Here is a 71,921-nt window from a genome sequence, read left to right as displayed (position 1 = left end):
TGCTTTCTTGCTGTTAGTTTTATTTTTGCAGTCTTGGGGACTGAACCTATAGCCCCGTATATGCTTGCCAAGTAATTTACCCCTGAGCTAATCCCAAAATCTGAGTGTTAATAACTTTTCTATAAGATCTGAGTTCAAGTACCAGCACCTATATGCAAGCAAAATAGTCATATAAAAAACTAAAAACATATTTTCTTAATTATTGTATTATTTATTTACTTTGTATGCACAGACGTGTGTGGGAGAGTCTACTAAAATTTATTTACAAAGGTCAGAAGAGGGCAGTGGTGGTACAGGCCTTTAATCCCAGCACTCGGGAGGCAGTCTCTGTGAGTTCAAGGCCAGCCTATTCTACAAAGTGAGTTCCAGGACAAACTCCATAGCTACTGAGAAACCCTGTCTCAAAAAAATAAAAAAGATCAGAGAACAGCTTAAAGGAGCCAGCTTTCTCCCCGCACATTCTGGTTCTAGGGTATGGAATTTAAGTCATGAGACTTGAAAGCAAGAACCTTTACCTACGGAACCATCTTGCTAGCCCTCTTGGTTTATGTTTTGAGTCTTACCATATTGTCCATACTGGCCTCCGACTCCCAATCCTCCCACATTGGTTTCCCAAGCAGCTGGACTGCAAAGGCGTATCCTTGTACCCAACAAACGACAAAGTTTTCACTAAAGCATGTGAGTTTTGTCTTGAGTAAAAAAATTAAGGACACTTTTTGTCATATTTAAGTTGCTCCTTATATCTCAAAATACTGTGTAGACTTGGTGTTGGGGATGGGGCTATTGGCAGAATGCTTGATTCCAGTGCAGAGAGCCCTGAATTCGGTCCCTATCAGTAATCTAAACTGTGTGTGGCGACACAGGCTTTAATCCCAGGCTTTGAGAAGTGGGGGCAAGAAGCTCGGAAATCCAAGGTCATCCTTGGCTATGTAGGGCGTGGGAGGTTTGAGAGTTAGAGACTTTTGTCTCAAAAAGAAAAAATCCATGCTGTGTGCATTTCTCAGATTGAAACTGCTGATTTAAAAGGGTACACGTTGGGATTAACCCTTCATAACACTTCCTACTCTTACACAGCAGTGGTGGCGCAAACCGCTAATCCCAGCACTTGGGAGGCAGAGACAGGCGGATCTCTGAGTTTGAGGCCAGCCTGGTCTACGGAGTGAGTTCCAGGACAGCCAGGGCTACACAGAGAAACCCTGTCTCAAAAAGAAGGAGGAAGAAGAGGAAGAGGAAGAAGAATAAGTAGTAATAGTAGCAATAGTTTCGGGAGACCTCAGTGTCTTCTTTTGATTCCCAAGGTCACCTACCTGAATCCAGTATACAGAAGCTCATGCAGGCATACACACATACACAACAATAAATAACGAGTAAACATCTTCAAGGCACTTATTACTATATAATGACTTTTGGTTTGTTTTTGTTTGTTTGTTTGTTTTTGTTTTTTTAGAGACAAGGTTTCTCTGTAGCTTTGGAGTCTGTCCTGGAACTAGCTCTTGTAGACCAGGCTGGCCTCGAACTCACAGAGATCCGCCTGCCTCTGCCTCTTGAGTGCTGGGATTAAAGGTGTCTCCACCTCTGCCCGGCAATATATAACAACTTTTATCATTCCTATATTCCAGTACAGTTGGCTTAAAAATATAACTCTGAAGAGTCTCGAGGGTACACCAGACTGTCACTGACAGTATTTTATAGCACTGGAGGAGTTGGGGAGCTGGTGACTCGCTGGTGAATTCCACTGGTAACAGTGCTACAGTACAGGGCCTGTTCCAGCATCCAATGAGGGCTAAGATCCTGGCTGGACCTGAGGGTCAGCTTTCAGATCCCCAGCTCTTTCATTCCCAAGGGATTAATACTAGCTCTAACTCTAAAGTCTGAATCTTCCATGCTCTGGAAAAGGGAGTGGCTATGAAGTTTCGGGGGATTTTAAGACAGAATCTTACTGTGCAGTTCAGACTGATCTGAAGCTCTTAGCAATCCTCCTGCCACAGCTTTCCAAATGCTAGGGTTATAGGCTGGTGTTATCCAGTGGTTAAAAAATTAAATGAACTTTTTAAAAAATCTAATTATCAAAGCGCCCCCTATATAGTAGGCATTCTCCAGACAAGTGTAGATATTATTAATGATAATTATAATTATTATAGTGAGTGTTGTGTTAAGTGATGTGTTGACTATCACTTGCCTAAAATGCTAGGCATCAGAAGTATCTCAGAGCTTGGATTTTTCCAGATTTTGAAATATTTGCACACACACACACACACACACACACACACACACATTATGTTAGGACAGAATTCAGGTCTAAACGCAAAATCTATTTATGTTTCATTTACACCCAATACACAGTAGTCTGAAGTCTGAAAATTGTTTCACATATGCAGGAAGACAATATGAAATATTCCACTTGTGACATTATTTTGGTGCTCAAAACATCTTCAAGTTTTGAAATTTCAACTCTACCAAGATTATGGTTGAATTCTTTCTAAGAGGCTTTATTTTTCAGATCAGTTTCAGGATCACAATAAAACTGGGCAGAAGGAACAGACTTCTCTTAAGATATTTTTATCTAAAAATACTTGCCATTAAACTTCTTCTGCTAGGACTAGAGATACAGCTCAGTGACAGAGGGGGCCCTGGTTTTGAGCTCCCACCCTGAAAAGAAAGACTTCTGCGAAAGACTGGTCATGAGAGATTAGTCCAACCCTGCAATGTTTATTCAGAAACCATTGTGTGCTCAGTTATATACCAGGGACTGAGGTTATAAGATGGATAAGGCCTGGCCCCCTGCCCTGTGTAGCTCATGGTCTGGCTGGAAAGACAATCGTGTAAACAAACAATTATGATAACTTGTAATAAGTGCTAAGCATCAGTCCCAGCAAAGAGCTGTGTGAACCGGGTAGACAGAAGAGGGCAGGGCAGCTGGCCGGGTGGGCGGGGCTCACAGAGATGTGATATCTGAGCTGTCTGGAAGGATGAACAATGGTTTCACCCTGGAAAGAAGAGAAGGTGAAGCTGAGCATGCTGCAGAGCGCTGCCAGCAAATGCCAAGAAAGATATTTTAGTTATAATGTAGGGTGAGAGGGCTGGGGAGTGAAATGGGCGTGGAGCCAAACTGCTTTAACATCTAGGTCAAGTGTTATTAAAAAAGAAAAAACCCAAAACATAAACAACAACAAATGGTGCTTTAAGGTTGGTTCCAGCGATATTGCTAGAAATGTAAATTCTTAAACTCTCCCCGCAGTCCTACTAGTTCAGAATCTGTTTTCATGAAACTCCCAGGTGTCGGCAATGGTTTCTGTTCTGCCCAGTTCCCACAGTCGTTAAGTCCCATAGAAATCACACAGAGGTCTACATTAATTAATAAACTGATTGGTTCAGTAGCTCGGGCTTTTTTTTTCATTGATTTTTATTGAACTCTCCATTTCTCTCTGCTCCCCTCCCTGCCTCTGCCCTCCTCCCTTCAATGTTTCCGCAAGGTCTCCAATGTTCCCAATTTACTCAGGAGATCTTGTCTTTTTCTACTGTCTACTTCCAATGTAGATTAGATCTATGTAAGTCTCTCTTAGTGTCCTCATTGTTGTCTGAGTTCTCTGGGATTGTGGTTTGTAGGCTGGCTTTCTTTGCTTTATGTTTAAAAACCACCTATGAGTGAGTACATGTGATAATTGTCTTTCTGTGTCTGGGTTACCTCACTCAAAGTAATGTTTGCTAGCTCCAACCATTTGCCTGCAAAATTCAAGCTGTTGTTGTTTTTTTCTGCTGTGTAGTACTCCATTGTGTAAATGTACCACATTTTCCTTATCCTTTCTTCGATCGAGGGGCATTTAGGTTGTTTCCAGGTTCTAGCTATGACAAACAAAGCTGCTATGAACATAGCTGAGCACATGTCCTTGTGGCACGGTTGAGAATCCTTTGGATATATATATACGCAAAAGTGGTATTACTGGGTCTTGAGGAAGGTTGTTTCCTAATTTTCTGAGAAATCGCCACACTGACATCCAAAGGGGTCATACCAGCTTGCTTTTCCACCAGCAATGCAGGAGTGTTCCCTTCATCCCACAGTCTCTCCAGCATAAGTTGTCATTAGTGTTTTTGATCTTGGCTATTCTTAGAGGTGTAAGATGGAATCTCAGAGTTGTTTTGATTTGCATTTTTCTGATGACTAAGGATGTTGAACATTTCCTTAAGTGTCTTTCAGCCATTCTAGACTCCTCTATTGAGAGTTCTCTGTTTAAGTCTGTACTCCATTTTTTTTTATTGGATTATGTGATCTTTTGGTGACCAATTTCTTGAGTTCTTTATATATTTTGGAGATCAGACCTCTGTCTGATGTGAGATTACTAAAGATCTTTCCCCATTCTGTAGGTTGCTATTTTGTCTTGTTGACCATGTCCTTTGCTTTACAGAAGCTTTTCAGTTTCAGGAGGTCCCATTAATTGTTTCTCTCAGTGTCTGTGCTGCTGAGGTTATATTTAGGAAGTGGTCTCCTGTACCAATGTGTTCAAGTATACTTCCCACTTTCTCTTCTATAAGGTTCAGTGTGGCTGGCTTTATGTTGAGGTCTTTAATCCATTTGGACTTGAGTTTTGTGCATGATGATAGATATGGGTCTATTTTCATTCTTCTACATGTTGATATCCACTTATGCCAGCACCACTTGTTAAATATGCATTTTTCCCATTTAATATTTTGTTTCTTTGTCAAAAATCAGGTGTTCGAAGATGTGTGGATTGATATCCGGGTCTTCTATTTGGTTCCATTGGTCCTCTTGCCTGTTCTTATGCCAATACCAGGCTGTTTTCAGTACTGTAGCTCTGTAGTAGAGTTTGAAGTCAGGGATTGTGATGTCTCCAGAAGTTCTTTTATTGTACAGGACTGTTTTGGCTATCCTGGGTTTTTTGCTTTTCCAAATGAGGTTGAGTATCATTCTTTCGAGGTCTTTGAAGAATTTTACTGGGATTTTGATGAGCATTGCGTTGAATAAGTTCCTGCATTTCTAAGTCTCACCCAGATAGTCCTGGTTTGAATGGTTTCTCATGAAGCTCTTTATGTAAAATAAACTTTAAATTAATAACAGGCCTGTGGTTTGAAAGAAAATGGCTCCCAAATGGAGTGGCACTCCAAGGAGGTATGGCCTTGTTGGAGGAAATGTGTCACTATGGGGGCAGACTTTGAGGTCTCTTTTGCTCAAGGTTCCCTTAATGTGACAGTCTGTTGACTTCCTGTTGCCTGCAAGATGTAGAATTCTCAGCACCAGCACCATGTCTGCCTGCATGCCACCACATTCCCTTCCCTAGTGATAATGGACTGAACCTCTGAAACTGCAAGCAAGCACCTCTATTAAATGTTTCCACTGATAAGAGTTACTGTGGTCATGGTGTCTCTTCACAGCAATAAAAACCTAAGATGGGCCAGGTGGTGGTGGTGCATCCCTTTAATCTCAGCACTTGGGAGGCAAAGGCAGGTGGATCTCTGTGAGTTTGAGGCTAGCCTGGTCTACATGAGCTAGTTTCAGCACAGACTCCAAAGCTACAGAAAAACCCTATCTTGAAAATAATAATAATAATAATTAATAAATAAAGAGTTAATAAGAAGCATGAGATACTAGGCCAATCAGTTTATAATTAATGTAGACCTCTGTTTATTTCTTTGGGGCTTAATGACTGCAGGACCGGACAGGACAGAAAAACCTCAGTCAACACCCAGGTGTTAGTGCATTTGCTGAGGTCTGACAAACACTTTTGCGAACCCCAAGCAGCAGGGTAAAATACTGAGCCTTCACCATGTGTCATGGAAGAAATTGTAGGGAACAAATCATTAGTGGGGCATTTGACTAACATCCACAGGCCCTGAGTTCAATCCCTGATGCTACAAAAAAAAGTGAAGATTGGTTAGAGGCAGTTTCTTCTCTACTAATATTAGAATTATTTACTAGAGGGCTAAAGAGATGGCACAGTGCACTTGCTGCTCTGGCAAATGACCTGGGTTCAGTTCCCAACAGCTCCATCGGGGCTCACAATCACCTGCAACTCCAGCTCCTGGGGATTACACCCTTTCCTGACCTCCTCGGTCACCAGGGAAGCACATGGCACACATACTCACATGCCAGCAAACACGAATACCCACAAAACAAGAATACTTTTAAAGAGGATAATTGCTAGATGTTTGATATACATTTTAATGACTCGGTGGATTAGTAGCATTTAATATTCCAAGTGTTTTCTTTCTTGGCAGAACCATGTATTTACTCCCTGTGAGAAGATCCCCTTCCTGGTCACTCCTGCCACCTAATGTATTCTGTTGGCTCTTTTCTTTTTACTGTTGCTTGAAGTGGCAAGCAGCCTGATAACCTGGAATGATGCACAGCTATGTATCATTTATATTGGAAAAGTATCAGAAGTAACTCCAAAGCACCTCAGGCTGTGGAGACAGCTCATACCTCCTGAGGGGCCCAGGCACAGTGAAGACCACAGCATAGCTACAGAGTAGCAGCTTCCAGGTGAGCACTCCATCACCACATTCTCACCCAGCCTGAAAGTTTCAAATTCTAACTCTCCCAACCCCCTCCACACCACCTCACCCCACACCACCACTTCTTGCTCCTGTTCTCTCCCTCGGTTTCTTTAGCTTGACTGGGCTCTGAGCCTGGGCGGCGTGTATGCCAGCCAGCCATCTGCATCTCTCCTCTCTTCAGGACCTTCCCCACTGCAGACAAATGCTCCAGAGCAGCCCAGCAGCAACCAGGGTTTGGACACTAAAGCAAAGAATCTGGGTGTGGTGACCTACCCTTGCAATCTCAGCACGGAGGAGGAGGCTGAGGCAAGGGGGCACTGCGGTGAGCTAGAAGGCAGCCTGGGCCACATCATGGTGTTCCAGTTCAGTTGGCGGAGTGATTTCAGAGCATGAAAGGAATCCTGGGTTGCATCCCTTGTACCACAAAACTAGACACAGTGGTGCGTGCCAGTAATCCCTTGGGAGGCAAAGGCGAGAGGAACCAGAAAGTCAAAATCATGCTGACTACATAGAATTTGAGGACAGTCAAAGCAAGTGAGGTCCTCCCTCGCAACAAAAAACGAGCAGGGCATGGTGGCGCATGTCTTTAATCCCAGTGTTCAGGAGGCAGAGGCAGGCGGGTCTCTGTGAGTTTGAGGTCAGCCTGGTCTACAGAGTGAGGTCCAAGCTAGCCAGGGCTACACCGAGAAACCCTATCTTGAAAATAAAAACAAACAAAAGAAGAACAACACCGACAAAAGGGAAGTTGGGTGTGATGGACCTCAGGAAACAGAAGCAGGCAGATCTCTGAATTCCAGGTCTACAGAATGAGAGCCAGGACAGTCAGGGCTTCGTAAGAGACCCTGTCATAAAACAAAAATCAACAGAAAGAAAAACTGAAACCCCTCCGCCCCCTGTGCTTTTTATAGCCAAAAATTGGAACATGTAGCTAGAAACTGTAGCTGATGTGGAGCATCCCATCTCTCTATCACACGGCAGCACGTCGGGGGCACCAGTCATTCTGATCGCTCATTGTGAGACAGAGTCCAGAAGGCTGTGGAAACTACACAAAGCTTCCAGGTTCAATAGCGTGGCTGCTATACTTTTTTTTCCACCTTTTTTTCCTAGTAGGATGATTATTTTCCTAGTAGCACAGCGGAAGCTGCCAGGGTTTGCTATTAGGCCACAAAAATTAAAGGAAAAAAGCAACTGATCCTGTTCTTCTCAAAACTGACTAGTTCCCAGGTTGAAGTGTAAGAGCCTTACTGTCTCCTTATAACCCACTACCAGCAACATTACAGTTTCTTCTGGCTCAAACACCTTCAATATTGTGCAAAGACGGTTCACTTCTGAGGCTGAACGGGGCCTGAAAGCCAGGACCTTTTCCAGTGAATGTGTTCTAAATACAACCTCATCTCTTCTGCCCTTGCCCTCACCTCCCTGCACTGGTGGAGGTGGCTTGGCCATCCTTGGCTTCTGACAAACGTGGAAGAGGAAGGCAGTGAGCTAAGCATAGATTGCCAATTTGATGCCAGCTGCAAAAAGGGAAATACTCAAGCCACAGCAGCCTTTTTTGAGAACCCATTCATGCCGGGCGCCGCTAGAAGGAAATCTGCATTGGCAGGTTTTGTTATTTTTTTTTAACTTGACCCTGACAATACCTGCTGGGCTACCTGTACTTTCTGCCAAAGAAGTGTCAGATGAGGGAGGAAGTTTGCGCACCTGGTGAATTCAACCTTACAATGCCACTTGAGGCAGGAAAGAGAGAGAGAAAGGCTACTACAAGAAAGAACAGAGCCAAGAAATGGAAACTGGGGAGGAGGAGGAAGAGTAAAGAAACAGACACTTGGGAGGAATTCTTTTATGGCATTTTCCAAGATCACGTTTCACCGCAGGGACAGTAATAATTACGTGGTCCAGCGGCTGGGAGTGTGAGAATACGCTTCTCTGTGTTTGCATGGGTCTACCTGGCACTCAGAAGAGAACTGCATCAGCCGCTGTGTCTGCCTAGATTTTGATGACCTATTTGGCTAGGCTGCTCGATTGCAGAATTTCCAAACACTTGTAATTAGACATTAAGTGGTTTCTTAATGGACTGTCTTTTCCAAAAGGGCCTTTCTTTAATTTACAATCAGTACGTTGTCCAAAACATTAATTGCTTTTACCCATTTCAGTTACACTTTGCCCAATTCCTGTAACAACCCCAGCTTCCACCCCACCCCCACCCCGCTTTCCCTGAGATGTTTGAAGCAATTGGTACGGAAGGGGCTAGTTTTGAAGACATTCAAACCAAAGCCAAGCTTGTTGGCAGCAACCTTCACACAACAGGGCCAGGACACATGACACCATATGGAGCTTCAGTGGCCACCGGCTTGAAGACCCAAGTGTATGCTCGGGGCAAAGCACTATTATGCATTCTCTCCACACCCAGTGCACCCAGACTGCCACAAAAGGTGCTTCTGTGCTGCAGAATGTCCTGCTCGAATGTGTTTTGAAAGAGTTTGGGGGGCGGGGTAGGGATTTAGCTCCGTGGTAGAGCACTTGTCTAGCAAGCGTGAGGCCCTGTGTTCAGTCCCCAGAACCAAAGAAGGAAAGAAAGAATTTCCATTCAATGAACCTGGTGTCCTTCCATTCCCACCACCTCTTTCTATCCCTCAGTGCCATCCTTTGCTGGATTGCCCACTGTGCCCACCACCCGTCATCCTCTCCTCGCTTCACTATAGACTTGAGCGGTGTGGAAGCAGAAGCTCTGTGTTCCAGATCCAGGAGCGGGTGGGGGCAGAGAAACCCTCCACTATCTGCTGAGCTATCTCTGTAATCCCTGCCCCCACTTCCCTTTCTTTCCTCCTCCTTCTCCTCTCTTCTTCCTCTTACTGGGTGGGATTGTGAAGCAGGGTCTCTAGTAGCCAGGTTGACCTCACACTCATTGTGCAGCAGAAGGTAATAATGAATTTTAATCTCTCTGTGTCCACTTCCAGAATGCTGGGATTGCAGATATGTGCTACCGAGTCTGGCTTAGGTGACTGGCAAGCACTCTATCAATTGTGCTAGCCTAAATCCAAAATAAAGTTTAAAGAAAATCTTAATTTAGGGTAAGTTATATCCCTGATAATTATTAGGATTTAGGCATCTGTACTGGCCTGATCTTGAGGTGTACGTCCTCAGCTGCAACCACTAAGACCGCCTCCTGTGCCCTGTGAATGGCCCTGCCCACTTCCCATCTCTTTCTCCATCTGTCCGTCTCTCTCTTCTCTTCTCTTCTCTTCTCTTCTCTTCTCTTCTCTTCTCTTCTCTTCTCTTCTCTTCTCTTCTCCCCCCTCCCCTCCTCCCCTTCTGCCCTCCCCTCCTCTCCTCCCTTTCCCCCTCCCCTCCTCTCCTCTCCGTCCCTCCTCCCCTCCCCTTCCCTGTCCTCCCCTCCCTTCCCCTCCTCCCTTCCCTTCCCTCCCCTCCTCTCCTCTCTCCTCTCCTCTCTTCTCCTATTCCTATCCCCAGAGACCAGTCTCCTCTCTCCCCATCCCCCTTTCCCATTCACTTTCCCCCAATACAAACCCTTCCACCTGAGCTCTGCCACATCCCATCCTTCTTTCTCACACTGCTTTAGTTTTTTGTTGTTGTTTTGTTTTTTTTAATTACAACAATAACCCCTCCAACGGCCATTCTATCTTACACTCTAATACCTTCAGGGCCACAAAAGCTTTGTGGGTTTTTTGTTGTTGTTGTTGTTGTTTGTTTGTCCTGCAACTAGCTCTTGTAGACCAGGCTGGCCTTGAACTCACAGAGATCTGCCTGCCTCTGCCCACCTCCCCCAGTGCTGGCAAGCCCCACCACTGCCAGCAAGGGATTTCCTCTTAAGTAACTTCATTTCCTGTGGGACAAAGCAGATTTGCATGCTATGACTGCCAAGCAGAGAGGGCTAGATGGTGACACACACTTTAAACTCCCTCTGAGAATGTAGGAGGATTGGCAAGAACTTGAGGCCACTCTGGGTTGGATATGATATTGTGGGGGGGGTGGTTTATAGTGTGCCTTTTATTCCAACACTGGGGGTGGTGGTGGAGGCAAATAGATCAGAAGTTCAAGGCTAGCCTCAGCTATAGAGAGAGTAAGTATTCTTCCTCCCCTAGCTTTACATGTTTTGGTGTGTGTGTGTGTAGCGGGGGGTGTATGCACGCAGACACTAATTTGACATTGGGTATCTTTCTCTGTCATGTTGGTCTGGTCGCTGTAAGCTCTAGGATTCACCAGTCTCTGCCCTTCCCTTCCATTAAGAGGACTTGTTTAACTCCCAAAAAAGGAAAGAAATCCTTTCCATTAGCTGTAGTGTTAAGGGGCGTTGAATTTGTGGTACCCTTTCAATTCCCACACACTGCGGTTACAGACACTGCCCACTGTACCCAGATATTAGATGGGTGCTAGGCTTGAGTGGCAAGCAATGAGACATCTCCTCAGGCCAGCCTATAAGGTTTAAACTGAGCACCTCCCACGGTCTTTGAGAGTCTCTTATACAGTCCTCTCATGACTAAGATGTCTTATTTGCATGTCCTTTAACTGAAATCAGTCCTTTGCATAACCCAAGCCAAGCCAAGCTAAGCCAAGTCCTGCCTGTCAGGCAGGTTAAACCTCTTTAGGCACTGGTAGGTCACTTCAGGTGCTTGCTCCATGGAAGATCTCACAAAGAACTTTCTCCCTGCTTGCATCCTGAGACACATTGGTGTTATGTAGTCTTAAATTGCTTGCTTACAAGACCTATATGTTGAGAAATGCTTCGCTCTTTGTAGGTGTGGCTCTTTTTGCCTGTTCAGGCTTTCTTGGGATATCAGCCATTCTATTGACTTACTCATGTCCTCTGCTAGTCCTAAGAGAGCTAAATTGACATCCTCAGTAAATTTATTTGAACCAATTCCCCACCAAATTCTCTTCTCTTTCTGTCACCATCAATACTAGTTGATTTGCCAAGTGTTTTTTTTTCTATTCTCAGTTATTTTCTTATTTCTTTTTAAAGCCAAGAGCACAGTTCATAAGCTCTCCATTATTCTATGACCGAACTGATGTACCTCATTTTCCTATTAAACGTGGCCAGTGTTTGGGGGAGGGGGAGTGTGGATGGGTTGGAAGCTCTCTGTGAGCCGTGGTTAGAAGGAAATTAAAACCATGTTGTGACAGTCTTCCTAGAGATGAATTAACCCACATCGTATGGTAATAAGATGCCAGTATCATTCATAAAGATGGTGAACACAGGTGGGCATTTGGAATGCTTGAAGCTGAGAAACCACTTGCAGTGTTGGAGAAATATTTTAAGCCTGCGACGGAGAGGGTAAAATATACTGTGTAAAACAGTAGGGCTGCTTTGTTTCACGACAACTGGACCCCTGCTCGCCAGCTTCGTCTTCGCTCTTCTTTCTTTCCAAATGTATTTGTGGATTAAAATCCCCATGTTCTGAGGGATGGCCGAGGAAAAGAAATAGATTGTTCATGAAAGGCCCAAATACAATCCAAACTGAACACAGCCATCTGATCCATTTATCTCCACCGCTCTATACCATTTGTGTGCAGCATGCTTTATAGCTTTTCCTTGAATTTTTCTTACTACACCCATATTCCTGCCCTGTGGGTAAAACAAGTGCAATCAGTAACTAGCCCAAAGCTGTTGATTGTTTTGAACTCCCAGGGATAACAACAGTAATAATGCCAATTATATTGACAGGAAGCCTTTTGGTTTGTTTGTTTTTTGAGACAGAGTTTCTCTGTGTTACAGTCACAACTGTCCTGAAACTAGCTCTGTAGACCAGGCTGGGCTTGAACTCACAGAGATCCTCCTGCCTCTGCCTCCCACAGTTTTGGGGTTAAAGGAGTGAACCATCGGTCCAAGCCTTACAGGAAACTTTTATAATGCAGTTACCACTTGCTAAACACCAAGCTTAATCCTCAAGCCTAAAAGATCTACCATGGCACAGAGAAGCTTGGATTTAAGCAAGAGCACCCATGTCCAGAGGAGAGTGCTGAATTGCTAGTCTAAAGTACTCCCTGGTTGAATTTAGGACCAATCTCTTAAATAATAATGAAAATTATTATATAATAAATATAATATATATGTTGATTTTACATTTTCTAATACAACTAAAGTTGTGCTTTGTGCATTACTTTTCTCGTTGCTGTGATAAAATAACCAATAAAGGTGACTCAAGGGAAAGGGGTCTATTTTGGCTCAGGGGTTGAGGGTGTGGTCAGACCATCACTGTCGCAGAGTAGGAAGCAGCTACTTACCCAGAGTCTGCAGTGGGGACAGAGAGGGAATAGCCCTCAGGCTTAGCTAGCTGTTACCTCCTTTCCTTAGGTCCAGGGATCCAGCCCATGGAACAGCGCCCCCACCCCGAAACTGAGATGGGTCTTCCCACTTCCATTTAACGGAACTCAATAGGTAACCCCTCACAGGCCTGCCCAGAGACTGATCTAATCTAGATAATCCTTCACAGCATGCCCAGAGGCCAACCTAATCTAGATAATCCTTCACGGTATGATCGTGGTTGTCTCCTAGGTAATTCAAGATCCTTTGAAGACTGGAGTTTACCCTGTAGCCAAGGTTAACTTCAAACTGTGGCAAATCCCTCAAACGCTGGGATTATAGGCAGGAGCCCCCCCCTTCTGTTTGTAGAGCTCATTATTGAATTATGTTAAACAAAAAGGTTTCTACAATTTTGGGAGTCTAGAGATTACGTGCCCCCCACACACACACAAAAATCAGTTTGCAGATGAGATTGTGGAAAATTAACCAAAACTCAGAAAAAATTAAGAATCTTCAGAATGAGTTAACTATGTGTGTACAGGGGAAGCAGAGACTTCCTTTGTCCCCAGATCTCTCCAAATGATCAATGAAACAAATGGAAGAGAGACACGACATGAAAACCCATTGCTAGAAGCAGTACATTTCCTCTCTCTCTCTCTCTCTGATCACAGATTTGTTTTATTGTGTTATCCTGTGTGTATGAACATGGGGATGAATATATGTTTGTATACCATACATGCGGGTGTGCAGGTGTAGGAGGAGAGAGCCATTTATTGGCTATAACTGCCCAGAACTGAAATAATCACACAGAAACTGTATTAATCAAATCCCTGCTTGGCCCATGAGCTCTAGCTTCTTATTGGCTAACTCTTACATCTTACTTTAACTCATCTCCATTACTCGGTGTGTCACCACCTTGCTGTGGCTTAGCGGCTAAAGTTTCCAGCCTCTTTCTCCAGCGGCTCCATGACTTTTCTCTGACTCTGCCTCATTTCTTCTAGCGCACAGCCTAGCTTTCTCCACCTAGTTCTGTTCTTCTCTGCCATAGGCTCAAAGCAGTTCTTTATTCATTAGCCAATCAAAGCAACACACAGACAGAAGGACCTCCCTCACCATGCAGGTACCCGCGGAGGCTAGAAGAGGGTATGGGATTCCTTAGAACTAAGGTTACAGGTGGTTGTGAGCCATTCCTATGTGGGTGCTGGGAATCAAGCCTAAAGCCTCTGAAAGAGTATCAAGTGCCCTTAAACCACTAGAGCGTCTCTTTAGACCCTGGCTAAGTTTTGAAAGAGAGACAAAATCAGTTAGTCTAATTTTTACCAGTTTAAGATTTAAGTGAGCCAGGGTTTGGTGGCACACACCTTTAATCCCAGGACTCCATAGGCAGAAGCATATTTCAATATTTGTTTCATGTGCTACTTTGCCACAAGTCATACACAGGATTACAGTGTTCTGAAACGCACTGCTTTTGCTTTTTCTTAAGTGGTGTCTCTTTAAAAGCCGGATATAATATACCCACCTGCCGTTACCCTGCTTCCTCACTAGTAATTACAGTGCGTGTTTGTTTGCAGCATCATTTCTTGGGAGAAGATACAAGACAATGGATTGCAAATATCAATTATTTTTTTTTTCAAAAGTAGGGCAGCAAGGGAAAGCTGGAGGGATGACACCGTGACACTGTGTGAGAGCATATTGTTTCCTCTGTCACTGGTGGCTGTGGATTGCAATCCTGGCAAGATGATTCCTTAGGTAAAGGTGCTTGTGGCCAGCGCTCATAACCTCAGTTCAGTCCTGCAGACCTGTGTAGTGTGAGGAGAGAAACGGCTTCTGCAGTTGTCCTCTTACCGCCACACAACTACCACACCAACAAGCAAGCAAACGAATGAATGAATTTTTTAAAAATTAAAGCGTGCCAGGCAGTGGTAATGTTTGATCCCAGCACTCAGAAGGCAAGGTAGGTGGATCCCTGTGAGTTCAAGGCCAGCCTGGTCTACAAAGTGAGTTCCAGGACAGCATTGCCAGGACTGTTACACAGAGAAACCCTGTCTCGAAAAACCAAGGGGGAGGGGAAGGCATATTATTAAAATACCTTTTTTTATTTTGAGACCTCCTTAATTATATTATTCTGATATATATGTAATATATATCAGACTATTCTAGAGGAATCTAGTAAAATCAAATAACCATTTAATGAGAGCATTGGGATAGGGGAGGGAAAAAATTCCTTTAGAACAATGAAAGTCTGTTTCTAGGATTTTAAACTAGAGCGGAGAACCACAGGAGATGAGGCTGGGGCAGTTTCCTCTATATAAATGAGAGCTGCTCCCCGCCCCCATCCCCAGCCACTTAGCCTTCTTCCTTGGGGCATCACCACATGGAGCACATCTTATTGACTAGGACAACCTTTGCTTTATTCTCTATTGCTTCCCTCAGCCTTGAACTGGTGCCAAATTAGTCTATGTTGGTCTGTAATGGCCCTACCACTTGCAAACATTAAACCATTTCTAAAGAAATTGATGCTGAATATGAGAGTCAAATAATCCCAAACTAACCCTGAATAGAGTATTTTAAGGTTTTTCTTTATTAAAATAGAAAACTCACAGAACAGAAACACGGGTCCAATCACAAAGCATGGAGCACAGGAAGAAGAGGCTGAGCTGGGCGGGACCGCCGCTTTTGGGTACCCAACCTGGTCTAGCCTCTTAAAGGCCATTGGCTGAAGAAGATTCCCCATCAAGCAATAAAACCAGTTCCAAGACTTGCTTTTTACATTTTATATTTACGTTTATATATACATATATACATATGCTGTCATATATAATACACATTAATATGTAAACATGCATACATATATGCATACACGCATATATTACATATAAATATACATACACCCACATACATACATACATACATATATATATATATACATGCGTGTGTGTGTGTGTGTGTGTATATGTTGGAGTGTGGGGGCAAAAACCAATCATTTCCAGAAGTTTTCTAGTTACAGGCATGTTGTTCACAGTTTATTGAGTAGAGAACATGCAATCACCTTCCCAACCTTTTAAATTTGTATTGGATTCTAAACTCCCACATCTTAGCTCTTGGACATTTTCTTCGATAAAGCTCTCCTACCTTTCAGTCCAACAAAGACCAAAGACTTTGGATATAAAATTTTTTTTTAAGTAACCACAGAAGAAGAGGCTTCAGCTGTGCGGGTCTAACCAGCAATCTACGGAAGGCCACATGAGTCGCTCAGAGATAACACCCTTGCCATTCACCTTGCGGTCACCAGTTTGAATCAAGCAGAGATTAACAGTGTCCAAGGGTTGTTATCATCTGATGGTGGCTTGGGAGCTGATATGAAATAAATTGCTAGTATCTTGCGTCTTCTTGCCTGAGGTCACCTGGTTCAGACTATTTTAGGACCAGATCCAAATCTGGGCTGCAATGGTGACTCTAAATGGAAACCTCTGCACACGGATCAAATGCTAAATAAACCTACAGATTATACTTCTTGCAGTAATGGAAGATAGCCTTTGAGACAAGGGCAGCAGTAAGCTGGGGAGATCGGGTCGGGGAAGCCAGGCAGGGTGTGTAGATGGAGAATATCTGGCCTGTGTGTTAATTCCACCCTGGGTCCCATTTCATCTTGACTCTCTCATTCCGACAGCGCAGACACATCTTCCTCCTGACTTCATCCTTTACCTACCACTTTGTCCAACTTCAACAGTCATCAAACTTTAAAGGAAATAAACTTCCAAAAGAGTTGGGCCTAGCAAAGCATGTCTCTAATCCTAATGTTTAAGAAGATGAGGCAGGAGGATCACAGCAAGTTCCAGGCCAGCAAATCTTAAACCAAGTAAGGATACATTGAGAGATACTGTCTTAAGATGTCTCAAATTAAATCAGACAAACAAATGAAAAATATCTCAACAGAAAGATTGGGTAACTGAGGCATGATTAGAAAATTTGAGGAAGGAAAGAGGGAGAGGGGTGGAAGGACAGGGACAAGACTCTGGAGGTCAGCTAGAGATACATATCAATTCAATTTAAATTTTCTAAACTGTTAATTAGGGTTAAATAATTATTTGGTTGTTTTGTTTAAATAGACCTTATGGTCTAAATGGAAATACTCATGTGTGCAAGTGTGTGTGTGTGTGTGTGTGTGTGTGTGTGTGTGTGTGCGCGCGCGTGATTATGGTAGACTGTACATTGAGCTCTACCACTATGCTATACCCCAGTCCAAATTTTCCTCTTTGCATTTTGCTTGGAACTATTAACCAAATTCACTACTGTTTAGACCTGTCTTAGGTTTTTGTTTTTGATTTTTTTTTTTTTTTTGATTTTTTGAGACAGGGTTTCTCTGTGTAGCTTTGGAGCCTGTCCTGGAACTAGCTCTTATAGACCAGGCTGGCCTCAAACTCACAGAGATCCACCTGCCTTTGCTCCCAAGTGCTGGGATTAAAGGCACATGCCTCCACCGCCTGGCCTGTCTTAGGTTTTTATTGGTGTGAAGAGACACCATGACCACAGTAACTCTTTTTTTTTTTAATGCCTATTTATTTATTTATTTATTTATTTATTTATTATGTATACACTATTCTGTCTGTGTGTCTGCCTGCAGGCCAGAAGAGGATATCAGACAGATCTCATTTCAGATGGTTGTGAGCCACCATGTGGTTGCTGGGAATTGAACTCAGGACCTTTGGAAAAGCAGGCAATGCTCTTAACCACTGAACCATCTCTCCAGTCCCCACAGTAACTCTTATAAGTGGAAACATTTAATTGAGGTGCTTGCTTGCAGTTTCAGAGGTTCAGTCCATTATCACCAGGGAAGGGAATATGGTGGCATGCAGGCAGACATGGTGCTGGTGCTGAGAATTCTACATCTTGCAGGCAACAGGAAGTCAACAGACTGTCACGTTAAGGGAACCTTGAGCAAAAGAGACCTCAAAGTCTGCCCCCATAGTGACATATTTCCTCCAACAAGGCCATACCTCCTTAGAGTGCCACTCCATTTGGGAGCCATTTTCTTTCAAACCACAGGCCTGTTATTAATTTGAAGTTTATTATACATAAAGAGCTTCATGAGAAACCATTCAAACCAGGACGACCTGGGTGAGACTTAGAAATGCAGGAACTTATTCAATGCAATGCCCAGCAAAATTCTTTTTTTTTTTTAAAGAACAACAAAAACAAAATAAAATTTATTTATTTTATTATGAACCAGCAAAATTCTTCACAGACCTCAAAAGAATGGTACTCAACTTCATTTGGAAAGCAAAAAACCCAGGATAGACAGAGCAATCCTGGACAATAAAAGAACTTCTGGAGGCATCACAATCCCTGACTTCAAACTCTACTACAGAGCTACAGTACTGAAAACAGCCTGGTATTGGCATAAGAACAGACAGGAGGTCCAATGGAACCAAATAGAAGACCAGGATATCAATCCACACATCTTCGAACACCTGATATTTGATAAAGAAGCAAAAAATATCAAATGGAAAAAAGAAAGCATATTTAACAAGTGGTGCTGACATAACTGGATGCCAACATGTAGAAGAATGAAAACAGATCCATATCTATTGCCATGCATAAAACTCAAGTTCAGGGCTGGAGAGATGACTCAGTGATTTAGAGCACTTGACTACTCTTTCAGAGGTCCTGAGTTCAATTCCCAGCAACCACACGGTGACTCACAACCATCTATAATGAGATCAGATTCCTTCTTCTGGTGTATACATAAAGTACATGAATAAATAAATTTAAAAAAAAAGAAGTTGAGAACAATCTTTAAAAAAAAATCCAAAAAACTCAAGTCCAAATGGATTAAAGACCTCAACATAAAGCCAGTCACACTGAACTTTATAGAAAAGAAAGTGGGAAGTACACTTGAAAGCATTGGCACAGGGAACTACTTCCTAAATAGAACCCCAGCAACACAGACACTGAAACAACTAATAAACGGGACCTCCTGAAACTAAAAAGCTTCTATAAAGCAAAGGACATGGTAACAAGACAAAACGGCAGCCTACAGAATGGGAAAAGATCTTCACTAACCCCACATCAGACAGAGGTCTGATCTCCAAAATATATAAAGAACTCAAGAAATTGAACACCAAAAGATCACATAATCCAATTTAAAAAATGGAGTACAGACCTAAACAGAGAACTCTCAACAGAGGAATCTAAAATGGCTGAAAGACACTTACGGGAATGTTCAACATCCTTAGTCATCAGAGAAATACAAATCAAAACAACTCTGAGATTCCATCTTACACCTGTAAGAATGGCCAAGATCAAAAACATTGATGTCAACTTATGCTGGAGAGGTTGTGGGATGCAGGGAACACTCCTGCATTGCTGGTGGGAAAGCAAGCTGGTACAGCCCCTTTGGATGTCAGTGTGGTGATTTCTCAGAAAATTGGGAAACAACCTTCCTCATGACCCAGTAATACCACTTTTGCGTATATATATCCAAAGGATTCTCAACCGTGCCACAAGGACATGTGCTCAGCTATGTTCATAGCAGCTTTGTTTGTCATAGCCAGAACCTGGAAACAACCTAAATGCCCCTCGACTGAAGAATGGATAAGGAAAATGTGGTACATTTAAACAATGGAGTACTACACAGCAGAAAAAAATATAATGACATCTTGAATTTTGCAGGCAAATGGATGGAGCTAGAAAACATTATTTTGAGTGAGGTAACTCAGACACAGAAAGACAATTATCACATGTACTTACTCATAGGTAATTTTTAAACATAAAGCAAAGAAAGCCAGCCTACAAACCACAATCCCAGAGAACTCAGACAACAATGCAGACACTAAGAGAGACTTACATAGATCTAATCTACATGGGAAGTAGACAGTAGAAAAAGACAAGATCTCCTGAGTAAATTGGGAACATTGGGGACCTTGGGGGAGGATTGAAGTGGGGAGAGAAGAGGTAGGGAGGGGAGCAGAGAAAAATGTAGCACTCAATAAAATCAATTTAAAAAAAAAGAAACGCAGGGACTTGTGGTGTGGAAGATTCTTCTGTCTGTTTGTTGCTTTTCTTAGCTAATGAATAAAGAAACTGCCTTGACCTGTTGATAGGATAGAACTTAGGTAGGTGGGGAAGATGGAACTGAATTCTGGGAGGAAGAAGGCAGAGTCAGAGAGACACTATGGAGCCGCGCCAGAGTCAGACATACTCGAACTTTGCTGGTAAGTCACAGCCTTGTGATATACAGATTAATAAAAATGGGTTAAATTAAGATGTAAGAGCTAGCCAATAAGACACGAGAGGTAATGGGCCAAGCAGTGAACTAATTAATACAGTTTCTGTGTGGTTATTTCGGGGCCAAGCTAGCCAGACAGCTGGGACGAACAAGCGGGACTCCCTCCAATAAACTTCTGATATTTTGTTTAAAACTAAAGCAAGCTTTTAGCCTGGTGGTGGTGGTGTACACCTTTAACCCTAGCACTCAGTACCCGGGAGGTAGAGGCAGATCTCTGTGAGTTCCAGGTTAGCCTGGTCTACCGAGTGAGTTCCAGGACAGCCAGGGCTACACAGAGAAACCCTGTCTCAAAAAAAATCATAAAATTAAAATAAAAAACAAAGGAAATAAAACAAGCATTTAAGAAGTTAAATGTAGCTGGGTGGTGGTGGTGCATGCATTTAATCCCAGCACTCGGGAGGCAGAGACAGGTGGATCTCTGTGAGTTCGAGGCCAGCCTGGTCTACAGAGTGAGCGCGAGGACAGGCTCCAAAGCTACAGCGAAACCCTGACTTGGAGGGGGGGCGAGTAAATGTGGATTTGCCTTCTGCGGGGTTGCTATCCTGTCTGGTAGTTGCTGAAAAGCCAGGCTCTACCTCTGAGTTCACCGTTCAGTAACAGTATACATACACCACAGAGACAGGTGGCTGTTCATTCTGTATGGTTGTAGGTCCTGCTGTAAAGTTGATGAAGGTGGTAAATCTACTCCCTGAAAACCTATACTGCAGACACGGGCAGAAACAATATTCCACAAATTGCCGAAGGAAGCTGTTCATTGTAGGAATTCTGTAGACAAAGGTGCCAGAACCACAGGATAAAAATCCCTGAGAAGGGTATCAAATCTGGTGTTTTTTGTTTTGTTTTTAAAAATGTTTTCCTTAGTGGTGGTGGCACACACCTTTAATCCCAGCACTCAGGCAGAGGCAGGAGGATCTCTGTGAGTTTGAGGCCAGGCTGGTCTACAGAGTGAGTTCCAGGAAAGCCAAGGCTACACAGAGAAGCCCTGTCTTGAAGAAATGAAAAAAAAATTACATTTATTTTATTCTTTGTGTGTGCACATGCGCACGTGCACACACACACACACTCAACACTCACACTCACACTCATGCATTTATGCCAAAGCATACATATGGAGGTAAGAAAACAGCTTATAGGAACCATGTCTCTCCTTCCAGCACATGCCCTTGGAACTGAGGGCATCAGGCAGCAAGCATCTTTACTCACCGAGCCAACTCCGCCTGCCACTTGGGTGTCTTTTATTTAAAGTCTACACTGCTATTCGCCAACTTCACCTATACACATGAAGGGGGAAAGGAGGTGAATGGATGAGGCTTTGTGCCCACTTTATTATATTTTTGAGATAAGTTCTCTCCTTTATGTAGCTCTGACTGTCCTGGAACTCACTTTCTCAAACTCAGAGATCCACCTTCCTTTGCCTCCCAAGTTCTGGAGTTAAAGGGGGTGCACCACCATGCCTGGTTTATGTGCCCATTTCAAGTGATCAGAAATCAATTAGTGGTTTATTCAACTTAAATGATATGTAACTGAAAATATTAATGCCTGTTTGTGTCAAGTTCCTATTCCTCTTCTATGTCTAAGTGAGAGGAACCAAGCCCGTAGACAATTTTAAGACTAATTAAAATTCATGCTTTTATTAAATATGAGTAACCAATAGATGAGTGCTTTAACCAATAGATGAGCCTTCAAAAGCTTCAAATGACAGCTTAGACAAGAATTCGAAATAAAATCAATTTTATCAACCAAAGAGCTGCTGAAACATTCATTTCAATTATAGACTATCATTGACTTAAAAAATATGTAGCTCTCTCTTTCCAAAATTACCTAATTTTGTTAGACTTCACTTTTAAAACATCTTCTTTCCTTCTTCCCCCCTCCCTCCCTCCCTTTCTCTCTCCCTCCCTCCCTTCCTTCCTATTTTTTATGGCGGTACTGGGAATCAATCCTAGGTTTCATGGATGCAAGGTAAATGTTCTACAACTGAGCTGTGGCCTCAGTTGGAAATTTATTATAACCTCGAACACCACACATATCACATTGTTGCCGAGATACCTCCCTTGCGTATTAAAATTTTCCTATTACTAAGCAATACATTTTATTGAAACCAGAAAGAATGTAAAGGTGACCAAATGTACTTGGATTATCAGTAGAGAAGCAATGGGTCTGGGTGCGCACCAGGTATTGTTCAAACACACTAACTCAAATTTCGTTTTAAGCCAATTCGTTAAACCAGCCGTCTAAATGGGCCCTGGCACTGGATATCAGGCAGCTCCATACACCAGCTGGTAAGGCTTCCGATTAAAACCGGAAGCCACAGCCAACCGCCCTGGGTGTTGGGCTGGACGCACTTCCGCAAGGACTAGGGACATTGCTGACTGTATTCTCCCTCCCTGAAATACTTGGTTCTGGGATGCAGGTCCAATGCAGGCCTGGAGCCTTGAAACCAAACGTAGCTCAGCTCCTGCGTCTGTTCACCCCAGGGAGCCGAGGGAGGAAGCCTGTCCTTAGCCGGCCGGCCTGGGGTTGTGCTAAGGTGCACAAAGTACTGGGGCCCACGTGGCAGGATGAGAAAATCACTACATCCGGGGATGTCACCGTCCCGCCACCACCCTCGAATCATCCCAGTTCCTGTCGCTCTCGGACTCCTCCAAAGGCAGCATCTCTCGACTCTACTACGTGGAGTCAACACTAATGTCAGCCCCGCAGGGGACCTGGAGGCTGGACCACGTGCAGCCAGAGGGGTTTAGGTCGCTAACGTTTCGAGGCCATTTTCTCAGAAAGGTGCCTGTCAGAGGCTCAGGTTCAGAGGGTCATAATTTTATTGTACCATGCAGCTGACCGGAGAGCTGCCCCTCAGACACTTGAATATTTCTCTACCATTCCTGGGTAAGGTCTCTAGACTCTCCAAATGACCAGAGAGTCATTTAGGGGCGCCGTGGGGGATGGGGATGTCCCCAGGAGGGCGCAAGTGTTGACTTTGCAGCCAGAGGCGACCTGTCTGTCCGCGATGCTCCCAGCGGTTTCTTGTTGAGTGAAAGGTGGGAGAAAGGGAAAGCGGTGCTTTTGCCAAATATTCCCCCAAAGCCCCGGAACCCACTCCTTCGTGCTCCTCCATCAGGTCTTCCGCACCGTGGCAGTGCTTAAAACTCCCTCCCGGAGAACTCAGAGAAGGAGCAAGCAGTCTGGTCGAGCTCTAAGCTAACTAGCCCAAGAAAGACCCAGGAGTGCCGATGTCCCGACCCCCAGCCTCTACAAGGGCTTGGAACTTCCAAAAACGGCCTTTCAGAAAGAACTCCATTAAGCCCAGAGAACCGGTGCTCGCCTTGACAGTACATATACTAAAATTGGAACTATACAGAAAAGATTAGTTTGGCCCCTGTGCAAGGTTGCCACGCAAATTCATGAAGTAACTCCGCATTAAAAGAAAACAACCAGTGAATCGAGCGACAGTGGCTCCGAACCCACCTCCTTACATCTGAAGGTGACCTTATGTCCACAGTCAGGTTTTTCCTCTTCTTCCCAGAACAGTACTGGTTGTTCAGAGGTTAAATGATGAACATATGTCCCAGGCTTTGCTGGGAACAATTCCTTTTCTTAAGAGCATCGCAAGGGGGGGGGAGGGGATGATTTAGCTATAAGCTGATAATCGAGTAGTTGTGGTCAGACACACCTTCCCCAACCTCACTATTCGAGACCATGTGACCACATAACGCCCATTAGGCCCCAGTAATCCGCTATCAACACGTTTTGCAGCCATTTGATTGTTAAGGAGATTTTTATTAATGGTTCATGATCCTAAATGTGACTAGCAGTTCTGGAAACAGTTTAATAACTCCGAGTTTTGGTTATCTGGTTGTAATGTAGTCTAAGGCTTCTGGAGGTTAAGGTTGTGAGATTGGGATGGGGCCTAATTCACTGGACCCCAATACCAGTCGCTAAGAACTTACCCTTCAGTTGTGACCTGAAGATATGGGAACAAAGGTTCACGGACAGTGTTTCCCAGGGACTATTTGTTGGTCCCTTCACAAGTTGTCCAATGTGGTGCGGGGAGGGGATAAGGGAAGTAACCGCACAGGATGCCTGCTAGGAATGAACACCTTGTTTTTAAGGAAACCCTCAGGTTGGAAATGGTCCCCAGGAATGTCAAGTAGACTCAGGAATACTCAGTAGCTAAATCCCTTTTCCATCCTTGCAAAGAGGCCAGTTAAGACTCTGACACTACAGGGAGGGTGGCAGGGGATTCTATCTGATTCAGAAACACCCTTCTCCCTCCTGGAGCCAACACAGGTCAGCTCAGACCTTACTAGCTTACCATTGTTTGCTATGGGATTCTTTTTTATTCTGCATGTTTGTTTGTTTTCTTCAAACACTGTTTCCACTAAGAATTGGAGGTAGAGGGTGGAGAAAGTTGGGGAGTAAAAGTTAAGTCCTAGACCCCATGCAGTTAGACTTTCCCTCTAGGAGAAAAACACATTTTGAAGTTGCCCTTCCCAGAAGATGGTGGCACAGCTGCCCGGCACCTACAGTCATCTTTGACTAAAGGGATTGGACCTAGTAGGGCTCCTTTATTTGAATCTGCTCGTTGTTTGTTTGCAGTCAACAGCAGGTTGGTTCTTAAACATAAAACACAGTGCTGGCGGGAGGGGAGGTCTGACTGATTCTTCTTAGCATTTGGGAGGGACCTCCTTTGGTCGCGAGGGCTGGTGCAAGCAGAAGGCTTTTCAAATGCATTACCTGCTTCCTCCTCTCCAGCCACTTCCGCATACACAAGTTACTTGCTTCCGTTTCCTCCAAATGCTGCCATCAGAAAAAACTACCTTTTCCAAATAATGTATACATCCTGTTCGCATTGAGCATAAAACAATTTTAAAAAACACTTCTCCAAGTTACATGACTATTGGCAGGCAGTTGGAAGAAGCTCCAAGCAATTCCACATGTTTCTCAATATAATGGTGTACAACAGCTTTACACGTAATGTTAATTCTGTCTGAGATAAACCCTATCATCATCAGTTGCACAGCCAATCCCCCAAAATGTCGGGGTAGCCCTCCTTAGGGGTTTTGCAGGAGTAGACAGATGGTCTTCAGACTTTTATGCCCCACCAACCTAAGGGTGGAAATGGGGTTTCTGGGAGAATCAGGTTTATCACGGCCAGGGTGAGGGAGGATTAGAAAAGAAAAGCAGGTCCTTAGTGCTCTGTTCGTAGAGATGAGTATGCAGATGTCATGATCGGGGCATAAAGAAGGGCTGCTGTTCTCCTGATGGTTTAGGAGGAAGGCAAGGATGCAGGCACAGGTCAAGGACCAACAGAACACAGCGTCTTCGCATCCTGTTTTCTACTTCTATTTGTATGGGATGCCCGTCTTCTTTGTGTACGTCTTTTGCATGATTAAAACACACCTCTGCATGCAAGAGACCCCACCTAACATCAGTATACCTAGTTTGGGTTACAGCGTTGTCTTAATAACAATAGTGAGTTTCTCACCAGGTGTGAGGTTCTCGGTTTTGAACTTCCGTTTGCCCGACTGGCGGTTTCTGATTAATTGGAGATCGGCATTTGTGTGAGGCCTCTGCACTGCAGGTACTGGAATGGGACGAATTGGCAACCTGGCGACATCCATGACTCCGAAAGGAGTCGCTTCCCCATTCCAGAACTTGCTTCTGACCCTCTAGGCTGCGGCATCGGATCCCAAACCAAACCAGCTAACGTTCGTGGGGAAACGAGGCTGAGTGCCAATGAGTTTCTCAAGCTTCCGAGTCAGTACCCGGCTCTCAAAAGAGGGCTCGAACTCAGTGTATTCACTACCTAAGCACCTGGCTGTCCTTGAAATTCCCCAAGGGCAGGCACAGCTGGGCGCCCTGGTCCGAGGCGCTACAGGAGCCCTCAAGCCGAGCGACCAGCTTTCCCCAAGCTTCCGGGAGCAGCTGTCCTCTCCCAAGTCGCCTGCAGCGCGGCCCCCACCCCCACCCCCGGAACCCTGCAAAGCCAGTCATCCCCGGTCTCCTCCAGACCGACTTTCCGCAGTGCTAGCCCGAGGGACGCTGCTCGCCGGCCTCCGGTACGCTGAATACAAGTCGCTCGGACGCAGGACGCTTGCCTCCTAAATTGCTTTCCAAACCCCAAAATTGCCTTGACCCCTGAACTCCGCTAGGCTTAAAATATCCCAATGACACCCACCCCACTAGGTTCAGTAGCTGCGCGCGTGACAGGGCAGGGTCGCGCTCCCCCTGGCCCTGGCGGCGACTCCTCGTGCTCTCCAGGTCTGGCGACTGGATTGAAGGGACCTGCTAGTCTGGAGCGAAGTCCGGGACCTTGCAGGAGCCCCACGAAAAAGAAAGCCACCTGGCTAGGCCAGAACCTTCAACACCAGCAGGGCCGAAGGCAGCCCAGGAGCCCCCGCCCCAACTCTGATCTCCGGGCACAGCTGGGACGAGTTTCCTGGCAAGCTACTGTTGTTGGGAAGGACAGCCCTGAAGAAAGAGGGTCCGAGGCCTTCCGTGGACTGCCTCGACCAACTAGGGCACCAGGCTGTTTCTGGAAGTTGCGCCCGGCCTCCACAGCTGTTCTTTCCGGATATTTGAGTGGAGGGGTGGGTAGAGACACGCAGACACAGATGTGAGATTAGGAGCCAGGAGGAGTTGAGGAAACGACCATTTTCTAAACCTGGAGGTTTCGAAAGCCGGAACTTAATTAGCTTGATTGAATTTCTTTTTTTATCTACGAAGGGAACACTACCAAGGTGAAATCCAAAGGGCCAGGCATCTTTGTAAGAGGGAGTAAGGTTGGCTACAAACTTTGTAAAGCCAGTCTGTCCCCCACACCTCATCTCTGCCCTCCCAAATGAAGGTCGTATCGCCCGCTGACTTCCGATTAAGCGACTCCCTGACTCATTTGGAAGCGAGTCATTTCAGTACCAAATATCAAGCAGTATGGAACTTCATTAACTTCGTTAAACCCAGTCTTGATTAGGAGTGGCGATCAGAACTCCTAGCCAACGCTAGCTTCCCAGTCGCTCCCCTTTGCCTTTGATCGTGGGAAATCCTTTCTACTTTGGGACTTCATTCAGAGCAATTGAACTGTGTGGTCTCAGCTAAACGAAGCTGTGCAGAAGTGATGGAAAAATTGGTTTTAGAGACCTCCTTTCACTTCGTGTTCAGACCCTGAAGAAACCAAGTCATTGCTGAGCAGTCCTAAGCCTGCCAGATACTCATCCTGTTATTGCTAAGGTTTGCTGAAAACCAATGGCAATGTGAGGAATTGGTTGTTTAGAAGTTACTTTACTTTTGCACGGGAAAAAGCGCAGCATTAGAAACACACACACACACACACACACACACACACACACACACAAAACTAGATCTGGGAAACCTAAAGACCTTGGGGCCCCAATATCACTTCATGGAAGACTAGAGAAGATGCATCACCTCCAGGTCCAGGAGGATCTAGCCAGCCAGCTCTGCAGTCATGATGGCTGCAAAATACTGTTTTATTTAGCAGTAAAACGATTTTACTTGTTAGGCCAAGATTAGATGAGATTCAAGGATACAGGCGGTTATGGGAAATTAAATAACCAGAAAACAAAATGGTTGCAACAGCTAACCTTCATTTATAGAATTACAATCAAGAGTCATTGAATTTGGTCAAATTTAAGAACATAAGAAGTTTAAGATGAAACTGAATAGTTTTTTTTTTTCCTAACCCAAGGAGTACCACAATCATTGGCCATTTATCTTCTTTAGTAACTCCTACAATCAAAAAAGGGACGCTCCCCTTTCCCCAGCACACACACACACACACACACACACACACACACACACAAAAGCACTGACTGACCAGCATGCCTTATGTTCAACTACTGAAATTATAGGTTTTTAAAGTTTTCTGAAACTCTTTTGTTCAGAAATCATTTCTGCCTGAATTGCTTTCAGATTCTGATTACACTCATGTTTACCCCATCTTTTTTTTTTCAAGGAAAAAAATGTCCTTAGAGAACTGAAACAAGAAATTCTTACCATTCCCTTTTCTGAAATTCTCCAGTTTTCCCCTAAACACACAGGCACGCACAAACTAATCTATCTAAAAAACACCTCAACCAAGTGCCTAACCAATGACTCAAGCTCGCCAGGGAGGGAAGGGTGACTGGGAGCTGCCACTTCCGTGTGCAGCAATCCTGAGGGAAGTCAGCTCACAAACCCGTCGTTCCTAACTAGTACTAGTTCAGCCAAAGGAAAAGGAAAAGCGCAAGAAGCAAAGTCACTAATATCTGCTCTGCCTTCCAGTAAACACTTGGGAAGGTGAGGCTGAAGATAGGCTTTTCATTCATAAGCAATGGTATAAAATTACACTAGACCCAGTGTTGTGCTAGAACCATTTTTAATATAATTATACATATCTGCCAAATCCAGGGTGAAAGGGTTTATGCATATATAACTTCCAGTTAATATCTGCAAGCATAAATGACAATGATCTCGGTTTAAAATTCATCAGGGTCAGAGCAATTGATCAATGTCTTTTTACTGCCAGGCTTACCAACATTTAATTACGGACGAATCAGGGTCCTTTTGCTTCCCCTCGATCCTTGACCAGAGACAGCAGGGCAGCTCACCTCCAGCCAAAGGCAATCTTTCTAGAACAGTATTCGGTTGCTCTGAATTTTGCTTACAATTATAACCTATTTAATCACAGAAGAACCCCTGCATAGGTGGAGTTCAAGGTTGCATACAATAACAGGAGATCACAGTTTTGAAGTCTAGCACAGATTAAAAACCACAGATGTACCATTTATATAAGACACACACTGATTGTCTCTTAAACTACATATTGACTCCTTATGAACATTATTTTTTTTTTTAAATAAAGTAGTGCATCTAGGACAATCAGTCGCACAATTCACACAGCCCTGAAAAGGTTTTCAGTGCCAGCTACCAGTTGGTCATGAACCGTGAATGAGTTTGGGACACTGTCCATTTCTGAGATTCAACCAAGAATTGGCTAAAACACCTCTGCTTTGAAGGGTTGGCCTTCTCTCCCTTCCCTCATAACCTAGTTTGGTTTGATTTCTATTTTGAGTGATGTTTGGTTGCATGTGACTAGAATATATTTGATCAATCATTTGCAAATCAGAAAACCAATGATCTAGAGCTATGACAGAATCTTATGATTGGTTTGTCCATTTCAGGTTGCTGGTTGATAGGCCCGTCTAAGGCCCTTCAGTTTTCCTTCTATGCCTCTCGGGAACTTTGATCAGAAGTCTGAGCATCATCCCGTCTAACTCTTTTAACCAATGCCTGGCTAAAACTGGAATGTCCAGCCCAGCATATTTAAAAATCACCCACAAAAAATAGGTTCTACAGGTCTTCACAAAACCTGGAATTTCCATGAGGATGTCTGATCTTTATAATCCAAGCAGTCAGCATTGAAGTTAAGCTTCCAGGAGGCAGTTTGGTCCTTATAATCCAAGCAATCAGTGGTTGAGTTAAAACCCAAGCTTGAAGCTCCATATCCCTGGGTGGAAAGAGAAGCTGGGGACTGATTGAGATGGCTGGTAACTGCATTGGTACCCATGGGACTGAGTGTGGCCCCCGGTCCAGGAAGCTGGTGATGCATAGGGGTCAAATAAGATCCACAGTCCATGCCCCCAAAGTAGGAAGTTGAGCCAGCATATCCTTGACTATAACCTGAAGCCTGAGTATAGGTCATAGGATAGGACCTTTGCATGCAGGAGGAGGAGGTGGACAAGGGGTCTGACAGTGGGGAGATGGAAGCCGGGCTCCAGATAGACACAGGAGCACTGCTGCTGGCAATGGTTGGGACTGAGGTACTAGAGGGGGGAGTGAACTGGCCACTGGTTCCACTCTCAGAACTCACTTCCCGAGCTGGAGAGGTCTTCTTTTTGGCAGGTCTCACTTTGTTTTGACCTCCATTCTGTTGTTGCTGCTGTTGTTGGCGGCACTTAGCTCTTCGGTTCTTAAACCATACCTTGAAAGGGAAAGAAACTTCTTTAATGTGATCATAAAAACTCCATAAGGTCAAGAGTGGTCCTAGATTGCATGGCCAAATGATCAGACAATTTCCTTTGCTGTTAGAGACCACTGATTCACAAGCTTCTTCCACCTTCATCTCCCCATTTGTGGGAAAGTCCACCTTACACATAGTTCATCATCATTTAAGATAATCACTCTTAACTGTGAGCTAAAACTTCTCTACCTTGCTTCCCTATTTCACCTCTTCTACACAGAGAGAAGAGAGACCTAATTTTATCTTGGAATGACCTCAAAATAGACAATTATCTGTGTTTTTTAGAAGGACGCAGTCTGGTGCTACATGCCACCAAGAACAAACTTAGTTCAAACAGTGTACATTGCACCGTCCAGGAAGCAACAGCTAACAGGAAGGCTGGCTCCATGACCTAACATTTTGTCTCTCCTAGATGCATAAAAGAAATCTCCAAGAAGACATGCTCCTGGGGAGAGGAGATCTGAGCCAGTGTCTGCTGAAAGACACTTTGTACTGAATGAAAGGACTTGTGTGGCTTCTGCTTTGAACTCAAAGACAGGCCTCAAAACGGGTGTTCAAGACTCAAGGCTGTGCCTTCACCGTCACGGCCGGCACACTGTTCGCTACACCGACTCACTGATTTGTAAACCTGAAAAACTCTGCCACTCTGAAAATTCCCTTTACCGCCCTTGTGCATCCTCTGCGAGGCAGGAACTTATGACAGAAACTGCTGGCATTTGACTTAGCTAAAGGTCCTAGAGGGGGAGGGGGGCAAACAGGGTCTCTTCAGAGAACTGGTTGTCCTGGAACTTGCTCTGTAGACCAAGCTAGCCTGGAACTCAAAGAAATCCATTTGTCTATCTCCCTAGTGCTGGGATTAAAAGCGTGACACTGGCTCCAGGTCCTTGCTCACTCTCTTGAAGGGGTTCTCCATTTGCACGTTGTTGTAACTGCAGTGCCCCCAAGGCCAAGCTCAGCACCACTAATCACCCTGAGTCAGTTTGTTTTCAGGGAGGGCTTTGGGTCAAGAATTACAAGTGCTAAATTTTTTTCCAACCCACTTTGAAAAATCCTGTTTTCTGCTTTGTAGTTCACAGTGATGTCTGACACTTTCAAAAACATGTCCTACCCAAAGGAGAGTGTCCTGTGTGTGTAGATGAGGTGCCAAACACCAAAGAGTTCCATATGGGACTTACTCTCCAGTCAAGAGGGAGTTGATTTTTCTCCCTTTCAGGGTAAAATGTGGAGGGAGCTAGAGCAAGGAAGGGGCATATCTTTCCAGATATTGAGAATATAAAATTCTATCTGTTAATTGACAGAGCTTAGAAACTGTCCTGCCCTCAGTAAGCCAACCCCACACACATTTATTACGTCACCTTATTTGGTAAAGGCTCAATTTCTGCTTCTGTCACCAGAGCAGGTTTGGCCATGAGAACATCATTTGCTAGTTTTTCCATGTACTGAAAAACTTTTTTTTTTTTGGACTGTCAAGGAGCTGTACTCCACGACCGTTTCCCACACAAAGTTCACGAAGAGGATGTCCACAAGGACCACATGAGTATCCTTGAAATTTGCCCTTGACTGGACCTGGAACTTCAGGGGACTCTGAACCCCAATGGTTCTAGGACTTGGTGTTTGCAGCTGAATTTGCTACTCTTACCTTGCAACCAGGCCAGAAGACCCTGGTTAACAGAAAGCAAAAGGAGAATGGTTCCCTAGCTCCTGAATGTGTGTAGCACTTCAGGACTCCTTTGGTTCAAGACAAGTCAGTATACACCAAACTTCAGAGAGGGCAGGCTCAGGAAAGTCAGCGCGTCTGCATCTGCCCTACCTGTACCCTGGACTCGGGCAAGTTGATTTTCAGCGCCACCTCTTCTCGCATGAAGATGTCTGGGTACCGGGTCTTCGCAAATAGAGCTTCCAAAACGTCAAGCTGTGCCCTGGTGAATGTAGTCCTCTCCCGCCGCTGTTTCCGGGGGGTGGCTGCAGGACAAGAAGCCCAGGGCCCTTTAGGGTGGGGGAGCAGTTTCTCAGTCACAGCACTTTTGCCTGGGTCACGACTCCCACACCTCCACCTCCCACCGCATTCCTACCGAGGACCCCCCCACCCCCAGCCCCGAGCCTCGCCGCACACTGCACCCCCGCAGACTACGGAGCATCGCTTGGAGAGCTAGCAAAATAAACTGAGTAAGGCAATCCCCACTCCCACGCCCGATTCTGGAAACAAACAAGAAACAACCACCAGAGCATACTATCAACAGAAACGGCTGTCTAATAAAGTTAGAGGCTCTGCAAGGACCAGCGGCTGGAAATGACGCAGAAATAGTGGAGCCAGTTCCCACGGTATTTTAGCGCCGCAAGGACCTTTGTTCATGCATCTTTAAAATGCGACAATAGTTCAGTCTTTTGAGTATTTGGTGCGGGGTGATGTGCTCGGGAAAGAAAGTGCCTAGCACCTGGAGGGAGGCCACACCTCTAAGGATTAAAGGGAGGGGGCCTGGAGGTACCGGAAGCCCCTGGCAAGGCCTGGAGAACTGTAGAGGACAGTAGGGGAGAAAATTCGGTTGCTCCCAGGGCGGTACTAGCTAGGAACTGGGCGTGCAGAGTAGGCAAGAGAATGCTCAAGTGACAAGGTCAACAACCTTCCACGACCCTGTCCAATGAGTGTTCCCAAGCCACTCTAATTAAGAAAGGAGAAGTGAGGTTTTCTGTGACTGCTTCGGACCCCAGACTCGTCTCTTTCCAGCCTCTGGTTCCCTCCCGGGTCAGCAAATGCCCGGTAGCTCTCGGCTGCTTCGTGACAAGGAAAACAGAGTGGAGCTTGAGTGAGGACAGTGAGCCCTCTAACTTCGGAGCTCTTGAAAGGCGAGCGTGGGGAAGGGCGTCGAGAATGCCGCGGGACTCACTTACCCGGGTACCCCACGGAGGGATGCAGCAAGTCCATACCCGAAGTGGTCAGACTCAGCCCATTGACTGCGTAAGGCGGTTGCTTTAGATAAGACATCATGCTAAGGTTGTTTGGAGGTGCAAAGTCGGCCCAAATTGGGGGGACCCAGCCGGACGGTCTCGATTCGCCTGGAGTGGACAGGGTCAGGGTCCTTGGTGGGTGGGTTTGAAGCGATGGAACTGAGGGCAAAGCAAACAAACAGAGGTGCTGGTTTACTGCTTGTGGGTGAGCAGCTTCCTCGACGTTCCATCACTAACTAAAAGGAGCCAGGGCGACGCTAGACACTGGCTTTAAAAGGAGTTGCAGATGCGCCCCCCCGCCGTCCTCCCAGCCCCCAGCAACTCCAAAACTAGAGGGGATGGAGCGAGACCAGATAAACCTGTCTTCCCCACCCCCACCCTAAACTTAGAAAAAAAAAAAACCGACCCGAGGAAAGCAATTACAATCTGCCTTCCCCAAGAACAAAACCCCAAGCCTCCAAATGCACACATTACATTCCTATCCCAACATTTGCATAGGACTCATTGGCTGGCACTAGCTAATTGTCTCAAACAAAACTTGATTGGGGCCATTTGCAGAGACAAAGAACTCTTTGGCTAAATAAATAATGCTGATAACAAAGACCATTGGTGAGAAACAAAGAAACAATTCAAGAAATCTACCTCTTCCCAGACCGTTGCCTTTCCCTGGCAGAGATTTTTAATCATCTTAGCTGTTTTTTTATTACCACTTTCAACTGCTGTGAACCTAAAATGTAAATGCATTTAACATTTAAAATACCAACTTACTGAACAACAAACTTGAGAAAACTGCCCAACCATTATGATTCCACATTTGAAGTCATTTCCAGTAATCATTTTCACCTAATTAGTAGTCTGGATAATTAGATTTTGAGGTAAGTAACAGATTTATTAGGGTTTTGTAGGACCTTGATTATATGTGTCTAAAGAACTATAGCTAAACAAACAAGTATTTAACTTTTAAGTGACACCCATCAAATATTTAATTTAAACATACTGGGGGGGGAAAAGTCTTCAGGCTTGGAATGGGGCTTGCCAGAAATGTTGAAGTTAGAATCCCACCAATCAGAAAAACGGTAGGCCTTCACATCTTGCAAGTGGGAAGGGATACATTGGTAGAGCAAGCTGCTTCCATGTTGATTTTGATAAGGAGTTGCAGATCCTGGGGGAGGCAGATTTTAGGGGATTTGGGGTTCTCAGAGGCTGCACCAGATTCCTGCTAAAAGGAGCCACCTTACCCACATTTTAGGTTCAAAATAGATAAACATTCAAATCCTATGAAACTAATAGGATTTCTCTCTACCTTCCAAATTTCCTATAATTACACATGTAAAAGATCTTGGAAGAAAAGGAAAAGTTATTTATGTTCCTTTGCTGAGTCCCCTCCCCCAGAGTTATGTTAATATAGGCAGGTAGCATCCAAGCCTGGCTTTTATTTTCCTAAAATTCGGCACCTATTTTACCAAAATCTCTGCTCAAAAACTTTGACACTCTTAGAAACTTCCTCAAAATGGCGGCTACAAGATTGTGAGTTATCTTTCACCTTCATAATGAAATTCTATTAATGAATTTAAGAACGGTAGATTTTCATATTTACCTCGCTTAACAGACCAAGGCAAAAGTTTCTCAAATGGAAGTCAACAACTGCGACTTCTTCCTGATTTAAATTCAGAACACAAGTCACGTTTTCCCACCCAAAAAATATGATTTCTTAAATGTCCACCTTAAAGAACTGGATTATTACTAGTACAGCTAATTGCTCAAAAACCAACAAACAAACAAAAAAAAACCCACAAACCACTATTTCTCCTCCCAAATTCCAGCCAGTTCTTTGGGGCTGTGAAAGTAACACTATTTAAAAACACAGTCATTGCTAATTTAGACGGTCTCTACTCTAAAGTGGAGTTCTTTGAAAATATATCCTTACCCCCTTGAAAAAGTTATGAACCAAAAGTATAGGAACCAAAAATCTTATCTGATTCTGATGTTAAGATGAGGAAATGTATTTACCGGCCTAGCTCTCACCCAATTAGAAATGCCTAAACACATCTTTTGATAAACGCCTATGTTCCACCATAAATGAGATCCTTCTTGGAGAGTCAAAATGGTTCACGATCTCAGGGTAACCTGTTCTCACTTTTCCTCCTGGGGGGAAAAAAGGGAGAGAAAACCCAAACCGTGGGGACTTCTCCACAGCCAACCTAGATAATAAACACTGACGGAACAAGACGGCTGCGGGCCCTTCCATCCAACTTTCAGTCCGGTAAGGATTCCACCCGGCTTCCTCTCCACGCACAGTGCAGAGGGGTGGGGGTGGGGACGCCATTCTAAGATTTAAGACTTAATGTGACCACGAGGCGAGGTGGCTTCTGAGAGCGCATACCTAGGAGGAAACGGCGGTAGCGTGGCGAGTCCCCGAGTGCCCTCACCTCCAAGCGACTGGGTCCGGCGTCCCTGCCCTGCAGCCCCGCAGATCAGCAGCCCTGACGCCCAGGGTCCCTCTCCACTGCCTGCGCCGGCCTGCGCAGCCTTATATCTAACGGTCAATTCGTGCAATCTGTCGCTTCCCCCTCCACACTCCCCCTCCTTAGTGTTTTTTTTTCTTCCAAGAAGCCCATCTACCAGTTGCTGTTCCTCGCTCAATAATAATTACCTCGTCCGAGAATTAATTATAATAAATGTTTTCTTGATAAACTAACGAGATAATCCGAGGGGCACACGTCCCTTAATTACAGGCGGTCGTGCTCAGCTCTGCTTCTCGTCCTGGCTGATTAATTTTCTGCATGATGTAGAGGAAACAAAACTACGTACACTGGTGATTGGCCTGCGGCAGGGAAGAGGACCGAGAACTGGGGGGGGGGGGGGGGGGGGGAGAAAAGAGGTACGCGGGCATTTGGAAAACAGCCGGCGCTTGCCTCTGCCGGGTTAACTCGAGTGAAAGTTTCTGGCCTCGGGGAATCAACTACTTCACCGTCCGCGAGGGAAGAAGAAAGAGGTGTGCCAAAATGGTTGGTCTTGGTTATTAATTACAGTTCGGAGAAGCCCGGATGCTAGGTCTGTGGAAGGAGAGGCCTGGATGTCTACCTTACTTTAGGGAAGGAGTTTGCTCAACTCCACTCTTGTGCTAATAACTTTCGGTGATCAGAAAAAGACTCGAAGTGAGCCGGCGAAATCCTGACCCATTCCCAAAGCTCTGGGATGGAGGACACAGTTTCAAGGGAGGAGCAGCTCCTCTCCGGGTCCCTTCCCCAAGTGGTGTGCCACCGCAGGTCCACGCGCCTGGGCCTTCTATGTGCGCACACTGCTTTTCTCTCTAAAGGACGTGTCCGGAGCGGGGCTCTAGGGTTTCCAGAAAAAAGTGTCGCGAAATCGGGCCTTAGTTTTCAATAGTCACTTGAACGCATCAACACCGCCACTTCTTCGGAGTTTGCCTCGCGACCCGTCATCGGCCAGGCTGGGTGTTAGTGGGGACCTTCTAATGGTTCTTCTTAGGCAGGCCGAGAGCAGAAGCCGGCCTTGACCCAGGACCCACTATTGTTCCCGAGCCTGAGAAGGCACTAAGCGCTCAGCGGCCCACGACGCTACCCGAAACCCAGAACGACCGAGGAGCCCAGAACTCGGAGGAGGAATTTCGGTCTTGCTGACTGGGAGCAGTCAGGCGCTCACCCCCACTTTTGATCGTCCTAGGTGCGCGCAGAGACTGCGACGCGCGTGCCCTGAACTACCCCCGGCAAAGTCGCATCTAAAACCCTAACTAGTGGCCTCGGCCTGGTGATCTGTCCTGGGCACAACGACCACAGTGTGCAGTGCCAAGGGTGGGGAAGCTGCGCCCTGAGGAATGGGGAGGGAGTGATGAAAGGATTGAAGAACCCCAGAAGCTTTAAGAGGCGCCGAGCCGAGCTGCTCTAGGCTAGAGGAAGAGGGGACCGAAAAGGGAGCTCAGGCAGCGCGGGAGTAACCGGACGCCCGCGCTCCCGCCTCCTCGGTTATCCGCTCGGATTTCGGCTCCGGCAGCTGACTGGGTGCTCAAGAGGCTACCCGCGCGGTCCCAGTCGACTGACCGAGGAGTCAGCCTTCCAGCTCACCGGCCTTCGGAAGCGCTCACATTATTAGCGTTGCTTGAATTTACCAATCTAGGTACGTGCACAAGTATCATTTTGTCGCAGACTCTAAAAAACGTCCTTGGTATCAGACCTAAGGACTCCAGCTAGCCTAGGGGCCAAAATACAAAGCTCGCGAGGAGAATCCATGAATAGCGTGTTCATAAGAACGAAACCCCTCCCCAACACCCCAGATTAGACTCGTAGGATTTCCACGACGTTCCGCCGCAGCGGTGACCCCCAGAAGCACGCGCTCTCGCTCCCTCCCACTCCCCCCGCCTCTTCTACAGATCCTTAAATTTTCCTGATGGCCATAATTTCGCCCAAAATTCTAGAAAAAAAAATACATCAGCTAGAGAGGAACTCAACATCCTCAGAGTTGCACGAGAACGTCTATTGGAGGTGCGGGAAGTCACTGCAGACTGGGGAACACAAAGATATCGCCATAGACAAGACAGACGGACACTTACCTTACAGCCGCATTGGAGGTTAGAAAAGAAAAAAAAATCAAATTATCCTTCAAAATTCCAAATAGCCAGCTATCCTAAAAGAAATCAAGAGTATTCAGTTAAAAACCCTGTAGTCTTCACCCTTCCATAAAAAGTCAAACATAAGCAAAAAAAAAAAAAGCACTCCTTTTTTTTTTTAGAGAAGGGAAAATGAGAATTGTAAATAAGCGTGTGTCCGTCTACTATACGTACAAAGTAGACGTGGCGACCGAGCTGCTCTAGCGATTTTTATTTTTAATAACAGTGGAGGCTGAGTTGGAGCTGAGGAAGGTTCTGCTCTCAGGGAGATTTGCTGAGAAAGCGCCTCTCTGGCAACTTTTTGACGCAAACTCTCCAACCAATGGCAGGGAGAGAATGATTGACACATCTAAGCCAGAGGGAAAATAATAAAAACACACAACAGGGGGAGGAAAACAGGCCGCTGCTGCACGGGGGGAAGAGCAGGCAACAAATCCAGGCCTCCGACACTACCAGAATGTTCTTAAAAACACTGGACTGCCCTTAAAATATACGTTATGGGCCGGAGCATGTGAACTAATTGTATAATTAGAATGACGGACAGGAAGGCCTTCCCCTCCGGTCTTTTCTTCTTCCTTTACACCTCTTTCTTGTCCTCTTTTTTCGTTTTTATTTTAGGGAAAGGACAGCAAAACCACGTAAGACAGGAATATAAAAAGATTTAAATCAAAACTGGAAAAGGGTGGGAGGGGAGGTAACCGGTTTTCGACTCTAACATTAGCATGAATATGTGGGTCGGAGGCAGGTTCACTCAAACCCAGGCTGACGCTTAAAAATACGACTACGTCCCTTTAAACAGGGCTGGACGGCGCCGAGAGAAAAGCCTGGAGGAAGGAAGCCCGGACTGAGGTTTACAGTGAAGACAGAGATAAATCCACAAGGCTGTGAACTAGTTATTTGAAAACCTCACTATTCCTCGCTGTTCTTAAACCCCTTACGAATAATTCCCGGTCTCGGAGCTCTGGGTTTTCGCGCGTGATTTTTCAATTTGAGAAGCCCAGAGCAAGATGGAAAAAAAAAAAATCGCTAACTCCCAAATCTAGCCCCAAGGCTGGTTGTGGGCCAAGGAGGGGCTATTTCAAATCTCTCGGGTGTGAATGTTGGGTGGCAAAAGCCCCCAGTGGAAACAGTTTCTGCATAAGAACAAATTCCTGCTGTTGCTGGACCTGGAGCTATCAGGGATGGAGACGCCCCAGCCTGAGGCTCAAAATCCGGAGCTCGGAGTCGTCAGAACCAGGAAACCAGCTCAGCTTGTCAGGTCCGCACCCAGAACCCGACAGCTTTCACTAGCATCTGAGTTTTCTAGAAGTGCAGAAGGAGATTGGACAGAGTATTAGGGGATGGGGGCAAATGCCACTGCTGAGAGTGTGTGAATGGAGGGCAGGCGGGGGAGTGATGGGAGAGAGCAGGTTTCCCTCACAACTCCCAACGCTGAAGGGAAAAGAAAAAAAAAAAAAAACACCAAAACCCCCACCACCCCCTTACTACCTCAATCACCGCCGACACCACTGCTAGTGGGCCCAAAGAAACAGCTCGTTGCCTTTAATTTGGGGACCTATGTTAATGAAGTCGGTAATTAATTCGTCGCTTTGTTGTCGGTTCTTATACTGTACGTGTAATCAAATGTGGCCGTCCTTGGGATTTACAGCAATTAGCGAATTACGGGAGTGCGCACGAGGCGGCAAGCTCTCGCAGCCCGGCTAGGCTCGACTCCGGCTCGGCCTGGGGCTGGTCACTCCGCTGCCGCAGCAGACTTGCAGGTGTGTCCCGGCGGCTCCACGAACCCTGGAGCGCCCCCGGGCCCGTCCAGCCCTTCCTGGCTCCTCCGCAGCAGGTCCATTCCGAAGAAAACTCCTGGCTGTCGCGTACCCTGGAGCCACGACTTTGTGGGGGCCTAGGCTGGGGGTGGGGTGGGGGGTGAGTACGGACCTTTCCCTGTTACCCCGCCCCCATTGTGCTGAAACACCTGGCGTCTGTCCCTAAGGCCTTTCATGGGGGGGGGGGGGTCCCAGGCGGTCTTCCCGCGTGGCGCGGGCTGTGGAAAGGCAGGTCCTAGCTCTCTATCCCAGCCTCAGTGCTTTGGATGACGGAAGGGCATGTTCACAAGAATCTCTTGGAGAAGAGTTTCTTTCTCACCCGAGAAAAGAGTTCTTCCCAGTTTGATCATAACGATGTTGAAAGCATCAAAGGACGGAAAAAAAATAAAAGAACCTTGTGAATGAGGTGGACCAAGGCCTCGGGGACCGTGGAGGTGGCGTACGATAAAGAAATAGGGAGAGGACTTGTGAGTCTCTCCAAGTGAAAAAAAACCGGAGAGGCATCCATTTGCAGTAGAAGTCCAGATACTAAAAACACCTCAAGTTTCAAGTAAAGGTTTTGGGCTGTCGCCCGAGACGACCCAAAGCAGCCGAACCTCCCTGAAAATTCCCGAGTGTTGTCGCCAGCGGAGGATTTCTGCTGGATGCGGCGTGGGAGGGCTTTCCCCTTCAGCGACTGCCAGCACACAGCCCCCGCTCTTCCCTTGCCCTCTAGTCTAATAACTTTGCAGAAATACAGGGCCAATAAACCACCAGTTGGAAATGGACAGTGTTAAATAAACAAGGGTCTCTTTAAAATTCTCATCCACTTCAGATGTCTAAAGTAAGATTGTGATGATTTTGTCACGGTTTGGTAAATTTACCCCTTTAAGAGGCTTTCATAAATCCCAGAACACACCTTCAGCCAGATTTGAATATAGATTTAGGTTTTAAAACCCCGAAGCTGGAAACACCGCTTTATCAAAGAGAATTTCCCTTTAGCTTAGCAATGTGCTGCAGCTCTCAAAAGACTGGATCTGGAAGAGAAAGAGACAGAGGAGGAGAGCCAGAGCGAGAGATGGAGACAAGGGAGGGAAGGGGAAAAAGACTTTTCTGTTTCTTTCTAGAGGAATTCTGCCCAGACTCTCCAGCAGTTGGTCGCAGGCAAGCTTTCTCCTGTGTCGCCTGGAAAAGTTGCGAAATTGCTCTTCACCTGTAAGAACACGCTTTTTATCTTCCAGTCTCTTCTTGTCAATTTGGAAATTGCAGACAGCCCGGCTCAGGTACCGTTTCCACAAACTCTATTCTAGGTCAGGACAAAAGCCACTGGCTTTGGGGGAGGGGGGGTGGGCTGTTTCACAGAAAACCTTAGAAGCTTGATGGGAGAGAAAGACTCCTTGGAAGGAAACGTCTCTTGATGTTCAGTAAGTTCTTGAGCCTCCAATATACTTACTATTCATTGTATTTCCTTTATCCAGAGTCTAACTTTTCTCCCGTTTAAAAAAGCAAAAAAACAAAAGGTTTGCCTATGAATCTGACTTAATGGTGGCATGCTTTGTATTTTCAGTAATTCTCATTAACAAGTGGGTGGGTTTTAATTGCCATGTGTACAATTACCTTGCTAGACAGATGCGATACAAGGGTTCAGAAGCCAAATGGAAAAGAAGCTATGCGCGGGGAATTAAATCATTTGTCGAGGCTTGTATGCACTTACCAGATTACGGCTGATATTCAGGTTTTGAAATCTGGATTTATGTATATCACCAACTGGGCTTGTTTTTCTTCATTCAAAAAATGCCAGACTAGTTTAAAATATTCCAAACTTTCCTCCAAGTTTATTAACTATGGAGTGGGTGGGGGAGGGGAAGAGAAGCCATCTCTGGAGCCTTCCCGGCTAATTAAAAAAGAAACCCCACATCCCACAAGAGCACAGTCGGAGGGGGGCAGCTAGACTCCCTGAACATCAACTTCCGAAATATAAAGATTAATTTCAAATCTTTTCAGCAATTCAGTGGACAGTTGGAAGAGGGCCACACACCCCGTGTTTTGCCGGAGAAACATCACCATGAAAAAGAAGTGATTCTTCACTAGCTTTTTAGATGTGACTTTATTTTAAAACTTGCCAAACTTAATTCTGATTTTTTTTAAAAAACAGGATTTAAGATTGGCAATGTGGGCAGGGTGGGGGTCATTCAGTCCCTGTACTTAGGTTGCTTCAGAAAAGATGATAAAGGAAAAAGAAATGACTTCAAAGATAGAATTGTGTGTGCAGTTGATAAAAGAGCAGAAGCCAAACTCCAAATGCAAAAAATGAAAAAGGAAGAAAGAAGAAAAGAGTGCCATGTTGTTCCAGAATGTAACGGATTAAGATTGTGTGGCAAATGGGAGGTGTGGGCTGGGAGACATTTATGAGCTGAGTGTGAGCTAGGAGCTATGCGCCTGTCCAGGGAGTTTGAGGACCAAGGGTAGGGTGTGTTCAGGGCAGGGTTAGGGTGAGGGAGAGTAAAGGCTTGTGTGAGTGTGGGAGATTGTGTGTGTGTGTGTGTGTGTGTGTGTGTGATGTGAATAAATTGATAAAGGATGGTGGCAGTCAGTTTACATAATTTTCATCTGCTAGTCTTAAAGTTTCCTTGAAATCAGTTCCACTGCAGGCAGCAGTCTTGAGCTATAGAGCCAATGCAGAATAACCATTCCACTCCAATATATTGCCTGTTTGCAAACTTCATTTAAAACTGGGCGAAAAAAGACCCAGGACTGGTTTTGTAAGAAAGGAGAAAAAGAAGAAAAGAAAACCACAGTGAAGCCTTAAACTAGTTTGGATAAAACTCTAATCTTTTATTTGTAACCTTTTTCAAGCTTTATTTCCCTATATGAAAAGCTCCTTTTATATGGGCCATGGCAGACTTTTTCTTTGGATTTTTAATTAGAGCCCATCAATTGTAGCCATATTTAAGAATCAATATAAAGTAATCCTTCGAGATGGGATAAGGTTTTAATCGAAAATCTAATTTCCCACTCTTTGCAGATCACTTTAAGGAGCTAGTTGATTAAAAAAGGAGAGAGAGTTCAATATTTAAAAGACATAACACCCCAAACCTGGAAAAAAATTATGTGTGCAAGTAACCACTGATGTCGCCTTACAAAGGAAAGCCCCGCTGCTCGTAGGGACTTCTTTCTTCTGCTTAGAAGAATTTGGTGTGTTTTTTTTCTCTCCTTCAAATGCTAGTCTCAATGTGGCTCCTATCAGACTTTTCACATTGAATGAGGCAGAGACTTATTTATTTGAAACAGTATTCCACAAGCAAAAACCAAAACAAAAAAAAACCTCTATTTTTAAAAATCAGTTAAGAACACATAACTCTTGATAGGTCCTTTCCATCCTACAGTCCCCAGTTTGCAGATTAGCTAGTGGCTGACACACATACTTCAGTTTTCAAGGATCCGAACTTTCTACCCTCACATCTGTGGAGGCGGATGTCCAATGTATGTTCAAACTTTGAGTTTAGAACTTTGTCACTTTTGCTGTTTTAGAACACTGGAGAACTAAATTGTTGCAAAAGCATAGAATTTTAAGCAGTTCCTTCATGATTATTAGTTTTCCATTTGCCTTTGGGGGGGGAGGAATCAAGGAAGGAAGGAAGGAAGGAAAGAAACAAAAACTAATTGTAGGCATAGTCAATGCACTTTGCTCGTGAGTGATGGAGCTGAGGTATCCATAAAAAGGCTCCAGACCTCAGAATTCGCAGCTTCTGCTTAAGAACTCATCCATAAGCTAGGAGGGCACCCCCCGCCCCAAAGTGTACAGACGTATTTTCAGATAGCAAATTGTTTTATCTGTTTTAAGTGCACCTGGAAAAAAATGAACTCACAGTATTTGCCTCTACAAATCTGAACGAAGTGGACTTGAAATTGTTCGCTAGCCACGTTTTCCTCTTATCTGCAGAAATTTCAATTTATTTAAAAGCCAGCCGTTTAATGTACTACACGTTTGCACGAATTTTAGGGAAACCTTCGTGTATTTATCCATAATCACGTCTAATGAAAAACTGGGATTTTCTTCCTTTCAATTTTTTAAGGGAAAATATAATGCGTCTTCATTAGCAAAACTGACTGCTGTCCTCACAATAGTGCTTAATTGAAAAGGCAACCTATTTTAATGGTGTGGTCGGGAAGAAGATTACATACTTTATCCAAACACAAAGACAATTAATAATGAGAAGCAGGCGGCTGCCATTAACTCTAATGCAGTTGCATCAGAGTCCGGGAGAAGGGCTCCTACCTGAGGCACTCGGTGCAAACTCCCCAGACTCCCTCCTTCCCCATTTCACCCATCCCTTACTTGGGGTTTCTTAAGGTGCACGGCCAAGGCTCGGCTTCGGTCTGGCGGGCTTTTTTTTCCCCAGCTTGTGTGTCGCGGCGGCGGGAGACTCTGTCCCGGTGCCTCTGGGTACCGGGTAGCGCCTCCGGGATAGAGACACTCGGGTGTCCGAGTGTGGCGCAAACCTCGCGCCCGCGCTCAGAGCTGGGTGAGGGCGGCTGCCGGCCCCGTGAGCTGCAGGATTTGGGGGTCCCCGAAAGCCACCTGGTACACTTTGAGGAGTTTAACTAAATAGACTGGGCTGCCTTCTGAGTGGAGAAGTTACGGGGGAAATCTTGTCCATCCGAGGTCGCGTTGGGCTAGAAAGGTCTGAGCGCACACGGTCACCCGGGCAAAGCTGCAAGTTTTGCTCCCCGGCGTGGGGGAGCAAAGCAAGCGTGTTATGTGTGCGTGTAGGCGCTCCTGGCTCTCCGTGTCTGCTTGTGCGCTCGCGGTCGCGCGTGGGTTTCTTGAGGGGGCTGTCGCGACCTGTCCTAGACCCTGGCAAGTCCGGATTCCGGGCTAGTAAGGCACGGAGACACGCTCTGAGCTTTGCCTTCGAGGACGAAGGGAGGCCTACTGAGAATTTACACCCGGAGCTGGTGTGGAAGGGAACCCTGACTGGCGAATTGGCGTGGAATGAACACGACGCTAAGTGCGGGGCCTGGGACCACTGCCACCAGCGTTCCTAATCGGGGATTCAAACTGTATTCCCAGTCCCCTGGCCCTTGGGCCGGGCACAGGATAAACCAGGAGAGGGACAGACTCTGAATGTATGTTCTCTGGAGACCCTGCTAGGCGTCCTACAGCCACAGGAATCAGCCCAGCCCCAAGTTCCTTTTCAAGCACAGCCTCCTACCCCGGGCTTAGGGCTTAGGCAGATGAGAGGGGGAGCGCCCATCCGTGGCGCCCCCCCTCCACTTCCGCTGTTGTCCTGATGGGGACCCGGGCGTAGCTACAGGCCATAGAAGCAGCCAGACCATCATTTTCCTAATCAAGGGTCTGCTGGACAGCCTGAATCTTCGGTGGCAGTCCCTAGGCTTATGATTTCCAGCAGTCACTTGCAGTATAGGGGAGAGGTGTAGAGCTGGGACCTGGAACTTGAGTTCAGGAAAAAAAGGACCAGACAGACTTCTGAAGCTGCCCTAAATAAAGCACTGGTACACACCCAGCCTCCTGGAGAAGCCAGGGAGCATTCTCCAAGGTCCAACAGGATACATTCCCTTCCCTTCCCTTGAAGGGAACCGTCACAGGCATGCTCTTTCTAAATATGTCCTGCTCTCTGTCCCTCCGTGTCTCCACGCACTTTCCGGCCGACTTTACTTTGGCCATGGGTTAGGCAGGTTCTCAGAGCTTCTGAAGACCCTCAGGCCTAGCTTCCCTCCCAGCTTCCCCCGCCCAAGCCACTCTGCTTCCTCTCTTAGGCCAGGCAGGTGGGATTCAGCATTGTCACCAGATTTGGGTGAAAGCCTGTTATCAACTATGCAGGAACCTTCTCTCCACCTTCCCCACATCAAGCCGGGAACAGCCTCTCCTCCCCACACGCACGATGTACCCAGAGCTTTCCCTCATCCTTTCAAACTCATTTTTTCATGCGCTTCAAGTGAAAGTCCTCTGACCCTTGCTGCTTGCCACCCAAGCCCTAGTGTCTGCTTTTAAGGAGACCATGAGAATCAGTTGAGTAAGAGGGAACTAGCGTCTTAGATTAGTGGGTAATGCTTCTCTCTTAGGGGATAGTTTTAACTCTCACTTTTATTTTGGATCAATTTCTTGACATTTAACCCATGGATGTTTGAAAGCATCTTTATATGTGTCTGACTTTGGATAGCTACTCAATAATGATATTCCTAAATATTTTCTGAAATACTATTTAAGCTAGTTCAACAACAGACAGTAACTCGTAGTCTAACTGGCAGTTTCCTGTCAGCTTCTTCAACTAATGAACAAACAAAACAGTGAAAGATAAAATAGCTTCCAGGTCTCAACTCCCAAACCTGAACATCAAAAGCACTGCTGAAGGAACACGCAGTTCACACAAAGTGTTGGTGCTATATTTTGGATGGTTCACGCAGGTCACACAAAGTGTTGGTGCTATATTTTTGATGGTTCACGCAGGTCACGCAAAGTGTTGGTGCTATATTTTGGATGGTTCTGGGGAAAGCAGCTTCCTTTTGGTTCTGTTCTCTTGTCTTGATGCACAAGACACATCAGAGAAACAGCAGAAGGAGTCTGGTCTGAAGATGTGGTGTGTCAATGGGAACTGTTCCTTTCCCAGTGTTTCAGCAACGAAACAGAAGTATCAAAGTCTTAGATGTAAGTTTCCCCAACAAAGAGAGAATCTGTGGACACAACCTGCGCTTCCCCCTATTTTAAATCAAGCAATCCCATTATGCTCAAGATTTCAGAAGTAAGTTTTGGCGGTTGGCACTGTGTAGATGTAATGTTAGTCAATTGTAGACTCCAAATGACGACCCAAACACTTAACTTTGGGCTATGCAGCATTTTGTCTTTTAGTGTTCCTTTCTTATTTCTTGGCTTTGTGAAATGGTCTTTCTATATATCCCAGGTTGGCCTTGAATTCACAACAGTTCTCCTTGGTCTCCCTAGCACTAGGATCATGTGCAAACACTACACACAACTTTACGTCTTCGCTATGATTATTATTACTCTTACAAAATTTGTGTGTGCAGCCTGTGTTTATAGGCGTGTATGTGCCATGCATGTAGGTCAGAGGACAACTTTGTGGGAGGTGGCTCCCTCCTCCTATCATGTGGGTCCTGGGGATCAACCGCAGGTTGTCAGGCTTGGCAGCAGGCACCTTTACCCTCTGAGCCACCTTGCTAGCTCTCCATAAAGTTTTTAAATGAGATTGTGTGCTGGCTCAATAAAAAATTTATTCGCACTTGGTAGATTGGATATATTTACTTTTTGCATGCAATAATTTCCACCAAAATCTCAACTTTTCTAAAGATGGTGATTATCAATCTAAGAGGTCTCCAGAGCACATGTTTCTTAAAAAGTGGATTATGGCATGAATTCACACTTATCCATTTATTCAGTAAGCATAACTGGGAGCCTACTATATATTAGGCAACTGTCAAGAATTGATTGTTGCTGGGTGGTGGCGGCACACGCCTTTAATCCCAGCACTCGGGAGGAAGAGGCAGGCGGATCTCTGTGAGTTCGAGGTCAGCCTGGACTACAAGAGCTAGTTCCAGAACAGGCTCCAAAGCTACAGAGAAACCGTGTCTTGGAAAAAAAACAAAACAAAACAAAAAACCCAAGACAAACAAACAAACAAAAAACCCAAAGAATTGCTTGTTATTTTATTCCAGTGCCTGAAACAGAGCCCAGGACCTTGTGCTTGCTAGCCGAATCACTACCCCCTGTTTGAGGTTGGGAGGGCGGGTGCTGCTCTCTCACAGCAGCATTGAGGGGAAGCTGTAGAGTTGTTCCCAGTTCAGGAAAGTGCCTGACCCTTATTCTGCAAGACTGTTGTGTTTTAAAACCTCAAGTAGAGGAACTGAGTATGTATGTGCACAGAGAGACTGGGTGCTCAACAAAAGATTTTTTATTTTTTGGTTAGGACTAAAACCAATTGTTTATGAGTCCAATATATGTCTTACCACCATTATAGACTTATTTTTAAAAAACATGCAAAAATTGTTCAAAATAATGACAGTTGTAATTTCTAAAATTCCCTATCTCAGTTAGAAATGGTTGTTACATATTTACTTGTTTGCGATCATTTTACCTTCAACTACTTGGCAATTTTGGAAGCTCATGAGGTTTTTTCTTTCTTTAAAATTTAGGATTTCTCATGTAACAACTTGTATTCAGATACAATTTTTCTTATCAAGATTCTTGCCCTTCTCGTTTTACTTGTTTTCTGTCTATAAGACAGATATGATGGTGGTTATTATTCCTTAGGTGACTGAGGGAGATATTGGCTAGGTGATCAGGTGACAGTTTTGAGCAGCGTCTCTTTAGAGGTGGCCAGTGTTATAATTTCCCCCACCCCCCGCTTGCCTCTTCTAGAGAAATCTTGCTTGCCTATATCCCTGGGCATCCTGGAGCCCTTGAGCTGTGTCCTTACCCATGGCTGTACTGTCTCTTAGTCACAGCAGCCAGGCACAGTCTTGGGCTGCAGAGGGGGCATTGATTAATGTTCTTCATGAAATTTAAGCAGATGACTGAGGGGTTTGGGGTTGTTTGTCCGTAAAATATTAAAAAAAAAAAAACACCTCATTTTTTACTTTCCAATTTTGGCCTTAAGCTTCCTTCAGATCCAAGAGACTTAAGAGCTCCTTGGTTCTAGAGCTGATGAAGGGGCCTGCTTTTTCCCCAAGAGCCTCGCTTGTAGTTGCTCATGGGTCCTGTAAGCGCCCATGGTCTTACAACCCCTTACCAGCTTAGACTGTACAATCACCAGAATGAAAAGGGAAAATTTCCTTGAGATTAGGTAGGTATTCTTAATAAAAATACAAATTTATCAAATGTTACTGGCAAAGACATTCTGCTAAAGATGGTGAAAACACAGGTTTAAGACTTTCAGGACTGAGAATAGAACACTAATTTCTGATTCTCTCTGCAGGTGGGGTATGAAGTAGAAAGTTTTGTTTACTGATGCCAGGATGCTTGCCTGTCTTTTTAGTTCTGTAAGGGATGTAAGAAGTGGAAAGGAGATACTTCCCCAAGTACAGCTGGGTCAGTGGAAAGAGCCATCAGTCTTACAAAGGGCAGCATTTGCTTATGGAAAAGCGTGAAGCTTCTGATGCCCAAAAGGTATATAAGAAAGATGGCAGAATAAAAATGGAGACAAGAATCCAGATCCTCCATCAGCAGCCATACCCTGTAACAGACCCAGAGGCAACTCCAAAGCCACCAGGGCAACTGCCTGTTCAGTCTGCCAAAGAGCCAGATGCTGTAGCTTGGAAGAGTCTCTTCCACAGCTTGATGTCTGGGTCCTGTGATTGCCATCCAAGGAACAGTGGTGGGGCATGCTGGGATGAACGCAATCCCAGCATCCCACCATAGTCTTTTCTTTTCTTTCCTTTTTTTTTTTTTTTTTTTTGGAGTCATTTTAAATTAAGTAAGTTTGAAAAGTCACATTTTGTTTTCCAAAATTTAAGAAGAAATTTGGAGACTAGAGTACAAACCAAGACCGTGTGTTTAGAAAAGTAAGTCCTCTAAAAACCTAATGTTACTTATGGGTAGTGTTTAATTATCTTATCCCACAAGAACAGGGACATTTAGAAGAGACAAAAGACCATCTACCATCCATGGTGATGAGGTAAAAATCAGTACATTCTGAGGAGCAGTGGTCCAGAAACTCTTTATGATTTATGATATTACATATAACCACTTTTAGTGTTTATTTAGATGAAAAAGAAGTGAGATGTTTAACGTTAGTTTCACGGTGACATTTTGGTTGTGGGTGTCACTGAATATGTGTTTTAGATGTTTTTTAAAGGCAGTAAGAAAACTTTATTATTGATAAGGAAGGGAAGAGATCATGGCTGATCAGTGTGTGACGAGTCCCAGCATCTCTTCTCCCATAGCACAAGTTAATGGGAACATCTTCACTTCCAAACCCACACCAGTGTCTGCTGTGTGGCAGGCGGGGAAACTGTAACCATTGTCTTTGAGTTCTTCTGTCCACTTCAACAAATGAATGTAATTTGATCCCCATCCACAACTAAAATCGATATCCTTCATGTAATCATTTTTTTCTAATTATAGGAATTTCTCCCCCTGAATATTCACTGTCTTTACCTAATAGGCAGGAAGTGCCTGAGAGCCACAATGGATATGTAATTTCTTTAATCATGGTGATGCATGTGAATCAGGTCATGGTTAATGCCATCAGAGTAGTCGGCAATAGCTACAAACAGAATCAAAATATTTGGATAGCAGTAACTTCACAGCGTGTGGTGTTTCTCAACCAGGGGTGACTTTGCCCCCTAGGAGACATCTGGCAGGGTCTGGAGGTGTGTTTGATTGCCAGAGCTATCACATACTGGGTAAGGACCAGAGAGGCTGCTGCATAGCCTGTCATACAGAGAAAAAGCTCTCCATAGCAAAGAATTACTGGCCTAATTGACAATGGTGTCAAGGCAGAGAAATTCTGATGATGGAACTAGATAACAGATAAAATATTAATAATATTGTAAAAATGATATGATAACCAATACACAAATGGTGTCAATAATTCAGATAAAGAAAACTCCCTCATTCATTTATTTTCAAAATTTCTTCATGTTTGGGATCATACAACCAATACATAAAACATTAATATTATTGTTACTTTATGTAACAGTTTTCTTTTAAAATTTTGCTTTTTCCTTTTTTTTTTTTTTTTTTTTTTTGTATTTTGAGGCAGGGTTTCTCTGTAGCTCTGGCTGTCCTGGAACTCACTCTATAGACCAGGCTGGCCTCAGACTCAGAGATCTGCCTTTCTCTGCCTCTTGAGTGCTGGGATTAAAGGTGTGTACCACCACCGCCCGGTTAATTCTGATTATATTTGATCATCCCAGATCCTTCCCATCTCCTTACCAACCCAACTTTATGGTCTCCCTCTCACCTTTAAACAAACAAACAAACCAAAATAAATAAATAAATAAATGAACAAACAAACAAACAGAAACAAAAAACATGGTGCTCGTTTTTTGTTGGCAACCAGCAACTCCTGGATGTGGACTGCTATCAATTGCAAAGGGCGTCTTGGCTAGAGATGGGACCCCACTCCACTTTCCCTCTCAGCTTTGGGATGCTATCAGACTTGAACCTGTGAAGAAGATCTTGTGCCCTGCCACAGTCCCTGTGGGCTCATATGTACATCAATCCCAGGTGTCTGGAAGATACTGTCTCCTTGGCGTCACCCATCACCTCTGGCTCTTTCAATCTTTGGGCCTCCTCTTCTGCATAGATCCCTGAGCTCTGAGGGGAGGGATTTGATGAGAACATCCCTTTTAGGACTGAAGGTTCAAAAGTCTCTCCCTTTCTGCACATTGTCTGGTTGTGGGTCTCCGTGTCAACGGAGGAGGAGCTTCTCTGATGAAGACTGAGTGAGGCACTGATCTATGTACGGTTATTTTGTTGCTGTGTTCCTTTAGCAAAATAATGTACTAAGTTTCCCCTGGACCAAGACCTTTCTAGTCTCAGGTTCTTGGTCATCAGGTGTAATGATTTTCTTTTTAGAGACAAAATCTCAGGTAGCCGAGGGTGACCGTGAACTCACACTGTAGTTGAGGCTGACTTTGTATTCCCAATCCTCCTGCCTCTACTTTAACTGCTCGGATTGCAGGTATGAGCTGATTTTACCAACACTCAGCTCTATACAGTTTCTTTTTCATCCCTACTTCAGCTGTTGAATCATACAGTTAGCTTCATCTTAATGAGTTGGCAGCAGCCTTAAGTTATTACGTTCCTGTTTTTTAATATGATGCTAATTCAGAGGGGAGAAAAGAAGGTTTTTTTTTAACTTTTTTGTTTCTAAGAGGTATTTTCAGTCAACCACGGTGGCATACACCTTTGATCTCAGCATTCTAGAGGCAGAGGCAGACAGAGCTCTGAGTTCGAGACCTATCTGGTCTACATAGCAAATTCCAGAGCGGCCAAGCAAGCAAACCCAAACAAGCAAGCAAGCAGCCAACCAACCAATCAGTGTTCATATGGTTGTTCAGTAGAAAGCTCTTGGTTTCAGTTAAAATGAGTGGATTCTGCCACTCAGGAGAAGGCAGGAATGTGGTGGCAGTCACAGTGGTTCATGGGTCTGTGTCTCGCAGGGAGGCACAGCGCAGAGTCCCAGATAATCAATGAAGGAAGCCAGCTACAAGGGTCTGGAGAATTTGCCAGAAGGCAGAGCCACCTAGTATGAACAAGTCGTCCAAACAAACAGGAAAATGGAAGTTAATAGAATAAAGTACATTTCAATAACTATTTGAGCAACTGTGGGTCTTCGCTGGCATCTGGTTAGCATGTTTCTATCTTTCCATAATTTATGGTGGAATCCTAGTGTTAGGATGGCATTTGAAAGTAAGGTTTTGGAGAGATGACTAGGTCACCATATGCTGTGTCCTCACAGATAGGATTAGTGTCCTTTTATAAAGAGGCCTAAGGGACAGGTGTAGAGGCACACATGTCTTTAATCCAGGCACTAGGAAGCAGATGTATCTTTGTAAATTAAAGGCTAGCCTGGTCTACAGTGTAAGTTCTAGGACAGCCAGGGCTACTTAGTGAATCCCTGTCTTTAAAACCCGAAAATAAGTAAATAAGCAAAATAATGATAGAAGAACTTGTTTGATTCATGTTCTATCTGGTGTCTCATGAAAAGTACGATTGATGAGTGCAAAACACTGCCTTTTTTTAATATTTATTTATTTATTTTAGCTCTGACTGTTCGGGAACTCACTCTGTAAACCAGGCTGATCTTGAACTCACAGAGATCCTCCTGCCTCTGGGATTAAAGGTGTGCACCACTACTGGCCCACTAAACATTGGTTGACTCAGGACATCTCTAAGCAGGTTGAAGAAGGAGCATCCTGGTTCCTTTTGATTGCTTGCACTAAGATGTAACGATAAAGGGATGATTAAAAGATAAAACGATTGATGAAAGAAAAACAGAACTCAAAAATTTGGAAAGTCTTCAAATATTTAAGTTAGACAAAATTGAGGCTATCTATATGAAAGAAGATTAGGGTGTGGCCTCTCAACTATTTGTAACTATTTGTAGGAAAAGTAAAAATCTTATTTTCATTTTTTTCCTCAAAGTCTACCTGCTTCAGTATGTGTGAGTTTGTTGGTCTTCCTCTACTTTCTCCTCCTTCTTTGCGGTACTGTGGCAGTCACGCTGAATGGAAGCCCCTGCTCGAGAGAGGCTCACTTGGGCACTGCTCTCAGCTGCCGCATGGGTTTTCCTCTCACAGGGGTGGAGTGTCTCAGAGGAAGCTGGCGTGGTCAATACAGCAAACATAGTAATCAGCCATCTAGGCAGAAACAAGGAATGGTTGTTCAGGAGAGGGAGAGATGACCCAAAGTCACGCCAGAGTGATGATGTTACCCCTTCCATCACAGGTCTACAGTGTAGAAACCTGGAGAGCAGAGTGATTTCAAAGAAGGGGCCAGTGAGATGGCTCAGTGGGTAAAGGCATTTGCCAAGCAAGTCCTATGACCCGAGTTCTAGCCCTGAAATCCCAGCAGAAAGACGGAAGGAAAGAATCACCTCAAGAAAGTCATCCTATGGCCTCCACACATACTCCATGACTCATATCACCTATCACGTACATGTACACACACACACACACACACACACACACACACACACACACTAGATTTAAAAAGACAAGACTGCCGATGTTCAGTTTCACCTTCCAGGGCTGGCTATCTCCCAAAATTTCTGTATTCCTGTGTTCTGTGTTCTTCAGCCATCCAAATGTGGCTCCGGCAAACCATGGTCCAACATGTGCAGACTGAACAAACCCATCAGTCAGTATAAAGGTGTGATTAGAGAACCACGGAGCAGGGCTACTACAGAGGACTCCCACTGGGCAGTGTCCATAGGGCACTCCTACATCTACACATGGTAGAGCCACAGTGGAGGGGATCAGAACTAAGGCCTGGGCGGTGCCCAGCAGATCCACGGGGACAGATACCCCAAAGTAGTAGGGTAACAAACCAAAGGCGGCAGGAACTGTTTCCAGGGGCCCAAGGAACAAAATTTTAAGCCAAAGAAGATTATTCTACTCTATTTACTTTCTTATTTATCTGTCTATTTGTTGTGTTTCAGTTTAAAAATGAAAAAAATGCATATTATTATTAATTATTTCTGGGCATGGGTGCAAGTCATTAATCCTAGCACCCATGAGGCAGAGGCAGGGTGATCTCTGAGTTTGAGAACAGCCTGGTGTACAGAGAGAGTTCCGGGCAGCCTTCAGAACTACAGATGGAGTGTTAACCTGTACATGCTGAGTTTTAGGGTGAAATGCTATGGGCTGAATGTGTTTCCCCCTGAAATATACATATTGAAATCACAATCCCCAAGATGATGGTACTGGGATTTGGGATTTTGGGAGGTGATCAGATTGAGGGTGTAGCTTTCTTGGAATCAGTGTCAATGGAAGTTCCTCTCCAGCCTGGTCCCTCAGCCTTTCAGTCCCCCCAAAACACAGAGAGGCTTATATTAATTATAGACTGTTTGGCTTATTAGCTCAGGTTTATTATTAACTAGCTATTACGACTTAAATTACCCATAATTCTTGCCTGTGTTTAGCCACATGGCTTGGTACCTTTTCTCAGTGAGGCATTCTCATCTTGCTTCCTTTGCATTTGGCTGGTGACTGATTCTCTGCCTTTCCTCTTCCCAGAATTCTCTTAGTCTGTTTGTCCTGCCTATACTTCCTGCTTGGCTGCTGACCAATCAGCATTTTATTAAACTAATAGGAGTGGCAAATCTTCACAGTGTACAAGAGCATTGTCCCACAACATTTCCTCTTTTTTTCTTTTCAAAACAAGAACTCTGAATCTAATCTCCTTTGCTGGTACAGGAGCAACTAGATGTGCAGCATATTGAAGAACCAACGAGCCCTTGGACTTCTCCTGTATTTGTTATTAAAAAAGAAATCTGGAAAATGGAGAATGGTGACAGATCTAAGAGCTGTTAATAAGGTGATTCAGTCAATGGACTCTCTACAAATCAGAGACTTTGTAAGAGATCAGGAAGAAGCTTTTGCTCCTTCTGCCTGGCTGTGTGTGCTAACACAGTGACACTCAGGAGCCCCTGCCAATCACTGTGTCATGTCTGCCTTCAGCTCAGGCTTTCTACTCTTTCTAGAGAGCAAAGGAGGGACTTCCTGTTGTTTTTAAGCCACCCAGTTTGTAGTATTCTGTTAGAGCAGCCTGCACAGACCAAGACAGGCATAAGACACTTGGTTCATTTAAGCCCTTTATCTCTGGTTTCTTTTTCAAACCCAGTGTTGCCCATGTTCAGGGAAGAAGAAGAAAAATTGAAATCTGCCCAACTTCTTTCCTATCTTTAACATTCTGCCACTGAACTCTGCTTATATTGATGTTTAATGATTTCATCTCAGCTAAAACAAATATCAGAATACATTTACCAGGAAATTGTGGAGTAAGAAATATTTATGCAGCTACATAGTGGTGGTGCGTGACTTTAATCCTAGCAATGGGAAGGCAGAGGCAGGCAGATCTCTGTGAATTTGTGGCTAGCCTGGTCTACAGAGCAAGTTCCAGGATAGTCAGGCCTATACAATAAGGCCCTGTCTCAAAAAAAAGAAAAGAAATAAAAATAAATAGATAAAAAGAAGGAAATAGGGATTTACTTTATCTGTTCTTTAAAGATTTAGGTTGTTGAATCAGACCTATTATAGTCAAATGAATTTTGAAGTTTCTTATTATCAATATAATAGTCATCATTAATAGGTAATAGTGCAAGCCTATTTTGCTTGTTTGTTTACAGACAGGGTATGCATATGTGCCCAGAGGTGGTTGGCACACCTTTAATCCCAGCACTTGGGAGGCTGATCAGTTAGAGGCTAGTTTCCTTTATGTAGCGAGTTCTAGGGCAGCCAAAGATACATAACAAGACTTCATATCAAAACAAAGCAACAAATGAAAGCAAGCAAAAGCTCGAATAAATAGCAACAACAACAACAACAACAAAACAATGTCTCTAATATAGGCTGATCTCAAACCCATGGTCCTCCTACATCAAACTAACACATACTGGGATTAAAGGCATGAACGACTACATCCAACGGAAATTTGTGCTTAGTTGTATCAATATGACCAAGAGTTTTCCCTAACTTTAAAGAGTTAAGATTTTAAATTCTAATTTAAGCTATGTCATGAGTTTACAATAAGATATATAGCAAAGTATTTTCATTCATTTATTTGGCTTGGAATCTGCCCTGGTTAAGATAGATTTATTTATTTATTTTCTTTGAGGCTCGCTCAGGAGGGCAGAGAGATGCCGTAATAGATAAGGATGCTTGGCCTGGAGCCTGATGAGCTGAATTCAATTCCCTGGACCCACGCGGTGGAAATTGACTCCTGTAAATCATCTTCTGACCACATGTATACACACATATGTGCACACAATAAATAAATAAATACAATTTAATAAAAGGGCTCCTTAGGAAAAGAGCCAGACATGGTAATGATTGCCTTTAATCTTTAATTCCAGCACTGGAGAGAGCAGCAAGTGGGTATTTGTGAGCTCAAAGCGAACATGTTCTACAGAGTGAGTTCCAGGGCAGCCAGGGTACATAGTAAGGTCTTGTCAAAAAAAAAAAAAAAAAAAAAAAAAAAAAAAAAAAGCCAGGTGGTGGAGCACACTTTTAATTCCAGCACTCAGAGAGGCAGAGGCAGGAGGGTCTTTGTGAGTTCAAGGCCAGCCTGGTCGACAGGACAGCCAGGGATACCCAGGGCAACCCTGTCTCAAACAAACCAAAACAACAACAAAAAACAGTCAAAAACATTCTTTTACTTTTACCTTATACTCAAAATCCAAGCAAAGCACTACCCTTGAGGTCAGAAATGTGGATGTGGACACTCCCCCTCAGTTTGACAGCGAGTTGGCTACACTACAAAGTTTTGGTCATTCTCACTTGTATCGAGTTTCAGCTAGGAACTAATATTATATGCAGACTCTTTGTGACAGAGTATGATGACTCAGACCTAGAACATAGAATCTGCCTACATGTGTGCTGATACAGAGAATACTAGTGATTTGCCCAAGTAGAGTTTCTACAGATAGCGAGAAGTGATGTAGAGAAGACAGTTCTGCTTATTGGTTGTGCCATTTTAAGTTTCAAACATCACATGTATTTCTTTAAAAAAAACATTTGTTTATATTGTCATTTTTAGTTATGTGTTCTGTGGAGGTGTGAGCATCCCAAGCATCCTCAGAGGCTGCAGGGGGGCACCAAATCTGGAGTTACAGGCCGTTGTGAGCTGCCTGACATGGGATTGAACTTGGTTACTCGTCCTCAGTGCTGAGCAACCTCCCCCGCCTTGTTTATCTATTCAATTGTTGTTGTTTGTTGTGTGTGCTCATTTGTGCTGTGCCAAGTCAGTACACAGGTCAGAGACACTGTTCAGGACTCGGTCTCTGCTTCTCCGTGTGGATCCTGGGGATCAAACTCAGGCCATAGTCTTGGTAACAAGCACCTCTACCTGCTGGGCCATCTCACCAGTCTCTGATCAAGCTATCTTTCTAGACAGATGAAATATGTATGTGTAATTTTGTGATTGCTGAATTGTGGGGTGAAAAAAAAAAACAACCAAGGCTTTGTGCTTCAGTAATCCCAGCCGACACACCAAGTGGCGTTCTGTTAAATGCCCCCCTTTCTTTCCATCTTTTCTTCAGAAAAGCGGGTTATTATAAGACAGTAAACATAATAGGCTTTACAATACCTGGAACTTTACTGTGTGCTGTTAGAGCAGAAGCCATAATAGCCCAATGTAATGAGGTCGAGTTGTGCGTGTTTTTCCAATTTGAGTCATTTGCTTTCAAAGCTATTATTTCACCCTCACTGATAACCACTCTAAAAAAAAATTACCATTAACATTCGCTCACTTTTCCAGGTTTTGAACAATTTTTTAATCCAACAAGCTATTTTACCTGACACAATAGATGTGGTCTCGGCCAACAATCTTCATTGTTAAAGCATCCAATGGCTTTTTAACAATGATATGAAATCCATTGTGTCCCATTTTCTTCCTAAGACAGTAATGCCCTCTAAAGCACTCCAACTAGTAAGGTACACAAGGTATTACTTTCCTAAGACTGTGCTGGCTGTCTCTAATTCAATTACACAACTCAAAGACTTCCTCAGGGCTTCGAAATCCTGCCCACACTTCCCCATTTCTGAGGTGAACCTGAGCTGCTTGTGGTTGCTCGGTTTGTAAAATGTTTCTTTATCTGTTTTGCTTGTCATGAAGACATGGTTTCAGCATGGCTGTCATCTGCTGGACTGTAAAGTAGAGCGGAAGGGGGACAGCCAGCCTGTCTCCTCAAGAACAAAGCCAGAGGGTGGGCTTGCAGAGCTGTGCATTGCATCTTCTGATTGCTGTCTCTATCCCCTTATTTCTGGGACTAAATTTTATTTGGGCCATTTGATTATTTATTTAGCTCTAGAGGGTGGGAAGGCTAGGACCATCTGAACTCCAAATCGTCAAAACTCGTTAAAGGTCAGAAACAAGAGAGGACTAGACCCCTCTCCATTTTATAGTGGTTGCTATATTTACCTTTAGAAACCCACTTGGCTTTACCTCACAGTTTTATCCCAGGAAAATGTAGAAGCAACACCACATACACCACCAGATGAATCAGTGTGCAGTTCTTTGCCATTAACTGATAATCAACCATTTCTTCTTTCTGTGTGTGTGTGTGGACATGTTTGTGTGGGTGCGTGTGCATGTACATATGTGAACGAAAAAGACAGAGGTCAATCTTGGGTGTCTTCTTTCTTTCTTTCTTTCTTTCTTTCTTTCTTTCTTTCTTTCCTTCTTCTTTCTTTCTTTCTTTCTTTTTCTTTTTTGAGAGAATCTTTTGTTGATCTGAGCTGGCCAGATTCTACATCGGTTACATTTCGTTTGTTGTTTTATGTGTTTTGAAAGTTCTCATGCATTTACAACAGACTCTTTACTGACTAAGATATCTCTCTAGCCACATTTCAGGTGCTACTGTGCTACTGTTGTCGGAATAGGGGAATGGTCAGTATCGCACTTGGTTATTTGTAAGTACCAATGAGATAAACCTTTTACTTAGTTCTTTTAATATATATATATATATATTATTTTCTGTATATAGTTATATATATAGTCCCATATATATACTTATATAGCTCTTTTAATATATATGTATATGTACACACACACACACACACACACACACACACACATATATATATATATATATATATATATATATATATATACATACTTGGTTTTGTTTTAAGATGGGATTTCACTATGTAGCCCAGCATGGCCCTGAACCCCCTCCCCATAGTGTCCTAGTACTGGAATTACAAGCATGAGCCATCACTTCAAGTAAAGTGGATCTTCTTCCTAACTGAGTGCATAAAAACATCCCCCTGTTAATTATAAAATGTTAATTCAGGTACTGGTGCTCACTCTTGGCTTTGGTCCCTGCCTCAGCAAGAGTTTGCTGAGCGCCCACAATGAGCCAGACATTTGTGGGGGCTACAAAGAGAGAATACACAGAGGCAACCCTACAGTTGCTTCCTTCATCGGCCAGGGTCCTGGCAGGGAATATGGTTCTCTCCAGCATGGCAATTAAGGAGTTTAACGAAGGGGCTACTTATAAATGTGTTGTCAAGGAGAAGGGAGGCATGGAGGATGGAGAAATACAAGGGACCGGTGACATTGGGGAGATACTCCCCACCCCAACACACACACACACACAAAATAATCCAAAAACCCTGAAGAAATTAAGGGAAGGGACAGACGTGGAAGTCCAAGCGAGACATGGGCAGCTAGTTGTAGCTGCGCAGTAGAATAAAGCCACGTGACAGGGACAGTGGCTGCGTGCATAGAGGCTGACCCTGCACATCCGGGCAGACATAGAGCTGAGTGAACACTGCATTGCCTTCCTCCCGTCTTCTGTCACCCTTGCTGTGGCTTTCACTCACCAAGTTCAGCCAGTGACTTGAGAGCAAGAGAACCCAGGAACCTTGGCAGAATCTACCAACGTCAGCATCCCACTGTACGGGGCGGAGTGGAGAAGGATAAAGGATGATTCTTGAAGGGCAAAAGATATTCCCAGAACACTGTCTTGAAACATCCATGGAAAGAAGTTAGCCACAAAATAGGATGATACCAAAGATGCCAGCACCAAATGACAAGAGTTGTCCTAGAAGGGTGACATGAAGAACTCAGGGAAGACCCCTAGGAAGCAGGTACTCCTTTGTTGGGCCTTAATGGGTATGAACTAAATGAGCATAGAGGGCTGTAGAGGACAGAGAAGACAGTGAGGAAGAAAGCAGGAACAGGGGCATGGGCAGAGGAATACACAGTGCAGTCAAGAGACCCCATCCTATTGGCTGAACACAAGCCAGACAGGCGCAGAAATGGGGATGCTAGGGGCCCTCAGTGAGAACTGTGCTGTGCATCCACCTACAAAATTTTTGCTGAGTGATTTTGTACCAACTGTGTATTATTGCATGTTCTGTAATATAGTATATAGTTTAACTTACTTTCATTTGACATACACGTGAAACGATTAAGCAACCTCAAAACAGACCAGATGCCAAAATGGTTGACCTTAGAGATTCAAGAAGGCTTGTGAGAGACTCAGCATGGAAGAATGCTTGCTGTCAAGCTTGATGATCTGAGTTTGATTCCTACAATCTACATGGTAGATGGAGAGAATCCCTCCAATGTCTATATACACATCACGGCATGTACACACCTCCCCAACACACCCATACAAACAACAACTTTTTTCTTTTCCAAAGGAGTGGTCTAGAATGTGTGATTCTTTTTGTTTGTTTTGTTTTGCTGTGAGGCAGAGTTTCTCTGTGTAGCTGTCTGTCCTGGAAATCACTCTGTAGAACAAGCTGTCCTAGGACTCACAGAGATCTGCCTGCCTCTGCCACATTCCTGAGTGTTGAATGTGTAATTCTTAAAGTGTGTTCTTTCATTTTTAAAAATGCATTCAATATGGGCCTGTTGATGCAGGCCTGTGACCCCAGCTACTCAAGAGACGGAGGCAAGAGTATTGTAAGTTCAAAACCTCCCTGAGCTACAGAGCAAGTTCAAGTTACACTGGGCAACTTAGTGAGATCTTGTCTCAAAACAAAAAGTCAAAATAAAAAGGGTTGGGCATGTAGCTCAGTGGTAGAATAATTGTCTAACTCCATGAGGCCCATAGTAAATTTCTAGAATCAATCAATCAATTTATTATTAATTTAATGGATGTTTGGTGAGTGATCAGCCAATAGAGTACACCTGTAGTTCCAGCTACTCTAGGCTGTGGGAGGATCATGAAAGCCCAGAAACTTGAGGCTACCTTGGGGAATTTATAGAAACCTTGTCTCAGAGAACAAACAGAAAACAAAATAAAAACATTATTATTATTAGTAGTAGTAGTATGATCACATACTAGACAACAGCAATGAAAGACAGCTCTTGGGTATAATCTCATCCCAAACACCAGTTCTAGAGCACATGACTTAGTCTGCAGGTCGTCTAGAGTTGTTAAGAAGAAAGTGATGTGTGTTCTTCCAATGGCTGTGCCTGATTCATAGCAGGATCTTGCTAAATCTAGCCTGACCAAATGAGGAAGCCATCAAAAGGAAGAGGTGCTGCATACGTCTCCCATGCTTCAAAACTGCATCGGACGGTCGGTTATGCTGCCCGTCACAATCTAGCTGTCTTACAGTCTACTGTGGAGTCAGACACTGATAATGATTCACTGAAATAATTCCAGCTTTTTCCCTCCGGCTCAGAGCTACCATACAATAGCTGCTGCATCAATGGTATAGTAGTAAATGAGTGTGCTTTGTGGGTAGTGATCCCTCCCTCCTTCTCCTCCTTGTTTTGTTTTGTTTTGAGACAGGACTTCTCTCAGTAGTCTTGGCTGTCCTTGAACTAGCTCTGTCGACCAGATTGGCCTTGATCTCAGAGACCTGCCTGCCTCTGCCTAAGTGCTGGCCTTAGGGGCAAATGCTACCATGCCCAGCTCCTTCTTAATGTTAGAGTATATTATGTAGCTACTTACACTTTTTTTTTATTTGTTTTTGAGGCAGAGTCTCCTGTAGGTAACTTGCTGTACTGCAGAAAATGACCTTGAACTCCTCATCCTCCTGCCTCCACCTCCCAACTATTGGGATTACAAGCATGCACCTTAATCCCAGGCTTGCTCCTCACACTTTTAATGACGGTTTGCTGTAAGTGCTGATGGATCTTTCTTCCTCGGATTTCTGCAAGACCTGCCTATGCAGTTGTTTAAACAGCTTAAACACGGGGCTTGGGAAAGGCACATTCTGTATTCTTTGAAAAGCAGGGCACTAGAGTGACTCACAGCCCATGCAGGGCTGTCTCCAGCCTCTGGCCACATTGAATGCACCTGCAGAGGCGCTCAGTGCCACTCGATGCAGTGGCTGTGGCTCCTGGCTTCCTTTGGCCTTTGTTCCTTTCTTTGAGCCTTCTGACATCTTTTCCCACCGCCATTAAAATCATATTAAGTAATTCTAAAGTGCTTCCCATAAACACCAAATGAGAAGCACAACTGTGCGAACAATTATCCACCTGGGTGGAATAGGTTATTATTTTAATTTGTAATCTGAGTGACATTCATTTTAAAGAGGAGAGTGTTGGGGTGTGCACGCTCCGCAATGCCCCATTTAGTCCGAAAGGAGCGTAGCTCTCCCACCCCTCTTTTCCCATAATAGGGGGCTTTAACCCTACTGCCTTGTTAATTATGATGCCTGGAGGTAAATTCCTGTTTACTGGGTTTTATTCTTATTTATTTATTTATTTACTTACTTATTTTACAGTGTTAGGGACTCAATCCCAGGGACTTACGTGTGCTAAGCAAGTGCTCTACCCCAACCCCGTGTTTACTACCCCAACCCCTTGTTTACTGGCTTTGAGGCATCTATTTATTTATTCAGTCAGGTTTCATGTAGGCCAAATCCACCGCATTTCTGAAGCCGCCCTTGACCTGCTGCTTCCTCTGCCCCCACCTTCCCGTGTGCAGGATTATAGCTAAGGCTGCTTTATGCAGCTCTGTGGATCTGACTTACTGCTTTTCGCTTGCTAGGTAAGCACCCTGCCCCCTGAGATGCATCAGCGGACCCTCTCTTTGGTTTGTTTGTTTTGAAACAGGCCTTAGCTAAGATGAACCTCAAACTCACAGCAATCCTCCTGTCACAGCTTTCCAAGTGCTGAGGTTGTAAGCATGAGCTGGCTGAAGCATTATATCTTTCTTTGCCATTGAACACAAATAGAGATCCAAGTTTAAACTTATTTGATAGCTTATAGTAGCTAAAGCCAAAAAACATGGCTCACATGGCAATGAATATAGTATTATTTAAACGTTAAAGTGTCCAAGGCCTCCTTGTACACTGAAATACGTCTGCACAAGCACATTACTGCTCTAGTTGGCTCCTGGTTGAAAGAATTCTTCTGTATGTAAAGAGATGCAAGGATCTGCGGAATCTCAAAACACTCAACCCCATAGTGGCTGAGGTGCAAAGATTCATTAGTGTTTGTATCTTGAAGGAAACAGAAGGGTCCCGAGTGCCGATGGCATCTTGTTGACCTGTGGAGGGAGTTGTGACTGAGGGGGTTCAGAACCTGTGTCTGAGAATGTATTCTTTGACACTCAAAGTCACACTCAAATATGAAGAGATGAGAAAGGTCTGAAACCAACGGTGAAACACATTGGAAGCCTGTATGGTGGGCCGAGAATTGTGTGCGTGTCTCTCTCACACCCCAATACTCAGCTCCAAGGCTTGCCAACACCCTCCTTTTTAAGATGTCTCCTCTGCTAAATACACCTCGACACCCCTGTGTAGCCGGCCTTAGGGTGTGTGTACTATTCTAGGCAAGCTTCTTTTTCCCTTTGTGGAGTAGGAAATGAAGCAGACACATTACCTCTCTGCCCCCAGGGATTATTCTGCGCGCCATGTAAAACTAAAAGCACACATTTTGAACATGATTGAAACCACTGTTCTGTCCCAAGTTGTGGGAAAGCATTTGTTTTTCTTTTGAAAGTTTGTACAGAAATGAAAAAAAGAAAAAAGAAAAACCCTTGGTCTGAAATGTGAGACATAAAATCTTAGTTGAGGAGTATAGTTTGGAATTAATTCAATATTTGAAGAGTGTCTTCCAGAGTGGCAGCCTGAGTTTGCTGCCCAGACTCCACAGTGGAATGATGTAACCGATTACCCAAAACTGTCCACTGAGCGCCACACGTGAGCTGTGCTGCCCGAACACGTAGGAAGAACTAGAATGTGTGTTTCTGTGGTTTTAAGCAGCCTTCACATCTGCAAAGCTATAACTAGACTCAATAAGGCTCAGCCCCATGGATGGAAAACTTTCTGCATTCAGACTTATCATGTATGCCGTATTTCATGCACATGGCTCTTTACTTGGTTGAAATAATTTTTTATCATAAATTGCTAGAAGTGAAAATATTGGATCAAGAGGAATAAAGAAAGGAATGTTATCTATCTGTTTAGTTTTATTGTTGTTTGTTTTTATTTCCTGCACTGGCAGAAACAGTGCAAAGCTCAATGGGACTCACCCATCTGCTTGACTTTGAAATAGGTTCTACCAGCTAGAATGTGCAACATAATGCAAGCTATTTTATGCTTCTTCTCTCTCCCATCTCCCCCTTCCTCAGTCTCTGCAGTGCTAGAGACAGAGCTCACGGCACTGTACCTTGTAGACAAGCACTCTCCCACTGAGCTCTGCAGCTCGGATGAAGGTTCTTTCATTATATTTTTATTATTTTATTTATTTAATATTTTCTTCTTTTTTTTTGGAGGGGAGTTTAGAGACAGGGTTTCCTCTATAGTTTTTGGAGTCTGTCCTGGAATTAGCTCTTGTAGACCAGGCTGGCCTCGAACTCACAGAGATCCTCCTACCTCTGCCTCCCGAGTACTGGGATTAAAGACGTGCGCCACCACCTCCCGGCTAATATTTTTTTCTTGTGTGTGTGCTTTTATTTTATTTTATTTTATTTTACTTTTCCATGCAGGGCATCCGACCTACAGTCTCACAAATACTAGGCAAATAGTTCACCACTAGCTTCCAATCCCAGGCTCTCTGAATATTTATGTTGTTTTATTTATATGTATTAAATTTATTATGTACCAAATACCTCAAAGGAGAAATGGATCAAGTACTAAATATTTCTCTCTTAAACATCTTTACGTTTATTAGCTCAGTGTGTGTGCCTGCATGTCTGTGCTCGCAATACAGTGTACATCTGAAGACCAGAGGACCAGAGTTGGTTCTTTACTATTAAGTAGGATCTGGGGACTGAGCTCAGGTCATCAGACCTAGCAGCAAGGACCTTTACCCACTCAGCCATCTTGTCAGCCCCGAACAGGTATTTTCCAAAGAAGATAAACAAAGGTCTAACAGGTTAAAAGACATTCAGCATCATTAACCAGGAAATGACAAGTCAAAACTGTGTGAGTAATCACCTCACAGCTGACAGGATGGCCATCGTGGAAAAGGAAAGAGGTGAGCCGGGCAGTGACGGCACCCGCCTTTAACCCCAGCGCTAGGGAGGCAGAGGCAGATGGATCTCTGTGAGTTCAGCCTGGTCTACAGAGTCTACAGAGCTAGTTTCAGGACAGCCAGGGCTGTCACGCAGAGAAACCCTGTATTGAACCCCTACCCCCATCTTCTTGCTGCACACTGGTAGTGGGAATGCAAAGTATCACAGTCATTATGGGAAATTCTCCTGAGATTTCTCAAAAACGTGACGTTGGCCATGCCTGGTGGCTCACACCTGTAACGCCAGCACTTTGGAGGCAAAGACCAGGAATCCTAAGTTCTAGGCCACTGCAAAATCCCCATTTCTCTCTCTTTCTTTCTCTCTCTCTTTCTTTCTTTCTTTCTTTCTTTCTTTCTTCCTTCCTTCCTTCCTTCCTTCCTTTCTTTCTTTCTTTCTTTCTTTCTCTTTCTTTCTTCTTTCCTTCCTTCCTTTCTTTCTTCCCTCCTTTCTTTCTTTCCCATTATTATTATTATTATTATTATTATATTATTATTATTATTATTATTATTATTATTATTATTTAGATAGGCTTTCTCTGTGTAGCTCTGTCTATTCTGGAACTAGCTCTGTAGACTCCATAGACCAGGCTGATTTTGAATTCACAGAGATCCATCTGCCTCTGCCTCCTGAGTGCTGGGATTAAAGGCGCACACCACCCAGCTGTAAGATCTTATTTCAACAAAAAATTAAAAATAGTTTGACCAGTCAGGCGGTGGTGGTACATGCCCTTAATCCCAGCACTTGGGGGGGCAGAAGCAGCCAGATTTCTGTGAGTTTGAGGCCAGCCTGGTCTACAAGAGCTAGTTCCAGGACAGGCTCCAAAGCTACAGCCTTGAAAAATCAAAAAAAAAAAAAAAAGAAAGAAAGAAAGAAAGAAAGAAAAGAAATAGTTTGACCTCCAGAATTACACAAAAGGAAGAATTACCTTGTATCTTACTTTGGGGTGTATATCCAGTGGAAATGGGAGAGTCATCAGGATGGCTCACAGTAGCCAAGGTACAAATGTAGCCCAGCTGTCCATCAATGGAAACATACACCGTAGAGACAGGGATGTAGCTATAGCTCATTTGTTGGAGTGTGTACTTAACGTGTCCTGGGTTCAGTCTCTAGCACCACATAACTGGATGTGGTGGCACCTCGTCTTAATCCTGGCTTTGAGGAGGTAAAGATGGGAGATTCAGACGTTCGAGAGCATCGTTGACTATGGAGTGAGTTCAAGAGTACCCTGCTTCTAACTAAAAGAGAACAAGGGAAAAGACTGAATGCTCAGAGGTAGGAGATGGACTGCAGGAAGCTACTCAGAATTTCTGCTATAAACTGATTAAATTCCGAAGGCCCAATGTACAACACAATGGCTCTGGTTTTTAATTGACTCTATCTGGAATTAACTAAAATTCAGAAATGGGGAGGAGCACACCTGTGAGGGATTTTCTGCTTGGTTTGAAGTGGGTGAACCTGCTTCTAGTCTAAACCTTTAAGGCAGGAGGATACAAGGCCTTTGATCTGGTCCACATCTTCTGCTGGAGGCCTATGCAAGGACAGAGAGAAAGAAAGGGTTTGCTCCTTGTCTGCTTGTTCTCGACTTGCTAGCAAGGACACAAGGCCTTTGATCTGGTCCACATCTTCTGCTGGAGGCCTATGCAAGGACAGAGAGAAAGAAAGGGTTTGCTCCTTGTCTGCTTGTTCTCGACTTGCTAGCAAGTCTGTTTCTTCACTGGCATTAGCGCCTACTTGTCTGGGATCCCAGCATCTACTGAAGACCAGCTGAGACATCCAACCTTGTAGATTGAGCAGCTTCTAGATTCTTGGACCTTCCATTGGTAGACAGTCATTATTGTACTAGCTGTATCACAGCCTGTAAGCCCCCCCCCATGCTATAACTTATGTTTCTCTAGATAACCCTGAATAATACAAACAGTAAGGGGACTGTAGTTAGTAACTCATTCCTGGCCTGGCGGTGGTGGTGCACACCATTAATTCCCCACACTTGGGAGGCATAGACAGGTGGATCTCTGAGCTCGAGGCCAGCCTAGTCTACAGAGCAAGTTCCAGAACATTCAGGACTATTGCATAGAGAAATCCTGTCTTAAAAAAAAAAAATTCTTTACTGTACACTAGAAATCTCCAAGAGAATGGATCTTAAGTGCCACCTCCCAGTAGCAGCTAAGTCTGGTTGGCTGTTGTTATGGTAATTAAATCCTCCTGTGAAGGCATTTTACAATGTACGTGTACATGCATGGAAACATCACCATGTACAACTGGAATATGCACAGCTTTGCCAATTTTCCCTCAGTAATTGTTTGAAATAGAATTTAAAATAAAGTTCATATGCTTTAGTTGTGTGAGAGAGAAACAAATATAGGCTAGCAAGCGGGCTCTGTGTGCGAAAGCACTGGTCTCGGGCAGGCGACCTGAGCTCTCAGAGCCCACAGGGTTAAAGGAGAGAACTGACTCCCACAAGCTGACCGCTGACCTCTACAGGCATGCCATGACACTCATAGCTACCACATTCACACACACATCACACATGCACATCATACACACATGCACACACCCACATATCACATGCATGTATCATACACACACCCAAGACATTCAAGCGCGCATACACATGATACACACACGAGGCACACATGCAAATATGCACACCACATACAGGCACACATCCCATACATACACATCAGATACACATGCTCGTACCACACACACATACACACATCACACATACACATCACTCACACAGACATGCACACAGCACACATACACACACCAGACACACATTCACCATACTACAAAACAAATTTTAAAACCCAGGGAAACAAACCAAGCATTAGCTCACTGATGCTCTTCATGTTTGTTGAAACTCTTTTTTCCTTCTCCACAGACACAGACTTGTATGACATCAGCATACTTGGTCTTTGGGCCATAGCAGATATTGTCTGCATGTGACTTTTTCTAAGTTTTAGAAATTTTGGACAAAAAAAAAAATGCAGCAATAATGTACTATTTTTGAAAGTTCTTGAAAGATCTTCCTTCATTCCTTCATTCCTTTCTTCCTTCCTTTTTGAGATAGGGTGTCTCTATGAAGCCTTTAACACCCTGGAATTAAACACGTAGACCCAGACTGGCCTTGAACTCAGAGATCCACCTGCCTCTACTTTCTTTTGTTGTTGTTGTTATTGTTGTTTGTTTGTTTGTTTTGTTTTTTTAGAGACAGGGTTTTTCTGTTGCTTTGGAGCCTGTCCTGGAACAAGCTCTTGTAGACCAGGCTGGCCTTGAACTCACAGAGCTTCGCCTCTACCACCGCCTGGTGTCTCCCTGCCTTCTGAGCCCTGGGATTGAAGATTTGGGCCACCAACCTGGCCTAAAAGTTCAAGGTCAGAGGGTTGTAGAGCTGGCTCAGTGACTAAGAGAACTTGCTCATCCTCCAGAGGACCTGGGTTTGATCCCCAGCACTCACACTGCGGCTGTAGCTCCAGTCCCAGGGGATGTGATACCTTTCTCTGGCTTTTGTGGGAACGAGGCACCCACGTGGTGCAGACATACATTCAGGCAAAACATCTATACAGCCTGGACTACATAGGACCATGTCTAAAACAAACAACAGAGAAACTAGACTCTAAAGATAACCAGAATTTGATTACAGAAGGATGGTGGGGGGCACCTACGTTTGGAGACAAGAGACTGCAGTTTAAACAAAGATACTGATGAGAGACCAGAGGCTGAGCCTGTCTTACAGCATAGCATAGGGAAGAGCATCTGGTCCTATCGCACCATCTGAAGGCAGCCTGGGATGAATGCACATTGTTGAAGCTTTACTTGCTATGCAATGGATGAATGATAATTTGAGCTAGGACATAAAACCGTGTAATTAAATACTCGAATCAACTATGTAGTTTTCTTAATTAATTAGCTTTTTAAATGTCATTTTAAGGAGGAGAGACAGGAAGGGAAGAGTGTGGAGGCAGGAAGACAAGCTCAGGAATAACCGCACAGTCTGCTGTGAGAACACTAAGGAGCCGAACTGTGGGCAGAGGAAAAGGGTCCTGGCGGACGGCATCCTTCACTACTCGTGAGTTGAGCTGGGGGAAGAGACAGGGGAGCATTAGGAAAGAGGACTTTGCCCTCCACAACTACCGCATGCAGTGAGTTGAAGCAAGGGATGAAATGGAAAATGCAGCCTTGAACACACCCGGATGTACTGCCCACGGAAACACTGGCAATTCCGCCTTCCTGGTACCATTCTAGTTCTGTTAGTCCGTTAATGGAATGGTCTTCTTGACGGAACTCAAGCTATATGACAAAGCCTCAAACACATGGTTGAGACTATGGAGTTTAAAGCTTCAAAGCAAACTGAGGAGAATCAATTCAAACCCTATCTTCCCCTTGGTCTTTAAAAAGAACATTACAGAAGAGGTTGAAATGCCTTTCCTGTTTAAAAAAAAAAAAAAAAAAAAAAAAAAGCCGGGCTGTGGTGGTGGTGCACGCCTTTAATCCCAGCACTCTGGAGGCAGAGGCAGGCAGATCTCTGTGAGTTCGAGGCCATCCTGATCTGCAGAGCGAGTTCCAGGACAGGCTCCAAAGCTACAGAGAAACCCTGCCTCGAAAAACAAAAGAAAGAAAAAAGTGTTGTGGTATGGCATTTGACTGAGTGATGAATGAATACTATTTTAACGAATACATGTTCATAATTTTATTCCTGAACAATGAAATTTGAATTTCATGTAATTTTTCCATAGTATGAAAGTCTTTTGATTTTTTTTCCCTCCAATTACTGTAAAAACTAGTCATTGTAAAAACTAGTCAGGCACGGTAGTGCAAGCCTGGAATTCCAGCCTTCCTAAGGAGTTCAAGGCCATTCTTCCTTCCGTGACTAGGTGTTTGAGCTAGGCTGGGCTACGTTGTTACAAACAAACAGCAGAAACAAAAAGCAGAGTCTGGGGCACTGGTGTCCCCGTGCCTTTAATCCCAGCAGAGGAAGGCAGAGCTCTGTGTGTTCAAGGCCAATCTGGTTTAGGGAGTGAACTCCAGGACAGCCAGGGACACTCTGAGAAACTTGTCTCCAAAAACAAAAACAAACCACAAAGCAGGCAGATCTCTGAGTCTGAGACAAGCCTGGACTTCTTCAGGCCAGTCAGGCCTATAAATTGAGACCCTGTCTTGAAAAACTAACAGAGCCGGGTGGTGTCTTTAATCCCAGCACTGGGGAAGCAGAGGCAGGTGGGTCTCTGTGAGTTCAAGGCCAGCCTGGTCTATAGAGTGAGTTCCAGGACAGCCAGGGCTATACAGAGAAACCCTATTTTGACAAACAAAACCAAACAAAAAACCCCAATCAAAAAAAAGGGGGGGGGGAATAATCTCTTAGGACTAGCAAAATGTAGTCAAAGCCTGAAATCCAAATTCGCTCCTCATGGTGGAAGGTAATCCACCTTCACAGCACATGGGCCCCGCCGCCCCTATGAATATAAATGAATAAATGCAACTTAATTATTTGTTTTATTTTATTTTATTTTGGTTAAGTGTTGGGATTAAAGGCATCAATTACTATACCCAGCTTTATTTTATTTTATTTTTAAGAAAAAGAAGAGGGGCTGTAGAGATGGCTCAGTGGTTAAGAGCATTGATTGCTCTTCCAGAGGTCCTGAGTTCAATTCCCAGCAACCATGTGGTGGCTCACAACCACTGGTAATAAGATCTGGTGCCAACCTCTCTCTGCAGGAACACATGCAGGCAGACCATTGTATACATAGTAAAATAAATAAATCTAAAAAAAAAAAAGAGAGAGAAAAAAGAAAAGAAAATGAAGAAAACTCTCAATCCTACAAAAGAGTCCCATAAGTAACTGGCAGTGACAGCAGACAGACTCAAGGGCAGGCAGGCCTGTCTTCCTTCCGTCTGATGCAAGGCCTTTCTGCTAGGCACTCACTCCAGCTAGGACATGAGAGCAAACTCTTCCAGCCCTCCCAACGGGACAGAGACAAAGGATTCCCGTCATTCTCAAGTTCTTGAGAAGAATGAAAAGCAAGTTGGTGGTGCAAGGCACTCTTTGGCACAACTTCGTGGTGCTGTGGTTCAGGTATTCTTGTTGTCCGCAGATCTTGGCCTGCCTCTGTTTCCCCACTGCCTCAGGCCTCAGAGCTACAAGCCTTCTGTCAATGGTTCTTATACCCCAAGAACGTGGTGGAAAGACAGGCCAGAGCATGGACACTGGCGATCTGTGTGCTTCAGCTGGTTGGCAGAGAAAGGGGGCAGCTGACCAAGGAGAAAGGGTAGGAAGTTGACAGGGTAGCCAGCCTGTCTCCAGCTAACAAAGGGGTCCTCAGGGCTTGGTAAACATAGCTTTCTGATTTTGTTTTGTTTTTAATATATCTGGTTTCTATAGCATAGAGAATTAAGCATCAAAGAAGTAATGCCTCCTGAGTGCCTGGAATGTGCCAGCCACTTTTCAATGTTTTTTGGGCGCCCTCATCTTATCTAGTGTTTATCATGACTCAGTGGGGGGTGCTTTGGTTATTTCCGTCTTGCAGCTGTTGAAACAGAGGCTGGAAGTGGTTAAGGCCTCCAGCACAAGGCTCAGAACTACCTCAGCCTGAATCCAGAGCTAGTGTGCTCTCTATTAGGATACTTACGACTGCCTGGTCGGGTCAAAGGCCTGGCTAGCATTTTCTTCTAGATTCCATAGTTCAGATTGCTTGCTCAGAGGGTGTACATTTGTATTTCCTGATGGAAGAGGGAATGAAATATTTTGTTTGCTTTTTGTTTTTCAAGGCAGAGTTTCTCTTTGTAGCTTTGTAGCCTGTCCTGGAGCTCTCCCTGTAGACCAGGCTAGCCTTAAAACTC

At 44.4% G+C, this 71,921-nt stretch overlaps 1 protein-coding gene and 1 non-coding gene across 2 annotated transcripts; one reads left to right on the top strand and one right to left on the bottom strand.

Moving 5' to 3' along the window:
• The first annotated feature begins 23,371 nt into the window (after window positions 1-23,371).
• Window positions 23,372-23,478, top strand: LOC125397611 (U6 spliceosomal RNA). Its single transcript, XR_007231105.1, has one exon. It is a non-coding gene; the product is annotated as a U6 spliceosomal RNA (small nuclear RNA).
• Window positions 23,479-28,456: 4,978 nt separating this feature from the next.
• Window positions 28,457-37,725, bottom strand: Otx2 (orthodenticle homeobox 2). Its single transcript, XM_048430010.3, has 4 exons — window positions 37,592-37,725; window positions 32,965-33,180; window positions 31,886-32,037; window positions 28,457-30,036 (listed from the first exon to the last, which is right to left on the bottom strand). Exons 2-4 carry the CDS (start codon window positions 33,059-33,061, stop codon window positions 29,416-29,418), a joined length of 870 nt encoding a protein of 289 aa, XP_048285967.1. The 5' UTR covers window positions 33,062-33,180; window positions 37,592-37,725; the 3' UTR covers window positions 28,457-29,415.
• Between the last annotated feature and the right edge of the window lie 34,196 nt (window positions 37,726-71,921).

The sequence above is a fragment of the Myodes glareolus genome, chromosome 12, assembly GCF_982192425.1.
Source record: "Myodes glareolus chromosome 12, mMyoGla1.1, whole genome shotgun sequence".
Taxonomy (NCBI): domain Eukaryota; kingdom Metazoa; phylum Chordata; class Mammalia; order Rodentia; family Cricetidae; genus Myodes; species Myodes glareolus.
Note: the sequence above shows the minus strand (reverse complement) of the source record. Positions and strands in the feature narration are given on the sequence as shown.

Excerpts from the sequence above, each read along its gene's own strand:
- Otx2 (XM_048430010.3), bottom strand. The coding sequence starts at position 33,061 with ATGATGTCTTATCTAAAGCAACCGCCTTACGCAGTCAATGGGCTGAGT. Across the intron at positions 32,038-32,964 it reads TCCCTCCGTGGGGTACCCGG|CCACCCCCCGGAAACAGCGG; the intron begins GTAAGTGAGTCC and ends CTTGTCCTGCAG. Across the intron at positions 30,037-31,885 it reads TGCCCGAGTCCAGGGTACAG|GTATGGTTTAAGAACCGAAG; the intron begins GTAGGGCAGATG and ends TTCCCTTTCAAG.